The sequence below is a fragment of the Saccopteryx leptura genome, chromosome 2 (genome assembly GCF_036850995.1).
Source record: "Saccopteryx leptura isolate mSacLep1 chromosome 2, mSacLep1_pri_phased_curated, whole genome shotgun sequence".
Lineage (NCBI taxonomy): Eukaryota > Metazoa > Chordata > Mammalia > Chiroptera > Emballonuridae > Saccopteryx > Saccopteryx leptura.
The window spans coordinates 273,714,343-273,786,431 of NC_089504.1; positions in this window are offsets into that span (position 1 = coordinate 273,714,343).

Below are 72,089 nucleotides of genomic sequence, written 5' to 3' on the forward strand. Positions count from 1 at the left end.
TTGACAATGAATCTACCTTATCTGTTAGATATAATCACCAGAAGTGAGTGAACAAACATCTTCTCTTCTCTCTCTTCATCTCCATCCTGGTATCTCTGTCACAGTATATGATTTCTTATCCTTATCATCTTGGGTTAAATTACTAAACCTCAAATAAAAGTTATTCATAAGAAAGCAAAAAGTCCTTTCTAGGCAATTTAATAGTCACAGAATGGCCCTTGGTTTAAATGATATAAATATATCAAAAGGATAGTTAGAGTTTTAGTTTGCAATCTAAAAAAATAAAGGAATAACCTGAATTTTCTCATATGAAAAATGGGAAAAGTAAGCCCTATTTCACAGAGTGCAATGAGTATCAAATTAAATATTTTTCAAAGTACTTAGCACCATGTGGGACAGTTGATGTATTAGTGTTTTAAACAATTTTTAAAAATATAAATTTTTATTTTTTGTTATTACTCTTGTTCTCATTTTTCTCATTGGGACCAGAATGAACATGGAGACCTCAGTGAGTCTCAGATCATTCTGAGTAGAAGTCAGAGAGCAAAGCACTCTGAACCTATGCTGTCTAAGGTGATAAAACTAACCCAATTTTTAAGGTCCAGGGAGCTCATGACAAGTCCCACTTTGTCTCTGCATAAACTTTCCCTTATATGCCTCTCTGACACCTTCCTCCTGAGTAAGGAAAGCACTTAAGGCCTGCTCAGTCAACCATGGGGAAGGTGAAGCTACTTCACTTGTCTTAGGGCAGAGGATCACACCTGGTAGTGATTTATAGACTTCGGGAGTCAATGAATTCAAAAAGACTACTGAAGGTCATGCTCAGGATTGAGGGTAGCCTCTATGCTTTATCTCCTGATTCTTCCTTAGCTTTTACCTCTACTGCCAAGTCTATGCCACCTTTTTCTATTTCCCCACCTGGTTTCTGGCTGGATTCTACAAGACTCTGTAATCCAGGCAGCCTTCAATATGAGTGTCCCTGCTCCCTTGGTTTTTCATTGCTGACCATCTTCTTAAATTTGTTTTGTTTTTTTTTCCAAGTCATACATTCTATGCCCATCTCTTTGTTTCAAAAGTCTTTCCTAGGTGGGTATGTTCCTGTTACTCTCAAATCTATATAGCAGCCTGATTTATAGTTTTCTTTCAACCTCTAACCTCTACCACCAACTGTTTTTTTCTTGTTTATTTAATTTTATTTCTAGCTTTTGTTTTACTCAGGTATACAGAAATGACTGAACCCATTCATAGCATGTTTAATTCTGTATTTATATTATAAATTATTCTGCCAAAGTTAGGCAGATATAAAAAATTTGGGGGTGTTTGACCACAATGCAGGGGAACTGATTGAAGTATATATTGCTTATTTGACTTAAACTAAAATTTTTATCTAGACAAAATATTATTGTCTGTATTACATATTCAATCATTTCTTCCCAGTAAATATTTTTATGATTTAAAATTTTTACTTATGGCCCTGGCCGGTTGGCTCAGCGGTAGAGCGTCGGCCTGACGTGCGGGGGACTAGGGATCGATTCCCAGCCAGGGCACATAGGAGAAGCGCCCATTTGCTTCTCCACCTCCCCCCCCCCCCCTTCCTCTCTGTCTCTCTCTTCCCCTCCGGCAGCCAAGGCTCCATTAGAGCAAAGATGGCCCGGGCGCTGGGGATGGCTTCTTGGCCTCTGCCCCAGGCACTAGAGTGGCTCTGGTCGCGGCAGAGCGACGCCCCGGAGGGGCAGAGCATCGCCCCCTGGTGGGCAGAGCGTCCTGCCCCTGGTGGGCGTGCTGGGTGGATCCTGGTTGGGCGCATGCGGGAGTCTGTCTAACTGTCTTTCCCCGTTTCCAGCTTCAGGAAAAAAAAAATTACTTATTGATTTTAGAGAGAGAAGAAGAAAGAGAGAGTAAAAAAAACCAACAACATTGACTTCTTGTTCTACCTACCTATGCATTCATTGGTTGACTCTTGTATGTGCTCTGACCAGGGATGAAACCTACAACCTTGGCACTTTGGGGTGGCACTCCAACCAATCGAGCTACCCAGTCAGGGCAGTAAATATTTTTTTAGCTGATTTCAGTACACTGGTTTCATATTCTGTAGTCGCATATCATAAAATGATAAATAAATCTGTATCTTTTCACCACTTGAAGTATGAATGGCAAACTTTGTTTTGGGAATTGTAGATTTGTTTTAGCCCGAGCAGCTTGATTGGTCCATAGATTCAAAAGGCAGAGAAAAGATGAAAGAGGGAAGAGAGTCATCTCCCTAGGCAACACTCACAGGAAAGAAGCCCAAGCCTTCGAGGGGTGGCAGAATAGGGAGAAGTTTTCTCAGTCCTTACATCTTCTGAGTCTAGTTCTTTGAACTAACTCAGCAGGAGGACCATGCACTTACAGCAAAGCAATCACTTGCTATTCTTCAGGACATTCTCCAAGCCTTGCTTGCGGAGAGAGGAGGATGCAAAACACTGTTTGTTTCAGTATCTCAGAAATTCTCTTGTATTGCTAAGTTGTTTTGAATAGTCAACTGTTGAATCTTCTGCTACCCTGTGTGTAGAGTGAGGAGATAATTGCTCTGATCCCAGGGCGAACCATCTGCTAGAACAAATTGCTCTGCTATCTGCTTCATTGAAACGCTTGTGTTTGTTATATTATGTTGAAATGTTCATGAAACGTGGTTTATACTAAGCTATGTTTCTGGAAAATTTGGTTCTATAAATGGGCAGAACACTCTTAATTACAAAAGCTCTTCTCTGTCTTTGGATTTCTAAAGTGCTTCGCTGATTTGAGCTGGGGCCCTGGAGAGCCAACATCCTGAGATAGCAGCTGATTTTTGATGCCTAGGAGAAACAGTGACAATCCAAATTTGCAAGACTCATAACAGTTTCTGAAACCTTCTTCAAAAACAGACGTTTTTAAGTTCTGGAATCTTAAAAAAAATATGTCTTGTTACTATGATATAATTCTAATGGTCATTGTTGAAGCTACTATTAGACAGTTAAGTTAGCACATCATCTATTAGCTGTATGTTTACATATTTTTTATTGATTGAGTTTAGAGAGAGAAGAAAGAAGAGAGAGATATGTACATCGATTTGTTGTTCCACTTATTTAAATATTCATTGGTTGTTTTTTATATGTGCCCTGACTGGGAATTGAACCTGCAACCTTGGCATATTGGGAGGGCGTGCTAATGAACTGAGCTACGCGGCCAGGGCCTATGTTTGTACTGTAATACCAGTCAGGGAAAAGTATAATTTGATAAATACCCACACCCAAATCTTTTATTTTGCCATGTTAGTATAAAATCAATGACCAAGATGGCTTGAGATAGGCTTTTTAAAAAATTTGTTGCTTTATGTTTTTCTGTATCACACAGATCTAGAAAACATATCTATGGCACAGAAGCAGAAAATAATGATTGACGTATGTAGAAGATGGGCTGAGTCCTTCAGTTAACAAGGCCTTGCTAACATTTGTAAGTAGATTTCATATTCTCCAAGCATGACTGGTAAAAATTTTAGAGGTAAACGTGCAGAAAGGCAGATAGACAATGTTAAGATATTAGCAGTTTCTTTCTGCCATAACATTCCTTAATCCACTGTGAATAAACCTAATGCTAATTTATTTACCCACTTTTGAAGTATCATTATAAAAGCCATAAAACAAAGATTCAGGCAGGATAACAGGTTTGCTTAGATCGGCTATTCCAGTTATTTTTATCATCTGAGGTCTAGTGACATATAATGGATATTAGCCAAACTGGATTCACTAGGTTGGGTGTCTCCATGGCTGTCTTCCTGATCCATGATGATGTGTACACAGCAAATACTTCATTGGACAAAATGATTTTTACAAATGATGACGGGAGCTTCCATATATAAGGCTAAACACTGGTAGATCTGGCTTCAAACAAATAGTTATGTATGAGACCAGTGAGTTTTCCATCACTCTCTAGAAGGTTTGACTAGACAGATGGGAATTTAAGCTCCTATGTGGCGAAGTTAGTCTCAACATTTCTCCTTTGTCTTTCTCACCTGTTTTGGGCAGCAAAGACCAGGAGAAGAGCTATTTATTTGAAACATTTCTCCTCTCTCTCTCCCTCATTTTTCATCAATTTGATTCTCTTTTTATTATCATTATTTATGTTTTGTATAACTAGAAGAATAATTTGTTATGGATTATGTCTTATTTGCAAGAGGCTCCTAGTAAGATAGGAACAAGGCATACACAATATATCATAATTTAGTGGCTTCTCTTGTAACTATACCAAAGTAATGGTGGAAAAAATACATATAAACAACTCTGAGGACAGATTTTGAATGATCCAGTAATTTTGATTTATACTTGGTATTTGATGGAACTGTATTAGCAGTTAAAGTCAATGACTAAATGATTCCCAGCACAAAATGAGCCAGAAGTATAAAAGAAGCTTTCTAATGCGGGATGGAGCACTCCAAGCCTCCCAGCTTAAATGACCCAACAGCAGTGTAAATTACCGGCCTGCTTGTCACTTTTAACTAACAATTCTACCCAATATGGCCTGCATAGGTAATTTGTCCACTATTCCTTTATGAAACAGTAAACACCAGCCTGATTTCATTGGCTTTTTAAAGCAAACAGCCTCATTTCTCATATCTACTGCAGAGGAGGAGGGAATCTCCTGCCTCTCTGACAATGAGCTCACTCCACAAACAACACGTGGAACCTGAGGTTGCACAGAAGTACCATGTCTATGAATAGCATCGGTTGCTGATCATCTTGAAGAGATCCCAACCTTCCCAAGTCCTCTCAAGAGCAGAACTCTCACATTCCTTATTTCTCTTCCTTACTCAATATTCCCTCTCACCGCAACAGCCATTTCTCTTCATTTGTTCCTCTCTGGCTTTCCCTACCAGAAGGAGAAAGTAAATGAAAGCATTGGAAATCAAAATCCAGCACTCTAACTACCAATATTAACAGAGTGAGAAAAACATTTCAAATATCAATAAGAGCTTCAAATCCAACCAAGCAAAATAAGCAATTAGGCAGACAGATGCTCATTCCCCAGCCACTGAGATTGACTGATTTCTACTACTTCATTAATCTGACTCGCTTACTCTGGGCAATTTGATCAGACCCTAAGAGAGGGTTTCCTAGCCAGAAACAGATCCCCATAGATTACAGATGTTATGAAGCAAAGAGCAGCCAAACATGAGATTTTTGATCTTTTCAGGCCAGGTGGGAAAGCTAATAGATTCACATAAATGTTTTTCAGGGCATCTGTATTGTAGCAGTGATGTGGAAAGTTTTATTCAAGGGGTTAGAGGTAGACGGGCAATTTTTTTTTCCCTAATGCAAACTTGGCAGTCTTGTGCAGAGCACAATTAATTCTTACATCTACCTACTGGTCTTTATTGCTCTATTTTGAATCAAAGGTTATGATCCCTGACACTAGCATTCATTTGAAAAGAATCATTGAAGTAATTCAATCATTTATTCATTCACCAAGTATTTACTAAGTTCTTACTTTTGCTTAAGATTGTATTAATGGGCAGTAGGAGTGTAAAACGAACACTGGTTGGTCACTGTCCTTGCACAACTCAAAACTTACTGGGAAAGAAAGACATGCAAGTAGATTATTAAAATTACGGTAATCACAATAATATGTACAAATAATTGACATTAGAACCCTGAAGAGCACTGAAGAGAGAGCAGCTAACTGGGAGAGTTATCAAAGGACAGTGTATGAGACAGTATATGAACTTTGGCCCAGGAATGGGAAAATATCGAGTGGCCAGGAAGCCAAGTTAAGATCAGATGGCTGGAAGATGTGAAGCCAATGTTCCACTTGCTCAGTTATCAAGGTTTGGCAACCTGCAACCTTGGCATATTGTGACAGTGCTCTAAGCAACTGAGTTACCCTACCCCAGCAAGCCCGTCTTTTCAAAAAGCCCACCCTTTCATGCAAGCCCACTGTAACCAGTTTATAAAAGCAGCCAAGCTGAGCCAGTCCCTGGAGCCATTACAGAGGACCTTCCTTTCCTCTGTGCTGCCTCCTTGTGCTTGAGCATAAGCTTAATAAAATCTGTCTGGACATTTCTCTGGGGTTTCTTCTCTATTTCTACCTTGGGCAACCCAAGAACCCTAACTCCAGTAACATAAGAACAAGAGGTATTTGAAGGTGTTTCTAAAAGATGCCTAAGAATTTGCAACTTTTGGTAGAGAGTTGCTGTGGTGGTGAGGATCTGGGAGTAAGTGGTCGCTACTCAGTCAGTAAGATTTTATTGAGCCGTTACTGTATTTTCAGCTCTCTGCCAGATAAAATCATTATGGCAATACAGCTCCATTATTCAACACTCGATCTTTCTGGGAGACATCTCCTTCAAGATTAAAAAGAAAGGTGTGGAGTTATCGGGCAGAGAGGAGGAAACTTTGAGGTTCATTACCAAAAGGTCATTTGGAGAACAAGATGAATGTGATGTGTTCCCCTTTGGAAGTGCATCTTCTCCTGAGCTGCCAAAATGCCACCATTTAAGAAGACACTAGCAGAGTTTTACTCTTTAATTTCTCTGCTCATTAAGCCTTCACTTCTGAGGTGTGAAAATGACTCCAGGCTGGTAATAAACTGCTCGAGAAGTCATTATTTTAAAAACCGATCTTGCTCCCAAAGGGGATGGAGTGGTACAAAGCACAATTGCTCCAAGATCAGCTCCTTCATAGGACAATGATTGTTCAAATGTTTTAGTTATCATAAGAATAAAAAAGAGCTGTCTAGTTACAGCAAGAAAAGATGAAGCACAAAGTACCCAGACCTATTCAATAATCACATTAGTCTATTTCTGGGAGTAGGAAGAGGATATATATCAATGGGGGGGAAATTATAGAATTGTTAGCCTGCATATTATAATGCAAAGAAAGCCAAAGGGTATAGAAAGGAGCAAGGAGACAGAAGTCACTTTCAGGGACTTTTGTGATGCTAAAGAAGGGACCTGGAATAAGTTAGAATAACAACAAAAAATACATTTAGTAATGAGCAACTTTTCCTGAAGCTGTAAATGTCACTCACCTTCACTCTTGAGAAAACTGAGTTGTATGGAGACAGAAACTCTTCTGTTTTGCTTTTTCATGTGGTTCTCATTTTGTCTCCAAATCAGTGCAAGGCAGAATGTTTCTCTTGAGTAATACTTTCCTAAGGCAGTATTGTCCCAGACCTTTGGGACATACTTTTTGTGTCATTTTTCTTCCCTCTATGCCCTTTTCCTTTCTTTCTCTCTTTTTTCTTCCACCTGTTTGTTTGGTGCTTATGGCTGTATGCCTCCTTTTAACACCATCACCTAGAATGCGTTTCTCTTTAAAGGAAAATGGATTAGAATAATTTGATTTTGAGAAATTTTTGGACAGACAGTAGAACCCAGTGGGGCAATCAGAGCTCCTGTGTTGTTGCCTAAGTGAAGATTGTGGGAGGTGCAGAGTGAAAAATGATTTTTGGATGTGGATAAAATGTTATTCTAAGGATTCTGCTTTTCAGCTACTATTTTTCAAGTCTTTGAGGAATCAGCCCCTCTGCGTGGATCAACTAAGAGGCATGATTAGAGGAAATTGAAGCTGCGGGCTGGGATGCAGAGATACCTTTCTCTTCAGGACTCAGTCTCTTCTCTGGGCTTGGGAATTCACTCAGGTTACTTTATCTGTGACCTGAAAATAGCAGACCTCTGATGGGGGAAAAAAATAAGTAAAACCCTATGGTCTATATGAGCTTTTTGTGCTTTTCTCACAGATTACTAATTATTTCCCTCCGTGGCAATATGGTCACATGTCCTCACTACAGAATCACACAGGGACTTCCCCTTTCCTTTTAAAGACCCATGCTCAGGTTTTCTTTGGCTGCCAGATACATGGCTTTGTTCAAACACAAAGCAGATGTTACTCAAGGCAGGCAATGACTAACTGTCCTTTTGGTAACTGCTCTTAGATTCTATGATCCAAACAGCTCACCTCTTCTCAAATCCCTCATGTTAGATGGTCAGCTCCCCCATGATGAGCGATTCTTCAGCTCTTTGAGCAGGGTTGGCTGCAGGTCAGGCAAGGGCTGGGAACAAATAAGGAGACTGATTTGTATGAATTTAAACAGAGCTGAAAGGAAAGAAGATAGAATACATGACGATTCAACTGGAGTGATGTGGTAGATGGTTCTTAGATTTTTTGGCTTATGTTGATGAATAACAATCATCTCTTCGCTGTCAAGTTTGGCAAAACAGCTCCAAGCGCTTCAAACCATCACAACCCCTGCCAGAGCTCTACCACTACCTCCAACAACACATCTCCCACCACCTCCACTTCTCCAATTCCACCTTTACCTCCAATGCCACCATGACCACCTCTACCACCACCTTCATCACCATATCACTACCATGTCCACCCCACCATCTTTACCATCTCCATCACCACCACATCTATCTCCATCATCACTAGCCATGACCATCTCATTCACTAAAGATCAGTAGGCAATGGCATAATCCTTATATTTAAATGAAGTACTTATGAGTCTGCCTTTCCTCTACTTTTCTTTTATTTGAGGAGCTTCAGCTGATCACTTTTTTTTTATTTTAAATTTTTATTTACTTAATTTAAAACATATGTAAATCTAAAATTAATTTCCATGTTTACTCACCTCCAAGATAATTCAAGAACCTTGGAACATTTTTGTGCCCTCATAGATTATATGGATTTTTTGTTGTTGTTCTTGATGCCATGTGTATGGCCACTAGTTGCCGCCATCACAGCCAGGCATGTGCAGGTTCACATTAGATTTGGTCGGATGGCAAAGAAACTGCGGTGCTGAAAACTGGTGGGCCATACCTTTACTCCAGCCTTGCAACCAGCTGGTGAGTAAACACAAACACATGGAGCACCAAAACCCACTCACACATTCTCTGGTTCCACAGCCAGGAGAATCTTTTCCGGTTTTCCTTAGAATCAAAGGCCTCACCAGTCTCAGCGGAGCTTGCAAGAGTCCTCACCTCTGTTCTCCTTCTGCAAACCTTCTTCCTTCTACTATCTGCACAAACTCTGCACAAACTGGCTTCTCCTTCAGCACCCTGCTATTTTGGCTGCTTCTTTCTCTCCAGAACTCTTCCTCCCTGCTCTCACTCTGCAAAAATATGGCCTCCTTCCTCCTCCTGCAACATTAGCATAACAAATCTCTTCCCAAGCAGGAAGGTAATTAGCCATTTTATGTGGGCAGCGGCCAGTTTTAATAAAAGTGAGCAAAATCAAATAACACAAATTTTACAAACTTATTTGCCCAACACCATGCATTTAAAACTATTTAAAAAAATAACCCCATTAGATATTGTTATTACTTATCCATACACTATACCAGTGGTCAGCAAACTCATTAGTCAACAGAGCAAAATAGCAACAGTTCAATGATTGAAATTTCTTCTGAGAGCCAAATTTTTTAAACTTAAACTATATAGGTAGGTACATTCCTTATCGAGGTAGGTAAGTATTATACCTACCTATATAGTTTATGCACCTGGTATTTTGTGGAAGAGCCACACTCAAGGGGCCAAAGAGCCACGGTTTGCCGACCACTGCACTATACTCACTACATATATTGTTGCCATTATTATTTTGACATCTGAAACTATTATCTTTTAGTTAATTCAGAATAAGAAAAATAATTTTATTTTACCTTTATTTATTCTCTAATACCCTTTCTTTCTTTATGTAGATCTGAGTTTTTGACTGATATCTCTTTAGTTATTTTTTTGAACAACTTCTTTTAACATTTCTTGCAAGGCAGGTCTACTGATGATAAATTCCCTCAATTTTCTTTGCATAAAAAGTCATTTCTCCTCTATTTTTGAAGGATAAAGAATTTTTCTGGATAAAGAATTCTAGGTGGGTGGGCTTTTCTTTTTTTCAATACTTTAAATATCTTACTTCACTCCTGCATACATGGTTTTTAGAAGTCTGATTTGATTTTTAGTCTTGATCTTCCACAGGTGTGGTTTCTCTTTTCTTCCCTCACCCCCTGCAACTTGTTCCAAGATTTTCTTTATCCTTGATTTTTTGTGGTTTAAATATAATATGCTTAGATGTAAGATTTTTTGTTTTGTGGTATTTATCATGCTTGGTGTTCTCTGAGCTTCCTAGATATGTATTATGATGCCTGTCATTAATTTTGAGAAACCCCCAGTTATTATTACTTCAGATATTGCTTCTGTTCCTTTCTCTCTTTGTTCTCCTCTGGCATCCCCATTAGGTATATGTTATACTTTTTGTAATTATCCCACAGATCTTAGACACTCTGTTATGTCTTTTTAAATTATTTTCTCTTTGCCTTTTGGTATGGAAATTTCTATTGACATTTTTTTTTCTAGCTAATTGGTCCTTTCCTCAGCTGTGTCTACTTTATTCATGAACATATTAAAGGTGTTCTTCATTGCTGTTGTAGTGGTTCTGATTTACACCACTTGCTTTTGATTCTTTCTTGCTTTCCATCTGTCTGTTTATATTAGCCACATATTCCTGCATGTTGATTACTTTTTCCATTAGAGGTGTTAGCATGATAATCATATTTATTTTACATTTTTTGGTCAGATGGTGCCAGCATCTTTGCCATATCGGGGTCTGATTCAGATACTTGTTATCTTCAAACTATGTTTTTGTCCTGTAGTATGCCTAGTAATTTTTTGTTGAAATCTACATATGATCTAAGGTCAGTAGACCTTTAGTATGAGGTTTTATGTTCATCTGGATGGGGGCGGGGCTTAAGTGTGCCTTACTGTTTGATGTAACTGAAAATGGCAAGAATAACCTTGTTTTTATTTCCTTCTTGTTTTTTGGTTTCCCTGTAAACTTCTTAATCTGAGAGATGCATCTTTTTTTTTAAGTTGTATTTTCTTGTTATTACAAAGGAAAACTTTTTCATGTGGTGGTAAGGGATGAGGAGAGAAGAAGTATTCTATAGTTCTATGATTAAATGTTAGCCTTTTAGTGAGCCTATACTCCTGGACTGTAACCTTCAAAAATACTTCTCAGGGCCCTGGCCAGTTGGCTCAGTGGTAGAGCGTCGGCCTGGTGTGCAGAAGTCCCGGGTTCGATTCCTGACCAGGGCACACAGGAGAAGCGCCCATCTGCTTCTCCACACCTCCCCCTCTCCTTACTCTCTGTCTCTCTCTTCCCCTCCTGCAGCCGAGGCTCCATTGGAGCAAAGATGGCCCGGGCGCTGGGGATGGCTCCTTGGCCTCTGCCCCGGGCGCTAGAGTGGCTCTGGTCGCAACAGAGCGACGCCCCGGAGGGGTGGAGCATCGCCCCCTGGTGGGCAGAGCGTCGCCCCCTGGTAGGCCTGCTGGGTGGATCCCGGTCGGGCGCATGCGGGAGTCTGTCTGACTGTCTCTCCCCGTTTCCAGCTTCAGAAAAATACAAAAAAAAAAAAATACTTCTCAGTATTTTTTGCCCCCCCTCCCCTTTAGGTGAGACAGGAGGGCTGAGTGCACTGGAGTTGGGTATTTTCTTTTCCCTTGGGCCACTTAGGCTCCGATAAAAATCAGGCAGGCCTTGTGAAGAATAACAGAACATTCTGCTGTATTTTAAAATGGTTTATTTTCCCCCTCTCCTGCTGGTAGCACAAGGGGATTTTGTTCTCTGATATTCACTCTGGGAACTCGGTACAGCTCCTGGAGGTAACACTTACAAAATGATGAGTACACCCTCAAATGCTAGCCTCCCTGGAGTTTTTAACTCTCAGACTTGTCCACATTGAGCCTCCAGCGATTCATTAACTACACTTTAGGTTTCCTAGCCCCAGTACTGGTTCCTGTGCCAGTTTTTCTTCTTCAATTTGTGGGTTTTTTTATACCTGCCATTTATGTCTCAAATCCTTGGGGCATCAGTTTGTCCTGTGACCTCAATTCTCTAACGGTTCTAAGAGTTGTTGATTCACAATTTCAGTTTGTGTGTGTGTGTGTGTGTGTGTGTGTGTGTGTGTGTGTGTGTGTGTGTGGTGTGAAAGAGAGAGGGGGGAGTATATGGAGATAATACTTTCCAAGTTCTCTACATGTGTACTTCAAAAACATTTTCTTCAAATGCTGTCATTTTTAAAGGCAGATGTTTTAACTTTCTTTAAATAGTAAATAAAATGGTTTTAAAATAGATTTCTTTTTTGAGAGAGATGAAGGAAGAGAAAGAGGCATCAACTCATTCTACTTAGTTGTGCCATTGATTGCTTCTCATACAGGCCCTGACCAGGGCTCGAATCAGTGACCTTGGGGGTTAAACAAGCACCCTTGAAGTCAAGCCCATGCCCTCAGGAATGAGCCAGAATTCTCAGGCTTGAGACTGTGACCCAGGGCTTGACCTGGTGCCCTTGAAATTGAACCAGCAACCCTGGGCTTGAGCACTCTGGACTGAGGCTCTATCCACTGTGCCGCTGGCCAGGGCTTAAAATATATTTCTAATGTTTCAATATCTGAAGTCTTTAGGGGTCTGTTTCCACTTCTGTTTTTGACTGTTTTTTCTCACTTATGTTACTTCATTTCCTTATATAATTGAAACTGTTTTGTGCTATTCATGGCCTTCAAAAATTATTTCTTTAGATTCACAAAGGCTCTGGACGAAGATACCTTCCTGCAGAGTTGATTTGAGTTTGCTTCTGGTACCTGGTGCAGCTATGATTGGAGACCAGCTGTTCAATTTAGACATACATGATGCTGGACTATTCATGTCCATCATCTCACATTCATTCAGCTCATGGTCCAGCCCAGCCATTGCCAGAGAAGCCAGCTTCACATGGGTGAAACACAATACTACTTCGCTTGCTTTCTGCCTCAGGGTTGTCTGACATCATGGTGGGGTCTTGCAGAAGTTAATTGACATCCACATGTACAACTTAGAAGTGGGTGGGAGTAATGCACTGTAGAATAATCTTTGACCAGAGGGAAGTGGGAGCTTATGGTAAATGGTTTCTACTTCATTCCCTGAGGTGAACATTTCTCAAGTATATATTTAAAAAAAAAAATTTTTTTTTTTTACAGAGTCAGAGAGAGAGTCAGAGAGAGGGATAGATAGGAACAGATAGATAGAAACGGAAAGAGATGAGAAGGATCAATCATCAGTTTTTTTGTTTGTTTTTTTTTATAATAATTTTATTTTTTTAATGGGGTGACATCAATAAATCAGGATACATATATTCAAAGATAACAAGTCCAGGTTATCTTGTCGTTCAATTATGTTGCATACCCACCACCCAAAGTCAGATTGTCCTCTGTCACCTTCTATCTTGTTTTCTTTGTGCCCCTCCCCCTCCCCCTTTCCCTCTACCATTCCCCCCTCCCCCCCGTAACCACCACACTCTTATCAATGTCTCTTAGTTTCATTTTTATGTCCCACCTACGTATGGAATAATGCAGTTCCTGTTTTTTTCTGATTTACTTATTTTGCTTCGTATCATGTTATCAAGATCCCACCATTTTGCTGTAAATGATCCGATGTCATCATTTCTTACGGCTGAGTAGTATTCCATAGTGTATATGTGCCACATCTTCTTTATCTAGTCATCTATTGACGTGATTTTTGGTTGTTTCCATGTCCTGGCCACTGTGAACAATGCTGCAATAAACATGGGGCTGCATGTGTCTTTACGTATCAATGTTTCTGAGTTTTTGGGGTATGTACCCAGTAGAGGGATTGCTGGGTCATAAGGTAGTTCTATTTTCAGTTTTTTGAGGAACCACCATACTTTCTTCCATAATGGTTGTACTACTTTACATTCCCACCAACAGTGTATGAGGGTTCCTTTTTCTCCACAGCCTCTCCAACATTTGTTATTACCTGTCTTGCTAATAATAGCTAATCGAACAGGTGTGAGGTGGTATCTCATTGCCGTTTTGATTTGCATTTCTCTAATAGCTAAAGAAGATGAGCATCTTTTCATATATCTGTTGGCCATTTGTATTTCTTCCTGGGAGAAGTGTCTGTTCATATCCTCTTCCCATTTTTTTATTGGATTGTTTGTTTGTTTGTTGTTGAATTTTATGAGTTCTTTGTATATTTTGGATATTAGGCCCTTATCTGAGCTGTTGTTTGAAAATATCATTTCCCATTTAGTTGGCTTTCTGTTTATTTTGTTATCAGTTTCTCTTGCTGAGCAAAAACTTCTTAGTCTGATGTAGTCCCATTCATTAATTTTTGCCTTCACTTCTCTTGCCTGTGGAGTCAAATTCATAAAATGCTCTTTAAAACCCAGGTCCATGAGTTGAGTACCTATGTCTTCTTCTATGTACTTAATTGTTTCAGGTCTTATGTTTAGATCTTTGATCCATTTTGAGTTAATTTTTGTATAGGGGGAGAGACTGTAGTCCAGTTTCATTCTTTTGCATGTGGCTTTCCAGTTTTCCCAGCACCATTTATTGAAGAGGCTTTCTTTTCTCCATTGTGTGTTGTTGGCCCCTTTATCAAAAATTATTTGACTATATATATGTGGTTTTATTTCTGGACTTTCTATTCTGTTCCATTGGTCTGAGTGTCTATTTTTCTGCCAATACCATGCTGTTTTGATTGTCGTGGCCCTATAATATAGTTTGAAGTCAGGTATTGTAATGCCCCCAGCTTCATTCTTTTTCTTTAGGATTGCTTTGGCTATTCAGGGTTTTTTATAGTTCCATATAAATCTGATGATCTTTTGGTCTATTTCTTTAAAAAATGTCATTGGAAGTTTGATGGGAATTGCATTAAATTTGTATATTGCTTTGGGTAATATAGCCATCTTGATTATATTTATTCTTCCTAGCCAAGAACAAGGTATATTCTTCCATCTCATTATATCTTTTTCGATTTCCCTTAACAATGGTTTATAGTTTTCATTATATAAGTCCTTTACGTTCTTTGTTATGTTTATTCCTAAGTATTTTATATTTTTGTTGCAATCGTTAAGGGGATTATTCTTTTGAGTTTGTTCTCAATTGTTTCATTGTTGGCATATAGAAAGGCTATTGACTTCTGTATGTTAATTTTGTATCCTGCGACCTTACTGTATTGGCTTTTTGTTTCTAGTAGTCTTTTTGTGGATTCTTTGGGGTTTTCGATGTATAGGATCATATCATCTGCAAAAAGTGATATCTTTACTTCTTCTTTTCCGATATGGATGCCTTTTATTTCTTTGTCTTGTCTGATTGCTCTGGCTAGAACCTCTAGTACCACATTAAATAAGAGTGGAGAGAGTGGACAACCCTGTCTTGTTCCTGATTTAAGGGGGAAAGCCTTCAGTTTAGTGCTATTTAATATGATGTTAGCTGATGGTTTATCATATATGGCCTTTATCATGTTGAGATATTTTCCTTCTATACCCATTTTGTTGAGAGTCTTAAACATAAAATTGTGTTGTATTTTATCGAAAGCCTTTTCTGCATCTATTGATAAGATCATGTGGTTTTTGTTCTTTGTTTTGTTGATATGGTGTATTACGTTAACCGTTTTACGTATGTTGAACCATCCTTGAGATTCTGGGATGAATCCCACTTGATCATGATGTATTATTTTTTTAATATGTTGTATTCGATTTGCTAGTATTTTGTTTAGTATTTTAGCATCTGTATTCATTAGAGATATTGGTCTGTAGTTTTCTTTTTTTGTGCCATCCTTGCCTGGTTTTGGGATGAGGGTTATGTTGGCCTCATAAAATGTGTTTGGAAGTATTGCTTCTTCTTCAATTTTTTGGAAGATTTTCAGTAGAATAGGAACCAAGTCTTCTTTGAATGTTTGATAAAATTCGCTGGTATAGCCGTCAGGTCCTGGACTTTTATTTTTGGGGAGGTTTTTAATGGTTTTTTCTATTTCTTCTCTACTAATAGGTCTGTTTAGGCTTTCTGCTTCTTCTTGACTCAGTCTAGGAAGGTTGTATTGTTCTAGGAATTTATCCATTTCTTCTAGGTTGTTGAATTTAGTGGCATAAAGTTTTTCATAGTATTCTACAATAATTCTTTGTATATCTACGGTGTCCGTGGTGATTTCTCCTCTTTCATTTTGGATTTTGTTTATATGAGTTCTTTCTCTTTTTTCCTTGGTAAGTCTTTCCAAGGGCTTGTCAATTTTGTTGATCTTTTCAAAGAACCAGCTCCTTGTTCTATTAATTTTTTCTATAGTTTTTCTGTTCTCTAATTCATTTATTTCTACTCTGATTTTTATTATCTCCTTTCTTTGGCTGGTTTTGGGTTGTCTTTGTTCTTCTTTTTCTAGTTCCTTAAGGTGGGAAGTTAAGTGGTTCACTTGGGCTCTCTCTTGTTTGTTCATATATGCCTGAAGTGATATGAACTTCCCTCTTATCACTGCTTTTGCTGCATCCCATAGATTCTGATATGTCGTATTGTCATTTTCATTAGTCTGTATATATCTTTTGATCTCTGCACTTATTTCTTCTTTGACCCATTCATTTTTTAAAAGTATGTTGTTTAGTTTGCACATTTTTGTGGGATTTTTTTCCTCTTTTTTGCAGTTGAATTCTAGTTTCAAGGCTTTATGATCAGAAAATATGCTTGGTACAACTTCAATTTTTCTGAATTTGCTGATGTTGTTTTTGTGGCCCAACATATAGTCAATTCTTGAGAATGATCCATGTACACTGGAGAAAAATGTATACTCAGTCACTTTGGGATGAAATGTCCTGTAGATGTCTATCATATCCAGGTGCTCTAGTGTTTTGTTTAAGGCCACTATATCTTTGTTGATTCTCTGTTTGGATGACCGATCTAGAGCTGTCAGCGGTGTATTGTGGTCTCCAAGTATGATTGTATTTTTGTCAGTTTTTGTTTTAAGATCAATAAGTAGCTGTCTTATATATTTTGGTGCTCCTTGGTTTGGTGCATATATATTAAGAATTGTTATGTCTTCTTGATTCAGTGTCCCCTTAGCCATTATGAAATGGCCATTTTTGTCTCTGAGTACTTTTCCTGTCTTGTAGTCAGCATTATCCGATATGAGTATTGCTACACCTGGTTTTTTTTGGATGTTATTTGCTTGGAGTATTGTTTTCCAGCCTTTCACTTTGAATTTGTTTTTATCCTTGTTACTTAGATGAGTTTCCTGTAGGCAGCATACAGTTGGATTTTCTTTTCTTTTTTTTTTTTTTTTTTTCATTTCTCTGAAGCTGGAAACAGGGAGAGACAGTCAGACAGACTCCCGCATGCGCCCGGCCGGGATCCACCCGGCACACCCACCAGGGGCAACGCTCTGCCCACCAGGGGGCGATGCTCTGCCCATCCTGGGCGTCGCCATGTTGTGACCAGAGCCACTCTAGCGCCTGAGGCAGAGGCCACAGAGCCATCCCCAGCGCCCGGGCCATCTTTGCTCCAATGGAGCCTTGGCTGCGGGAGGGGAAGAGAGAGACAGAGAGGAAAGCGCGGCGGAGGGGTGGAGAAGCAAATGGGCGCTTCTCCTGTGTGCCCTGGCCGGGAATCGAACCCGGGTCCTCCGCACGCTAGGCCGACGCTCTACCGCTGAGCCAACTGGCCAGGGCTGGATTTTCTTTTTTAATCCATTCTGCTACTCTGTGCCTTTTTATTGGTGAGTTTAATCCGTTTACATTTAGTGTAATTATTGATACTTGTAAGTTCCCTATTGCCATTTTATATCTTGTTTTCTGTTAGTTTTGTGTCTTGTTTGATCCTTCTCTTTCGTTTTTCTATCTTTTGTTTTTATTTGGTTGTATTCCATACATCTTTCCTCTGTTGCTATCTTTTTTATCTCATGTGCTTCTGTGGTGGTTTTTTCAATGGTGGTTACCTTTGAGTAATGAAAAGGGTCCCTACCCTGTTCATTGTAGCGAACTATTTTGTGAGTACTTTTGCACTCCATCGTCCTTTGCTACTGTTAATCTCCATCTTCTCCCCCTCTTTCTTTTTGTTGTTGTCACAGTTTAAATTTGGTTTTATTGTGTTCTTCTTGGAGCTTTTACTTCTGGCTCTGTTTTTTTTTGTTCTTTGTATCTGATTGGAGAACCCCCTTTAGTAATTCCTGGAGTGGGGTTTTCTGATGATAAATTCCCTCATCTTTTCTGTATCTGTGAATGTTTTTATTTCTCCTTCATATTTAAAGGATAGCTTTGATGGGTATAGTATTCGTGGCTGAAAGTTCCTCTCTTTCAGGATTTTAAATATTGGGGTCCACTCTCTTCTAGCTTGTAGAGTTTCTGCTGAGAAATCTGATGATAATCTAATGCGCCTTCCTTTATATGTTGTATTCTTCTTTTCCCTGGCTGCCTTGAGAATTTTTTCTTTGCTGTTGGTTTGTGTCAATTTCATTATGATATGCCTTGGAGTAGGTTTGTTGGGGTTAAGAAAACTTGGAGTTCTGTTTGCTTCTTGAACTTGAGGCTTTAGTTCTTTCCACAGGCTTGGGAAATTCTCATCTATTATTTGTTTGAGTATGTTCTCCATTCCATTTTCTCTCTCTTCTCCTTCTGATATACCTATTATTCTTATGTTATTCTTTTTGATGGAGTCAGATAATTCTTGTAGGGCTATCTCATTTTTTTTAATTTTTGAGTCTCTTTCTTCTTCTCTCTGTTGTGCCTCAAGTTGCTTGTCTTCTATTTCACTAATCCTCTCTTCTATCTGACCTGTTCTATTAGCTAAGCTTGTTACTTCGTTTTTCAGCTCGTGAATTGAGTTTTTCATCTCTGTTTGATTTGTTTTTATAGTTTCAATTTCCTTGGACATATATTCTTTGTGTTCATTGAGTTGTTTTCTGAGCTCCCTAAATTGCCTTTCTGTGTTTTCTTGTATATCTCGGAGGATTTTTAGGATTTCTATCTTGAATTCTCTGTCATTTAGCTCCAAGGTTTCCAATATATTAAATTTTTTTCTCCATAGATTTTTCCTCATCTAGCTGTGTTACCTCTCTTTCTTTTGTATCCATGATATTCGATTTTCTCTTCCTAAATGGCATCTGAGGGTGGTTTTGTTGATAGTATTAATGAGATTTAATAAAGAATAAAAAGTTAAAAAAATAAAAAAATTAATTGAAAAGAGTTGGTTTTTTTTTAAAAAAAATTAATAATGAAATAAAAAAAATAAAATAAAATAAAAAATTTAAAAAAAGGAAATTATTCCCCCCCTCTTTTTTTCCTCTCCTCTCCTCTCCCCTCTTTCTTGAGAAAATCTTGTGGTGAACTGTGAATTATAACAAACAATGCCTGTGATGGAGGGCCTGAATTGGGGAAAAGTAATAAAGGGGCAAAAAAAAAAAAAAGAAAAGAAAAGGAAAAAAAGGGGTATGGACCCACAAAAAGCAAATAAGGAAAAAATTTGGGTCAAGAATAAAATGATTTGCTTTTAGGTGTTGGTTGTCTAAGAGTTATGATGAGAGGAATAAGAGGAAAACAGAAAAATGGGGGGGCAAATTAAAAAATTACTATTGTATTTAGTGGAATAAGAACTAGATAAAATGGAGAGCCAGGGATGGGAGCACTGCTAGTGAGTTAAAAAGGTGAAGTAAAACCCCCCCAAAATACCATAAACATAAGTTTGAGTCCCAGATAAGATAATTTGTTTGTTATTGAGGTTTGAATGAGAGGAGATGTAAAGGAGAAAGGAAGAAACTAATATAGAGGGAGAAAAGAAAGAGAGAGAAAAAAAGAGGGAACCACTAAAAGAAGAAAAAAGAAAGGAGAGAGAGAGAGAGAGAGAGAGAGTTAAGGGTTTTGGAGTGCAACCCTCATAGAGAGAAAGGAAGAGGAGAGAAAAGATAATGGGAGATGTAACACTTATGGGTAGTGTAGTTCAAGGAGAGGAGAGAGTAAGACCGGCAGAGAGTTAATCGGCCGAATTGGAGGAGGAAAAAAAGTATCAAGAATGAATATAAGAGAAACAAACGAACAAATATAATAAAATGGGATAGGTTATAAAGTCTGCAGATTATTCTTGATTTTGAGAGGTTATCTTCCTGCTTTTTCTTTTCTCTCCCTCTTCCTGGTCGGTGACTCTGTACCCCGGGTTCTGCCCCTTTGGCACGCTCAGGTAGAGGTTTGCAGTTGATAAGTCTCTATGGCAACGTCATGTATTGTGCTTTAGTCTCGATGGCAGTCGAGGCTCATTAGCATTTATAGGCTTCCACAGTGAGAGAGTCCGTGTTCCTGGAGCCTTTCTCCTAGTCTTTCCTTCCTCAATTAGTAGCCTGATAATCCAGCTATGGGGTTGCTGCTGCCTCTGCCTGGATCGTAAGAGGCTCAAAGAGCTGGAAACTCCCCACTCTATTTCCACTCAGCACAGGGCTCTGGGTAAGGCTCAGTCAGTCAGAGCTGCTAGCATAATCAGGTGGGCTTTTCGCCCACTCAAAAACCTCTGGCTCTGCTACTCTGTCCGGTAACACAGGCGGGCGCCCACTTCTGGGGCGCTTGGAGGAAACTCTCGCTATCTGCGCGCACAGACCAGGATATCCAGCCAGCAGTCTCACGCTCTGAGTGAAACCCCCAACCGCATGGAAAAGTTGCAGCGTTGGAATTGGCTCTTGCTCCGTCCCCGTGCGCGGCTTTTGCAAGGCGCTGGGGCGGCCCGAGATTCTGCTTTGGCCCACACAAATGCCCCTGACTCTGCCCCTCTGTGCGATAACACGGGCGCGCACTGCCGAGGCACTCGGAGGAATCTCTCACTCCCTATGTGCGCGTGCAAACCAGGATATGAGGCCGGCCGCGTTTCCCTCTGAGTGAAACCCCCACCAGTACGGAAAATTTCCACCGTTGGAATTAGTTCTCGCTCCCTCCCATGCGCTGCTTTCCCAGGGCGCTGGGGCTGCCCAGAGATTCTGCTTTCGGCCCACAGAAAGGCCTCTGACTCTGCCTCTCTATGGGGTAACACGGGCACCCACTTCCGGGGCATAGGAAGAAATCTCTCGCCCACTAACTGCGCACAGACCAGGAGAACGGGTAAAATGGCTGCCCCGCTTGTCTTTCTTTGTTTGGGTTTGGCGCAAGTGTTAGCTTGTATTGCCCGGGTTGCCACAGGATCAGTTTTTCCTTGGCTTGGATCTCCGTGCCACAGCCTGGTTCAGCCGTTTGTGCTGCGGCCTGGATCTATTCACCCCCTTTGCCCGCCTCCGTTTCTATATTCACAGTTACCAGAGAAAGCCGCCCTGTTTAGGTTAGTGAGGAAGGCGGAGCATTTCTTACTCCTTATTTCCTTCGGGGTTTGGTTATATATTTAGCCAATTTTTCACTCGACCATACCTTCGGGTGTATTGCGAATCATCTGGAGGCTCCAAGTATAAGTTTTTCTGTTTCTGGTTGAAGATCTTGTTGAGTTTTGGGGGAGATTTATCGGTATTGCTTCCTACCCCGCCATTACTCTGACGTCATCTCTAATCATCAGTTTTTTGTTGTGACATCTTAGTTGTTCATTGATTGCTTTTTCATATGTGCCTTGACCGCGGGCCTTCAGCAGACCGAGTAACCCCTTGCTGGAGCCAGTGATCTTGGGTCCAAGCTGGTGAGCTTTGCTCAAACCAGATGAACCTGTGCTCAAGTTGGTGACATCGGACTCTCGAACCTGGGTCCTCCACATCCCAGTCCAACACTCTATCCACTGCGCCACCGCCTGGTCAGGCTGAAGTATATTTTCCATCAGCTCCTCGGAGGGTCTCACTGATATTGGTGTCCAGTTGTCCTAGGAATCCACCAGCTTGATAACACACTCTTGTACTGGTTTTTCACCCTTCCCAATTTTATCCTCCCTGCTCCCTGACTACCATTACCTGGGAACAGTTCATAGAATATATAACCTGTGATTTCTATCTCAAGTTCTACTGAAACATGCACCAACTATAACTATATTAGCTGGGCAAGCTGACAAAAACCTTTGTCGGAATCCAAAGAGTTTAATGAAACAAAGCTCAGTCTCTCTTTTCCAATAGTTGCTTAGGAGTTATAGGCCAGGGCTGGAAAGAACAGCCTGGAGTGTTTCTGAAGGCAATGCCTGGCTCTTGGGGAGATGCTGGCTCTATTTCCCTTTTAACCATAACCCAGGTTTTAGATAATATACTTGTGTAAACAAAAGAGGCAGAAATGCATGGAGGTGACATTATATTAGTATTATAAACAGCTTATGTAGATATCATGAGGAAACAAATTTGAAAGCCTATGACATATCACATAGTCAAATGGGTTGATTGCTACATTTTAGGTGCGTTCTTTGGAAGGAATTAAGAGAAATCGGAAGAATAGAGGCAGAGTCCTCATAAATCTTTAATCTAAAAATGTGTAGCAGAAGTTTATGGATCAAAAGATTTTTAAGGATGTTTGAAAAGCCAGAAACTATAAGGCTGACTTGAAGACAAACACCCCAGAAAAGAGGAGTACTAGATTCTAAGTCAATTGTAGTTCTGAAGTGCTAACTCAACTTCTCTCCTCTCTGTGAGACCTTGTTTCTAGTGGCCAAACATATTTGAATCATCATTTTCTTGTCTGAAATTTGAGGAGAGTAATAATTTTGATCTAATGATACATGGTAAGAGTCCAATGATATAATGATTACATAAACAAAATTAACATAAAACAAATATTTAGTGCTGCGCTGAGCACTGGGGATGATTCTGACATGGCCCTTGCTTTTGAGGAACTCCCAAAGTATGAAGACAGAGACAGACACATGTGTGAATATATAGCAGACAATGCCATCGATGGAGGACAGGAAAACTTGAGGGATCCGGAAAAGCAGCACTCCATTTTTATGGGTGTGGGAAATAAGCAGTTGACATTGAAGCTAGAAGGCTATTAGGTTTCTTAATGCATAGAAAGAAAGAAAATGTGTGTGGTGGGGAACCAAGGGCATCCCAAGAAGATAAAAGAGCAGGACTAAGAATAAAGAAACAGAATGAACAGAATAATAAGTTTCTTTGGGACTTGTTAATTTGAAGTTCTAGTGGAGCCACTATGGTGGTATTATTCAGTGAATGATTAAAATTAGGAGTTAAAGACTCAAATGAGGGAATGGAACTGGACATAAGGATTTGGAAGCAGTTTGCATGTACATAATTGTTGCCACAAGAGTGGAAAACTGTTCAGAGAAAGCAAGTGTGTTGGTTCAAGGATAAAAAACCTTTGGAATACCAATACTTAACAAATGGGGAAGGGAAATGAAAGAGAATGTTGAATTGGAAGTTTTCACTGAGACAACAGGTGAAAATACATAGAAAAATTACAAAGTGAGGTTCCAGATGAACAGGCAGAAATGGAAAAGTAGGTGTCTAAGAACATTCTACTAGCTCTTGTGTTAACAAGAAAAATGTAAGAGATAATTTATGATAAAGATTTCTTTATCATAAATTCTGCTCTGGGAGGTCTATGATTTCAAACTTCCAAGTCTCAAGTCTTTTCAGAGGAGCTTCAAAGGAGATCACTTGGAGAGGCTGGTATGTGAGCCTTGTACAGTATAGTCTCAGGGTGAAGTATTAATCATTTGACTAGTATGTCCTGTGGGACAAGGGACAGAAATTCAGTTGGGGTGGTTTGGTCTATCAGGGTCAAGGTCAATGAAGAAAATCGGGTGATCAAGACTGGTGTGATTGCGTCCAAGGAGATGACCTGATATTAGTTAAATAAAGAGAGATTGAGCAAATAAGTAAGTAATTTGAGGATAGTGGAAGCAAGTTTCTTACTGTTAAGGAGAACATTACAAATATTGAAAGAGGGGAGGCCATAATAAGTGGATGGGAGACACTCATGGTTTTCCTTCCTTCCTTTCTTTCTTTCTTTCCTTCTCCCTCCCTCCCTCCCTCCTTTCCCTTTCTTTCTTTCTTTCTTTCTTTCTTTCTTTCTTTCTTTCTTTCTTTCTTTCTTTCTTTCTTTCTTTCTTTCTTTCTTTCTCTCTCTCTTTCTCTTTCTTTCTTTCTTTCTTTCTTTCTTTCTTTCTCTCTCTCTCTTTCTCTTTCTTTCTCTCTCTTTCTTTCTTTCTTTCTTTCTTTCTTTCTTTTTTTCTTCCTTCTTTCTTTCTATTGTTCTTTCTTTCTTTTGTCAGTTTGCCTATCTATCTCCTTACCTACCTATTGATATATATAGATAGATACAGAAATAGAAATAAATACAGATATAAATGTATTTCTTAGCTTTTCTATTGAAAAGATCTAAAATCAATGACATCTCAGGAGCAATGAACACACCTAGATTTTGCTTTTTTCTTCTTCTTCTTTTTCTAAGTGAGAGGAGAGGAGATAGAGGGACAGACTCCTGCATGCATCCTGACCATGATCTACCCAACAACCCCCATCTGGGGCTGATGCTCTGCCCATCTGAGGCCATGCTTGCAACTGAGCTATATTTAGTGCCTGAGGCAGAGGCTCCACAAAGCCACCCTCAGTGCCTGGGATGATGTGTTTGAACCAATCAAGCCATGGTGTAGGTAGGGAAGAGAGAGAGAGAGAGAGAAAAAGAGATAAAGAAATGGAGAGGGGGGTTGGAGAAGCAGATGTGTGCCCTGACCAGGAATTGAACCCAAAACATCCACACTTCAGACCAAATGCTCTACCACTGAGCCAACCGGCCAGGGCAGATTTTGCTTTCTATATAGTATTATCTATAAAAATAACTCAGGACTTTCTAAAGGAATAATAAATTTTGGGACTGAGTCATGGAGACTGCACCATCTTCCTGGGTGAGAAAGTAAGAATACTCAAAGAATGTCGGAAGATCTGATGGATGCATATGAGAGTCTGCTAGGGTGAACTCCTACTAGCTAAATCTGGCAACTTGAGCATTAAAACAAATAGTAATAGTAACAGTTATGACCCAATGAATAAAATAAGAATATATATTTTCATGTTAATATAGATATAAATGGATGAAAGTAAAGGGAAAGCTCTGTCTTATGGTAGGGTGCCAACTAGTATAGGTAGAAGCAATGAAAGCATTAGAAAAGTCACTATTTCAGTACCATCATAATATTAAATAATTCAGGGAAGAATCATGAATAGACATTAAAACTATCAGGAAAAATTTGAATAGAAGCAAGATTATTTACATACTGTGAGAGCATCTTCCTACAAATTACTTATTAATTAATAAGTACAGAATACTTAGTAATTAGCTTTAGAGTGGAGTCACCTGGCAGACTTTGTTTTAATCAAGACATGAAAGTAAACATTACCAGTAATAGGACAAATCTACATTCTATGCTTCCTGATACGTTTCACTGAAAAGAAAAGAACACAGCATTGCTTTTTGTGACATTTCTGCAAAAGAAATATATATATATATATATATATATATATATGTATATATATATACACATACATATATATGATCTGAATACAATTATAAGGAAATGTCATACAGATTTAAACAGATGCTTATTCTACAAGGTTATCCTACAAAGTAGCTGACTACACTTAACAGTGGTTTTTATTTTGACAGAAGCAGCCAAACAAACAGCCAGCTTCCATCCCAGTTCAGTGTACAAACGGGGAGCTTTCAGTGGGGCCAGACCAAAGGGGCGGAGCTAGCCAGAGCAGGCAAGGCTGAGCCAAAACCCCTCTTCTCTCTATACATTTTTTTTTTTGAAGTTGGAAACGGGGAGGCAGTCAGACAGACTCCCGCACGTGCCCCACCGGGATCCACCCAGCATGCCCACCAGGGGGTGATGCTCTGCCCATCTGGGGCGCTGCTCTGTTGCAACCAGAGCCATTCTAGCGCCTGAGGCAGAGGCCACAGAGCCATCCTCAGCGCCCAGGGCCAACTTTGCTCCAATGGAGCCTTGGCTGCAGGAGGGGAAGAGAGAGACAGAGAGGAAGGAGAGGGGGAGGGGTGGAGAAGCAGATGGGTGCTTCTCCTGTGTGCCCTGGCTGGGAATCAAACCCAGGACTCCTGCACACTAGGCTGACGCTCTACCACTGAGCCAACTGGCCAGGACCTCTCTATACATTTTTAATGTCCATTTAGGGTCTTGCTTTATAGTTAATGAACTCCTCCTTTAAGACAAAAATCCTTATAAAAATTAAACCTAACAACTCTCACCTTAGTATAAGTTTCTTTAATCAGATAATTAAATTGCTTTCTTTTGAACACATCTTTGAATCACAAACTGAGAGATTATTTTTTTCCCTTTCTCATTAATATTTTTTGGGGAAGGGTGGCTACATGAAGAAAGCAGCATTTAGGGGAGAGAGTACCTACGGGGACCATGGGGACTGAGAGGCAGCCGAAGGGCAGCTGGCGGACCCTGCTCCCTGCCCTCTGAGAAAGGGGGAGAAGTTGAAGAGCAGGAGGAGAGAAAGCCCAACCGAAAGTTTTGTCTTGCAATTTTATTTATTTATTTATTTTTGTTAGACTTAACATTTACACCTTGAAAAATCACCCAAAAGGCCCTTGTCCTATGGGAAAAAGGTAATCACCAATCCCTGGAACAGAAGTAATGGCCGGTCAAGACGGTTTCCAAGGGAGGAAGCAGTGGCTTTGCAGCAGTCAGCCGCCTGGTAACAACACAGAGAGAGCCATTCTATCCAGGACAGGTGGCTGGAAGGTCAGCTGGGTCTCAGGAAGATCTCACTAAAAGCCACAGAATCTGGTTGTACTCCTCAGAAAACTGTCCCCCTATGCTATCTGATCACCCTGCGACCAGCCCCTAGAAAGAAGACTGCTTCAGAATGACACCTGGGCCATTAGAATCTCAGAGAAGTAAAATGCAAAACAAAGCAAAAACCCTTGTTCTACAGTCAGGTAATAATGCTTCCTCTAAGACATCAGGAGAAAGAAGAGGTAGTTTACATCAAACAAAGCCTGGCAGAGAGAAAAACATGTTTAGAAGGCATTGCTGTGTTCACGTGGCTTTTGATTCTATTGTCTTCCCAGATGCAGGCAGGGAGGGAGGGCCTGCAGTAGAATGACTGTGGGCAGTTTGTTCAGTGGGACCCTGAAGGGCAGAATATACACCCACAGTTGGAGGCTGCACTTCCAGCAAGGCAATTTACTAAATGAGGATATCCCCAGTGCCATGGCACTACAGAGATTCACATTAGGATACTGAGGGTTAGAGAATAAATTTAAACATTAAGCCTTAGGGTGACAAACCTATCTCATTTTTTCTGGGATCCTCCTGGTTTTAAGTCTCATGTTTCAAATACTCTCTCAGTCCCAGGCCAACCTAGATGTCTGGTCACCCATCCAGTGATTCAGCCTCAGGAATTTGTAAGGCTTTTTTCAAACTCTAAGATCTTTTTATTCTGATAGGTTCTGTGCTGTCTCTGTGAACTCTGAGCTTGGTATGACAGAAAACTGTAATAGTCCAGAGGGCAGAGTGTTGGGCTGGGAATTGGCAGTTCTACCAATAAACAACTATGTGATCTTGGAAGAATTTCTCTGCTCTGAGTCTTTTCCCACCCCAGAATGAAGGAATGCCCATGGATATAAGAACTTCTTCCAGCTTTACTGTACAATGGCTTTTTCCTATGAATTTAGAGTGTCTTATGTGAGTCTGAGAAGATGCTCTTGGTTATCAATTCTCTGCTTCTACGTGCACAGGGAGGGGAGTGGGTGTAGGGAAGAAGGTGGAGAAAATGAATGGGTAGACTAAAACACAGGGTGCAAAAAGGACAGCAAAATAATTAGGTGAAATACTGAATTTTTATTCCAAGGAGGTCAGTAGACACATTCTATATAAGTTTGCTTACCAATACAGAATTCCTTTTAGGTATGTAACAAGGAAGATCCTTGCTTTCCCTACCTTAGACCCAGAAGAGAAGTTTGTCCAGAGATACTCAGTAAATTAGTGTCAGATGTAAGGAGAGTTGATGTTTCCTAGCCTGTGCTGTGTTCCCAGCAGGCTATGCCCCAGTGAGAGCAACTGCTCTTTTCTCCTTTTATTTTGAACCAAAGAGAGGAGCATTATGTCTGATAAAAGAAAATACAGTATACAGGGATTCATTTTCAGGCTCCTCCTCTTCTCCCAACTCACTGTCCAACCCTTGGCATTGTTGGCAATTTCAGATACGGGTCAAACACAGCAAGGGGAAGTCAAGGCTATATCTAAAAATTAATTGTTCAAGTACTAGGTCATTTCCGAGTAATGCACCGTGAAATTATGTTATTCTCCAGAAGAATTTTCATAAAGTTTAATATGCCATGACACATTCCTTTTCCATTGGAGTTAGGTTTTGTTTTTTAAGGTTAATATAAAGAGTCTTCAGAATCCAGAGGTGTATGTAAACATTGCTGCAGACACACAGTTCGCGTTAGGCAGGGCTTGGGAGCAGTAGATGCTGCCAGGTCACGGCTTGAGGAGAACTCGTTACCAAGGCATGTCCCATCAAAACATAGCCCGGCTGGTATCCGTGGAGGCAAGTGCAGAAGAAGTCATTAGTCTTGGTGCTTTTTTTTTTTTTTTTACTGTTATTCACACTGGGATAATGAGATTATTGGAATATTTTTTTTCCTAATGAGAATGAGACAGAATACCTTGGTCTCTAAGTGATTTAGTCACAGAGGAAACACATTACTCTTCCTTTGATTGCTGTCAAATGCTGGAAAATTGGAAGATTATACTGATATTTATCGTGATGGGCAATATTTTTCCTGCCTTCTCAGTGTCAAATGAGATGGGAAAAGTATTTGTCTGAAAAGCAGACTCCTTTACAAGGTTTGTAAGAAAGGAAGACAGATGAAGATGCAAGAGAAGGAACAGGGGGCAGAGGTTGAAGGAGGATAATTGGGTGAATAGCTTTTTGCTATTTCCTTTTCTTCTTCTTCTTCTTCTTCTTCTTTTTTTTCCATCAGTAAAACTATCTCTTGTTTTAATTTCCTATAGACTTCTCTTCCAGTTAGCTCACCAGTGCTTGGGGCTAATTAGACATTGTTTAGATTCCTAATGGAAGGTTAATTTCAAGGGGAAATGGGTGTTTGTGTTGGTCTGGAGGTGATTAGTGGCAGCTAGATAATTTGTGTTTCTTGGAAAGAAATAGCATCCTAGAAAGGAAGAACTCCTTGTAGAGGGAAAGGAGGTTTTTTTGCCCTCTTACTCTCAAGAACCTTTCACCTGAGACTTGTCAGCCCAAAGTTTATGCAGCCATACAGACTAATTGGGTGACCTGGCGCATTGAGATTCAACCCAGGTCCTAGGTGGCTTTTGTAGCCAAGCTGAACAAAGAAATCCTGAGATCTAACTCCTGGTCCTGCCCTACTCCCAAACGTCCTCCAGGAAGGTCTGAAACTTCTGGAAAACAAACACAAGTTTTAACAAGTGAAACCCTCTCTGTCATCATTATGTGCTGGCTTCCAGAGGGAGAGGTCACTATATTTCTACATTATAATCAGGGAATTTTAGTGTTCGCCATGCAATAGGTGGAAGAACGTTACGACATTAGCATTGGCACTGCAATTTGCAGATACAACTATTTTAAATTCATTCAGGGATCCTGTTATACATTAGAAATTCAAGTTGTGGTCCCAGTTCCATTAGCTGGGGTGAGGGCCTATTCATCTGCATTTTAACAGGCTCCCAGGAGACTTTGCTCAGCCATGGATGGAAACAATGGCTCCACACGGGAAAGGAGGTGCTGAACGCTTAGGAGAGTCGAGGAGGGCCCCGCAATAGATGTAGAAGACAATGTGGGGATGGATGAGATGCCTGGTGGTGGATGTATCATGTGGGCAAACTTTACACCTAGAAATCTCTGGAAGCAGTTTTGCATTTCATTATCAACTCATCTGTCATTTTGTACCGAGATTTCCTCCGAGATTAAGGATTGTATATTCTTACCAAGAATCCCTGGAAAGAAAAAAATTCCTTAGTGCCAGGGAAGAGTGTACTCATTTAGTTAGATGATGCTCAAATTACAACTCCTCTATGAAACTCCTCAGCCCTGGCCAAGAATCTCTTCTTACAATGAACATATACCTCTATGGCAAACTTAGTAATGTCCAGCTAGTAGTCCTGGCATTTGTGTGTGTAATTTAGCCCCAACTGAACTATATACACTGTGTGCAAATTTAAGACCAGAAACCATATATCTTGTTCATCTATGTACCTCATCCCTGAGGATTTCTAGAGAGCCTCACTTATAATTGGTGCCAAATCTATTTGTACTGAATTAATTAAGTGGACAAAAAGGTGCCACAGAGAGAGAGACCACCTAGTGCAGTGAATGGTCCTCTACTGCACCCTGTCCTGTTCCCTCTTTCTGTCTCTTGCTGCCCCTTCTTTCCTTTTCCTACTCTGATGTCCCCTCCCCATCACCATTGTCCCAGATGCTCAGATAATGCTTTGTCTTTTTCTTTAATCTCCTCCTCCTCCTCTTCCTTATTCCTTTTTCTCACTCAGAGTCACCAGGAGGAACATTCCTTCACCCACGACTGGGCCAGTGCTGCCTATTGCTGCTGAGGATCTTAGTGAGGTTTGGGGTTCGAGCCTCATTTTGTATCTGAATACAAATGCTTTCTTGGGAAGTGAGGGATTGTGTATTCTAGTCACACTTAATTTCAAGATAGCTTGTGTCTTGCCTCCAGTAAAACCACTTATTTATAACCTATCAATGAATGTATTGACAAGGTCAGAGAGCAAGACTGTGTGGAGATGAGATGGAAATTCCAAGGGAGCGAGCACTAATTGTGCCAATGATTGTTTATTTATTGGCCATGACATAATTACTCTCTTTGGGGTCATGCATTCGCCTCCGGGTGGCTACAGAGCTGAGCTTCTGGGATCAGTCCAGGGCAGAGTGTGGTCACTGAGACTCTGACTTACAGAGCAATCATGCAGAACCTCCTAGAGAAGGTGGAGGCTCTGTTCCCAACAGATGCTGAAAGGTGCATGGCGTTTCTTGCTCTGGAGGCTTTTTTCGGTTTTCTTAGAGTGATGCAAATACCATAGGGACCCAGTGTGTAACCCAAGTCACAATGGTAAGTGGGTACAGCAGCTGAGTAAGAGTCTGGCTCTGGAAAATTAGCACTGGGACATGTGGCAAGCACTGAGAAATGTGTAACAAGTATCACTCATTCAGACTTGTGATGAGCAGTGCCCATTAAATGCCCCTTTTATTTTTTTAAGGACCTGAGCTCCACAATTGCACAGTGAGTGACGAACACCTGAAGGGTAAGGCGGATATATTTAAAGCAAACTCATCTACTTCTGTATGTACATCCAGCCACAGAAAATAGATTCAAGGCTTTGTTCCTGATTGGGGAGAGTCATTTTCCAGCAGCTTGGCTAAGATCATGCTGGATGCCTTCAGGGACCCACACCCATCCTCAGGCTCAGGGAAAATTAAACGCTCTGGACTCATCTCCCATAGCCTCCCTGCGGGCTTCACCGTGGACATGGCAGGGCTGTGATTTTTCCAGCTGAAGCGCCCTCTCAAGGCTTGGCACAAAGCCAGAAAGACAGTGGGCTCCACCGGCCTCAGCAGCCATCCCACGGACCCCAGCCTGGGGCATTCTGGGCCCTGCGACTCCCTGGGGTGGGGGTGGGGGTTGGGGTGAGTTTAGTTTGGACTGTTTTCTTACATGGCTGGAGGCTCTCTCTGGGAGAGTGAAGAGTTGATGTGGGAAATGGCTGAGCGTGGGAGAAATAGGTTTCCCTGAAAGTGATTTGCCCAATTTTTTTTTATTATTATACATTTTTAAAGCAGATTTATTGCTAATCAAAGTGCTGGCTGGACAAAGCTCTCTCATGCTGTGCATTTGCTTTTTCTTCACTTGAATGTTTTAAAATCTCTCTAGGTGTTTTGTCTCCCTCGCATCGATTGGCAGAGAAAACTAGGCAGCGTGGATTCCCAGGGCACAGCCGGGAAGGCTTTATGCTGGCTGCCTGCTCCTCCCGGCCGCCCCAGCCCCGCAGGCCCACGCAGCGGGCCGGCAGCACCAGATGGAGAGAGGGAAGGCGGACCCAGCAAGAATCCTCTCTAAGAGCAACGAGCGAACAGCCCAGGGAGGAGAAAGATGGTGCTGGACCAGTTGGACAAGAGCCCAGTTCTGAGTTTCTCTTCCCAACTGGGCAAAATAAAATCATAAATGAGAACAGCAGGGAGCCCAGAACCAGCTGGAGACAAAGGGGTGTTAGCTTTGGGGTGAGGGGCTGTGAGACAAGGAAGGATCTGACGAGATGTTCAAAGAGTCTGGCCTGCCGAGGCCAGCTGCCACCTGAGCTCCACGCCAGAACGTTATGACAAGCTCAGCGAGCCTCGCCGTCTGCATCAGCCCAGGACCCGGGAAGACTAAGACAGGAAAGACCTCGGGGAACTCCTCCGCCTTCCCACCTTTTAGCCTTCCCTGTCCATCTGTGGTGGCTTAGAGTGTCCATTCGTGGTCCCCTGCAACTAACAGCAGTGGGGGGGAGGGCTTTTTAGATGCAGTGAGTTTCAGAGCAGGGCTGCGCCTCACCATTCCCACGCCTGGGACACCGTCTCTCCACCAGCAGCAGAAACGGTCTTTCTGGAGGGGTTAGTCTCTCCAAATTCCAAGAATGTCCAATAGAAATAGAAACCAATGCCCCTGTCCTGCCCTGCATGCCACTTGCACTGTCCTATTCTTGATTAGCAAATCATCCCTGCTTGATTCATACTGAATCTTTCATCCTGAAAGATCACTGTGCCTCCAAGAAAGAGAGCTTCTGCCTGCCACCCCTTACTGCACAACTCGGGAGATTCAAGTCTTCTTCCTGCTCCACCCCCACTCAGAAGAGAAATGTCAAGTGCCATTGAGTTATTCTTTGCATTAGCTGGTGATCTGACCTACTGAAAAAAATCCTACTGAGTGGAGGAGTCAGAGGGTTAGTTTATCTTAAGCATATTATGCAATGCATATGCATTATATATATAAAAATATAATATAGTATATGTATTTATATTTAAGCTGAGGGTTAATTTTGAGCGTATTATTATGCAATGCATACATTATTATAGATGTATAGATATATATGTATCTATCATATATACATATATACATACATATATTTATATGAATATATCTGTTTAAATGATATATTTACACATTTAGAATATTTGTATAATGCTTTATATTTAAAAATATTCTCATATTGATTATTATATTTTATGTGATTCACATGACAACCTTGTAAGATATCCTGTAATGTTAGAATCCCCATTTCACTGAGGAAATTAAAGTTCAGAGAGGCCATGACTTGTGTAAGGTCACACAGCTACTGAGTAGTGTAACTGGAATTCAAACCTCATTTCTTTTTAACATAAAATTTTCTATTCTTTCCATTATGTGCTGCTGCCTTTCACACAGGAGGCAGAATAATGGGGGTAGGATGAGGTGCTCAGAAAAGTGTTTCCTTCACCTTTACCCTGTAACCCACTAGGGACTACTTCATCTAATGTAGTTCTTAAGGTAGTTATTTAAGATAGAAATGATTATTCTTTGGTGTGTAAGTGGAGGAACCAGGGTTTGAACTAAGATCTGGGTGACTCTTTCCCATTACTGCAGAGAATGGACAACATAACACTTAGTAGGTCAGTGGGGCAGAGCAGTCCAATAGGAAGACATTAGCTCTTCATCGGACAGACCTGGGTTGGAATCTTAGATCTGTCATTTCTTAGCTCTGGGGACTTGGGAAAGATGCTTAGTCACTCTCAGTCAATCTCAGTTTCCTCAACTGTGATAATGGGATTGATAACATTTATCCTACTATGTAATATAGAAATTAAATGAGATAAGGTTGATCTCATTTAATCTCATAGTAGGTACTTAATACATGATACCTATAAACATTCTTCTATGCTGTTTCTATATTGCTGAATTGGGTATAATTCTTAGTCCTCACTTAGACCAGATAACCCATATAGATCACGAAGTGTTGAACATTAAGATCCAGAAGAGGATGTTCGAGGCTAAAACTAAGACTTTAAGGGAAGAAGAGGGAATCCAAGGGCATAGCGTTTCTGAGGATTGTCATTCTTGTTTTTCCCTTCTCTACTTTACCCAACTTCCTGCCCGAGTAAGTGGGGGTAACTGAAGGACAAACACACAGAAGCTTCCAGAACTGCTCTGCATTCGAACCACCCCCATGGAGGTAGTGTCAATCATGCCTTCCTTGTGCCACCTGCTCCATGCAAAGCTTGGAGGTAGTTTTTTGGTCTCACTTTCTGAATGAAACCTCTTCCCTTCCCAATCCAGCATGATCCCACGGTGAGCCTGCTTTTCTGCACATCGACAGAGGTCCCAACCTGTGAGCAGTGACGACCAAGGGCGAGGCCACGCTTGGTTTACAGAGGAAGGGCAGCCCCCGCTCTCCTCTTTGCAGATGCTGTTTTCTTGAAAGCTTCAGATTCACAAAGATTTCTGCCTCTTTTGTTACTTTGTATTTTAAATTGATTTTTGCCTAATTCTTCTTAAAATATAATATCAAATTTCTTCCCTGAGTCCTTGTCATACAGACACTACATTTCTCGGCCCTTAGAACTGTCTCCCCTCCTCCCCCCCCCCCCCTCTGATGCATGTGTGCTCTTAATAATTCTAATACCAGGGGTGGAGACATCAAAGAGGAAACAGTATGACAAAATACTTCTGAGCCATTTTGGAATTAGTGATATTTTTCAGGAGTGATCAATTGCATTACTTAACTGGAGGGCTCAGATTATGAAGAGAAATATAATTAGTGGCAAATGTGGTGAGATATACAAAGGCAGATAGGCGGGCCAGGGAATGGGAGCCCATCAATTGTTCCGGGTTCCGTCAGAAGGGCAGTTGTTTTACTGCAAGGCTCCTTCCTAGTGATAAAAAACAAAACCAAGCTGAGCATTGCTGGTGCTCAAAAGAAAGAGCATCAGCTAAAGGTAGCGGGTCTGCAGCTGGTCCATCATTGATTACCAGGAAATTCACTTATCCTGCCTGTGTCTCAGTTTCCTCCTCTGTAGAAGAGGATTAATATGCCCATCCTTCCTGCCTCCCTTGGAGCTGTTGTAGGGCTTAAATAAACCCTATGGATATGGACTTGCTTTGAAAATTAAAAGCCCTCGATGCATGCAAAGGAGGATTAGGAATATTATCGCTATTTGAGCTGGATCTTGCAGAATAAGTAGGATTTGACTTTCTGGAAATAGATATGAGGGATATCAATTAAAGGATACAGAACAAGCAAGGCATTGAACACACGCTTTAGTTTGGCTATCACACAGAATATTGAAACAGAAGAGGAAAAAACCACATTCAAAATGTGGGCAGGAGAACATGGAAGCTTAGGAAGGAGTTGGAGCTTTTTCTCCCTTAAAGCAGGGGCAACCGCTGATGAGTTCTGTGGGAAATGACATGATCCGGGCAGTTTTACAGAAAGATGAAGCTGGGAGACTAGGGTAGAATGCATTCTCCCAGGGGAATTGGTTAGGAAATTATGATAGGAAATAGGGATGCCTGTTCTGGGGCATTGGGTGTGATAAAAGCAGCATGTGGGAGAATTACTGAGGCAGAACCTGCAGGACTGATTGAAATGCCCAGGAAAGGGCTGGGGAAAGGCGGGGGGGGGGGGGGGGGGCGGGCAGAAATCAATGATTACTTTGGGGATTGGAGTCTGAGCTCTTGGGAGGAAGGCCATGCTTTTGACAGACACCTAGAATGCCGGTTAGGTGCACTTTGGGTGTGGATGAAAAGCTTGAGAAATGGGGTAGATAACTGCGGATGCTGATTTTAAGGGGCTGATGAAAACGTCAGCTCAATTTTCTGCCTAAATGGTAAAAACTGTCGGATGGAGTTTAGGAGAGGGGTCAAGGCATTTGGAAATCATTAGGGAAGAGGAAAAACTATTAGAATATAGAGGAATGCTGTGGAGAGAATGAGAAGAGAAAAAGGGACAGAGGTAAGGTTTTCAGGAATGTTACTGGAAAGTGAAGTGCTGCTTCCCTTCAAAAGCTTCTCATCTTTCTCCCAAGGAGAATAATTATCTCCTATGAAGAAGCAGCCTATGGGCCGGAGAAGTGGGAGAATGTCTGCTAAGCTGCGTTCAGACACCAGCATGACACTTGAGAAGGGCAGGGAGGGCTCTGTCAGAGTCCGCTAAAGCCACCATCAGCTGCTCTGGCCTCGAGGAGTCTGGGAGATTACTCTGCAGCTAATTAGGAATCAATATCATAGTTTTGATTTCCCATGTCCAGAGCCAGAAAATTAGCTCTTCTCTGAGAGCATAGATGGTCCGTGTGGCTGCTTTGCTAATAGAAAGCTATACTCTTCTTGACTGGAGTGTTTTTCAAACTAGCAACTTCTAGATATGGAGGTGCCATCAACTTGTGGCCTTCTTCCCCAAAACATAGCTACAGGCTCGACACTGTCATAGGAGGAAGGAAACTAATTGGACTAACAGATTGGAAACTATAGCTTCACGACTTTCCATTTCATGGCTGAAAACTCCACTCCTGATTTGCCATGCCAAGTGTGGCATCTTTGTTCTGGTATCACCCAGGGCATGGGTACTGTTTTTATTGCTTTGTTTATGTATGTGCATGGGTGTGAGTGTTTATTTTTTTATATCTCAGACACGCATTTTACAAGAAGAATATTGGCATTTCAGAAATCATTGATATTTGGGGTTATTGTATGCTAGAGATGTGGGTCATTTTCGAACAACCTGACATAAACAATCAGGCTTGTAAACCTGTTTTCAAGTGAGATGTTCTAAAGCAATATTTATAGCAAAATTATGACCTCAAGGCAACTAAATGTAATCCATTTTTAAATCTCATTTTTTTCCCTCTGAATCCTTCAATCTAATTAGGCTCACATCAGTATATTATTACAGAGAGTAATCATTCCTTTCTTCTAATAACATTCATGGATAATTTTATTTCTCATTTCCAGCCTCCTACTCCTGTGGTGTAATTAGTGTCTTTGGCACCTCGTGATGCTCAGAATGAGTTGCAGCTGCTAATTGCTAATTGAAAAATTAGAAACTCAGTTAGAAAAAGGATCTAATTAAAATGAAATTAGATAAAATTCCTTCAGACCAGCTCCTCCCCCACCCCCAATTTGTTTTTCTTTTTTTCCCTTTGCCCTTCTTTTTGCACCACAGAAGCATTAGCTCTTGCGGAATTTGTGTAATTGCTGAAAGACAAATACCTTTCCAGAGCGGGCTATCCAGTGGTTTCTTGGAGGGAGTTAGGGACAGGTTTGTAAGAACTGAGTTCAACTTTAGAACTTTAGCCTTGTCCTTATCCCCATGCTACCCATGAGCTTTACCTTACTAATAAGACTTCTAGGATCTCTTGTATGGGAGGGCAAGTTGCATGGTCAGCCCTGTGTGCTTTTCCTGTGTGTTTGTGACTGTGAGCAGTAGGGATCCACTTACTTCTTGCTGCGAATCCACTCCCACTCTCTTCTCTATTGCCTGGTTCACCTGACAAATGATTATTTAGTGAGTGCTCAGCCCTACAGGAGACACAGAATAAACGAAATCCTTTCCACCTTGCAATTGTTGAGAAGGCTAGACAGATAGGCATAACCACAAAAATAAGAGAACATGTAATCAGCTGCAAAATAATGTTTCAGGCTATATGTGATATTTAGTTCAGCCCTTCAAATACTTTTGAGCATCTTTTAACTACATGCCCCCATGGTACCTGGACATACAAAATATATATCACATGGTTCTAACCCTCAAGAAGTTCATAGCTGGACATATGTGAATAAGTGATTCATGATAAACTATGATAAAAGCAATAATAGAAAATTCACAAGTTGTTGAATTAATGCAGAAATATGGATGATGGATTTTGGTGGGCCAGAGACAGAGAGGAGACCAGGGGACAGACACTTTACATAGTGGAAACAATACCACCATAGGATTTTGAAGGATAAGTAGGAATCTACCAAGGGACAAGCATTTTAGTTAAAGAAACATGTCCCAAAAACAGACACATAAAACAATATGGTGACTTCTGGAATGATGAATAATTTTTCATGTTTGAAGCCTAAATTGAGAGGTGCATAGCATGAGATGAGGCTGGGGAAGTGAGGACAAGTTGCATTACAAAGAATCTTGTATGCTTTTAAAAGTTTAACGAACATTGAATGTTTGGTAGAAAGTTTCTTAGACATTATAGGATTAAAATGATATAAAATCACCTGACCAGGTGATGGCAAAGTGGATAGAGCATTGGCCTGGGATGCTGAGTACCCAGATTCGAAACCTAATGTTGCTGGCTTGAGTGTGGGGCTCACCAGTTTGAGTGCAGGGTCACCAGCTAGAGTTTGGGATCATAGACTTGACCCAAGGTTGCTGACTTGAAGCCCAAGGACGCTAGCTTGAGCAAGGGGTCACAGGCTTAGCTGGAGCCCCCCCCCCATCCCAGTCAAGGCACATATGAGAAAGCAATCAGTGAACAACTAAGGTGCCACAACTACAAGTTGATCCTTCTCATCTCTCTCTCTTCCTGTCTGTCTATCTGTCTATCTGTCTCTCTCTCTCTGTAAAAAAAAGAAAATGATATGGGATCAATAAAAGTCTTCAGGAGGGGATTTTGTAGTGAGAGAAACATCCTAGATTAAAAAACAAGACAGGAAATACTAAATAATCCAGTTTGACTACAACAGGTTAGAAATATAAAGTGAGTTCAGCTTATAATTAAAAATTATGCAAGAACATTTATGTTAAAAAATAAAAACAAGCACTTTCTTTTAAAAACTTTAATTTTTTTAAAATTACAGTTGACATACAATATTATATTAGTTTCAGGTGTACAGCATAGTGATTGAACATTTATATAACTTATGAAGTGATCCTGGTAAGTCTAGTACCTACCTGACACCATACACAGTTATTATAATATTATTGAATATTTTTCCTACACTGTCCTTTACATTCCTGTGACTGTTTTGATAACTGGCAGTTTTAACTTTTTAATTTCTTCACCTTTCTCACCCATCCCCTAAACCCCCATTTCATCTGGCAACCATCAATTTGTTCTCTGTATCTCTGAGTTTGTGCCTGTTTTCTGTTCATTTATTTTGTTTTGTTTTGTGTGTGTGTGTGTTTTAAGATTCCATTTATAAGTGAAACCATATAATATTTGTCTTTCTCTGTCTGGCTTATTTCACGTAGTGTAATACTCTCTAGGTTCATCCATGATGCCACAAATGACAAAATTTTGTTCTTTTTTTGGCTAATAGTCTATTGTATATATGTACCACATATTTTTAAATTTAGTTTTTAATTGATTGGAGATAGAGAGACATTCATTTGTCATTTATGCATTTACTGGTTGATTCATTGCTTCTTGTATGTTCCCTGACTGGGGATCGAACCCACAACCTTGGCAAATTAGGACACTATTCTAACCAACTGCAACCCAGCCAGAACTGTATCACATATTTTTTATATGTATGTCTAACCATGGACACTTAGGTTGCTTTCATATCTTGGCTATTGTAAATAATGCTGCAATGAACATAGGGATGCATATATTTGAATTAATATTTTAGATTGCTGGGTCATATGGTAGTTCTGTTTTCAATTCTTTGAGGAACCTTCATACTATTTTCTATAGCGGTTGCTCTGATCTGCATTCCCACCAACAGTGCATGAGAATTTGCTTTCCTCCACACCCTCGCCAACACTTGTTTATTGATTTACCGATGACAGCCATTCTGACAGGATGAGGGAATATCTCATTGTGGTTTAATTTGCATTTCCCTGATGATTAGTGATGTTGAACATCTTTTCATATGTCTGCTGGCTATCTGTATGTCCTCTTTGAAGAAATGTCTATTCAGTTTCTTTGCCCCCCAAATAGGCACTTTTTTTTTTTAATTCATTTTTTTTAGAGAGGAAAGAGAGAGGTAGAGAAGGGAGGAGGAGCTGGAAGCATCAACTCCCATATGTGCCTTGACCAGGCAAGCCCAGGGTTTCGAACCGGCGACCTCAGCATTTCCAGGTCGACGCTTTATCCCCTGCACCACCACAGGTCAGGCCAAGTAGGCACTTTTATTGAATGCTTTGTGTGTGTGTGTGTGTGTGTGTGTGTGTAGATACAAAATGACATTTTTCTTTTCTTTTTTCTTTTTTTTTTTTTAAGATGTGACTAATAAGACTCAGAAAAATTAAATAATTTATCCAAGGTCACAATTTGTGACTCAGGGTGATTCCAAGAATCTACACTCAACTAGCCTTTCAACTCAATCAAGTGGCCATTGTGCCACCGTCTGCATTCTGCACATTCATTCAGAAGGGGGCAACAGGGAATGTGTTCTAGCATTCTTTGACTTGCTAGTCTCTCTTTGTTTAGTAAAAAAAAAAGCAGTCACAACCAATTGACCATCAAGCTGGCATGTAGCAGAAGCCATTCTATGCTTAAGGATTCTCAGTCAATAAAAAAACAAGTAGATAAATGAGAAATAGTCCTACACCTATGCATGTATCATGGCAGGAGAGAGCCGGAAACAACCAACACCAGGAACTCATTCACCAGTAATTTAATGTGTCTGGAAAATTACTTCTACATGAGTAATTTATTTTCAGCTTAAGTATGACTGTTCAAACAACTCTGAAAACAGCTATAGATGTCCTATTCCTCATAACTTATTCTGATCCCAAAAGATAATGGAATGAGAATTTAAGCCTTGATTTCAAGAAGTTCTTCTATATTGCTAACTTTTTTAATGCTTCCCCTAAGCTTACTTCCCTCTAGTTGATCACAATGAAACTGGATGCTTTTAACTAATCTACATCTTCTACAGTTATTAGAGTGCTCTGGTTTGGATACACTCAACAGACTGAACAGTGCTAAGGTAGATGGGTGGGGGGAATACAGAGTTATGTTGGTATGTGAGCTTTGGGTGGGATTCGTTGAATTCAAATCCTAACTCTTCTACTTAATTGTGCAAGTTGAGACAAATCTCTATGATCATAGTGATGATGATAATGACGATGATGACAAAAATGGTAGTATTTACAGTGTTTGGGGACAATCAGATGAGATAATACTTTATGTGTTCAGCATGTGTTTGACACACATTGTCTTCAGTACATGTTGAGATAAGAAAGAAGGAAGAAAAAAGGAATGTGAGGAGAGAAGAACAAGGAAAGTGATGGTTACCTTATTCATAGCACTCAGCTCCATGCTCCTGTGTTTATGGTCAGAGTACAGAATGGATGCCTGGGTAGCACCAATTCTTTACTTGATTTGCTCCAGGCCACTTTTAGTGATCTAAGTGACATTGATTCCATGGTATTTTGATCTAGTGAGATGTTTGAAAGCCTACTGAGATAAAAAGTGACACACTGACAGTCTCTTCTGGAAGGAAACTAAACACATGAGAGAAGATTGTGAACTGGTCAAGAGAATCAGCTTAAATTCATTTTTTAGAATTGACACCATCAGTGGCTACTCCAGCTGCATCAGTTGTAGACACTGGTGCTCTGGTCTACTGTGTATCCATCCTTGTTGACCTCCTTGTTCTCTGTTCAAATGGTACCCCGGGGCACTTCTCTAAGTCTCTGGGAAGCTTTCTTCTTCCTCCTATAACTTACTCACTTTAAGGGATGAGCTTGATAACTGGATAAAAAGTAAATAAAATTTATAAAAAAGATAATTGAAATGACCACTTCTTGGAAACAAAAGGGATAAAGTAGGGTTTTTATATATGCTAATTTACTATGAGGGGCATGTTTTTAAAGGAGACTTCTGAAACTGTTCAAGAGGAGCATTTATGGGTTACAAATTAAAACACCCTTGAAATTCAGTAGTAGTCAGCTCAAGTTTCATGAAATCAATTGGGTAACTTGCATCTTTGCTCAGTTATGCCCATGTACATCACCTCTTTTTGTTTTCCTTTTTCACGGGGCATCATTGCACATCAACACAAAAATAATTCAGTGTAACATCCAAGGAGTGAAGCATTTTTCCCACTTTGACCTAAACTCTCTCTACCCTCAAATAGGCATCTAGGGAACTCCCCACCTTCTCAGGCTCTATGCTTTAAAGGTGAAAATGAGAAATTGCACATCAAGAAAGACAGTATGTGAGTCACATTCATATTCAAAGCATGATTCTGTTGGACAGGTCAGTTTTTCTGGGGTTCAGCTCTCTTTTACCTCAATGTCCCCTGCAAAGTGTAGCCAAGATGGCAGTGTTATTGCTATTCCGCATCATAGTGAAGGGATTTTCAAAGGAAGGTGCCTTTGAAGGATGCAAGGTGAAAGTCACTGTCAGTTGGCAGAGCTGGCTGTTTGCAGAGAAGAAATTCACTAGGGGATATAAGTAGGGCTGGGGGCTTTAAGTCCTTGATATGGCTAAGCTTCCCATCTCAGAGAAACTGGCCGTCCTGCTAATTATCTGTCATGTCACCCTGGCTCTCCATAGAAACAGATAATTTCCTTCTCTGGCTTTTTCAAATCCATTTATAGTTGTGAAAAAAACCCTTCCCACCCTGTCTTTCAGAGATGCTAGGAACAAGAATAAAGGTGGTGACCGCTGACACAATTTTCTTCAAGGACTTTTGAATATGTTAATATATTTTCAGGAAAGCAAATGCTCTAACTCAGTCACCACAATGTCTTTATGTAAATAGATACTGTTTTGTTTTTTTTTTTTTTTTTTTGTATTTTTCTGAAGCTGGAAACAGGGAGAGACAGTCAGACAGACTCCCGCATGCGCCCGACCGGGATCCACCCGGCACGCCCACCAGGGGCGAAGCTCTGCCCACCAGGAGGCGATGCTCTGCCCCTCCGGGGTGTCGCTCTGCCGCGACCAGAGCCACTCCAGTGCCTGGGGCAGAGGCCAAGGAGCCATCCCCAGCGCCCGGGCCATCTCTGCTCCAATGGAGCTTTGGCTGCGGGAGGGGAAGAGAGAGACAGAGAGGAAGGGGGGGGTGGAGAAGCAAATGGGCACTTCTCCTATGTGCCCTGGCCAGGAATCGAACCCGGGTCCCCCACACGCCAGGCCGACGCTCTACCTCTGAGCCAACCGGCCAGGGCCAATAGATACTGTTTTATGGTTTCCAGCTACCTGGATGGGGAGGGATAACAATAGTGCTAAGGGAAAACTGACTCAAGGGGAATAATCTAGTGTGTTATGAGACCAGGGTAAGAGCTGAATGTAGGATCTGGATAGTCTGGCCCAAGAGGCATCAACATTAAATATTCTGATAATTCAAATTCCATTATGTGCAAACAACTTGATTTTTTCACATGGTAAAACAACTTGCATTATTTCACATGGTGTTGAACTTATAAGAGAGAAATCATAGTAAAAGGACATGCAGGGGGAGATCAGCAAGGGAGGCCTGGCTTCTAGGAGACTGAAATAGACCAATAAAGTCACCAAAGTTTAGAGATGACCCCTCAACTCTACAGGTCCAGAGACCCAACTTTATCAGCTTTCTAGAATTTCTCAGGGAGACTGATACTCACCATCAGTAATAGTTTCAGTTTGTTCAATGCAGTTATGCCTATTATTGTGTGTCCTTCACAACGTTAAGGGATGGCAGAGTCCAGTGCTAAGGAGACAGGAGCCCTAAAGAAGATAATCTGGGTACTATTTATGCTTGTAGCTTCAGGATCCATTCTGGTGTATGCTTCCTAAATACATTTTGTTAGATTGTAAATGACTGCTCAGTGACTAAGTGATTGGTTGGCTGGTTTGGTCAATGAGGTGGAGAGTAGATGGGTGGAGAAACAAACAGAGACAAGAGAGAAATAACAAGGGAAAGGAAGATAGCAACTGTCCTAGCTGACATTTTTGGACAACACTAGGTGTGCAGCAGCACTGTGCTAAGTTCTTTTACATGCTTTAACCACTTAACCCTCACAATAACTCTAGGAGGATCAAAAGGTTCTATTTTCCATGTTATACACAAGAAAACAGGTTTAGAAGAAGGTAAGCTGTTCAAGCACATCCAAAGACTAAGTGGTAGAGTCAGAGTAGATTCACAACAAACTAAGGGATACAAGAAGTTTTGTTAGGGCACAATGAGAACTAGAACTTCTAAGCTGACACCACACTCGCATTCTCTGGCAAATGTACTCTTCTTCCTCGGGACAAGTGACATGGGAAGCCAACTGTGATTAGAAGTGTTCCTGTAGAGTTTAGCCTCAGAATGAGGAAGCATCTATGTGGTTTAAATCAGTGTTTTTCAATGGCTGGTTTGTGGACCGGTCTGCCAGAAATTTCATGCTGGTCTGCATAAGAGTTAACCACTTTGATATTATATGAAGATTACAGACCCAATGATGTTAGTCAAATTCGCTTATGCTCAGGGTGATTTCTGCCTTAGCAATCCCCCAAATAATTCTCCTATTTACACTGACTTCCAAGTGTAAAAAGTTTGAAAACCACTGATTTAAATGATTAATATTGCCTAGTGCCTTCACACCTGTCCATCACAGAGTATTCCTGCTGGAAATGGGAATAAACCCTCATTTGACTCTTTAGAACACCTTCTTCCCTAGACAGCCCTCAGATGGATGGCTGCTTCTTTAAGTCCAGCAATTCCAGTGCTCAGCTTTTAAACTGACACTACCTGGAAGTCAGAGACCCTTTAAGAACATTTTAGATATTTCTACTTTGATACACTTTGTGTAGAATATTTAGTTATCAACAGTTACTCTTGTTTCCCTTATTGTTCAGTGCCTGGGGTGCAGCTCAGGGTCATCTAAAGTTAACACCAGGCAGGTGGTGGGCTTAGGGAAGGGATTTGACCTGCTCAGTGGAATGGGCTGAGTCTTCTGACCCCAAACAGCCTGTTGCTTTCCCACTGTATTACACCCTCTGCTTGAGTGAATTAATATCATTTCACAGTATCTTATATCCATCAAATTAAAGTTGTTTTTAATAAGTGTCATGGTTTTTTACATGCTCAGGGAATTCAATGGAACGTGGGATTTTTTGGCTCTAAAGGGTTTATTCCTGTTTTCCCTGATCTTCCCAAACCAGGGACCTGCCTCCAACTTGTGGGCTTCTGGCACTAGTTGGCTGAGTCAGAGGGGGTCTTGTCTTCTGGCTTAAGTACTTTGGAAACCCAACTATAGATTATATAAAAGACTCCTTCTGTGAAATAAGAAAATACCATGTGGACCCCCTCTCTTAAATCTACATACTTTTCTTTCTTTTTTTTGTGTGACAGAGATAGAGAAAGACAGAAAGAGGGAGAGATAGGGACAGATAGATAGGAAGGGAGAGAGATGAGAAACATCAATTCTTTGTTGTGGCACCTTGGTTGTTCATTGATTGCTTTCTCATATGTGCCTTAACTGGGGGACTACAGCAGACTGAGTGACTCCTTGCTCAAGCCAGTGACCTTGGGCTCAAGGTGGTGAGCCTTGCTCAAACCATACGAACCCGCGCTCAAGCTGGCGACATCGGGGTCTTAAAATTGGGTCCTCCACATCCTAGTCCAACGCTCTATCCACTGCAACACCACCTGGTCAGGCCAATACTTTTCTAACACGTCTATTTTGACAACAGAGTATCAAGATTACTAGGTGTTCTGGACACTTTTCAACCCCAGAGTTAATCATAAACTCTTCCTAATGTACCAAGACTATTCCACACTTGCAGGACTTTGAAGGCCAATTAATGTCACCAGATGTTCTGGGAAGGCTGAGAGTTATCTTCTGAGATTTCCCCCTAAGTAAGGAAACTAGATGAAACTATGATTATCATGGCAGACAATTGATATGTCACTTTCTGCAAAATCAGAGAGCTGTTTCCAAAGACTTTTCCCCTCTAGGGAGGAACAAGGCCATTTGTTCCATAATAGGTATTAACAAGAAGTCATTCTCCTTCTGTCCCCTATCCATCACTCTACACACACACACACATGCACACATACACCCTTCATTGGAAAGCCAGAAAACTAAACAAGACTGGCCTTACACAGCTAGATAGTCTTTGCCATAATTTTTTCCCATATTTTTTTTCTATATCTCAGTAATGTTTCCCGCAAGTTCTCCAAGCACTTCATTATTTGCGTATTTTCTGTTTGATTTGCCCCCTTCCCTGGCTAGCAATTTCACTGGCACAGCTCAAAATTACTGCTAATAGTTTCTTTTAACTCATTAAAAAGCTCCTTCTTCCTCAATCTGTTCATGGTAGACTTAGCTTTCTCCTAAACTAATCTCTGTAGTAGCATATTAAGGTCAATATATATTAAATATGTCACCAATCAGAGTTTATAATGATAATCCTTCCATTTATTAGTTTTACTTAAAATTAAGTGGAATGATCAATGGGAGGAACTCAGATCATTGAAGACCATAGTCTAAATTCTCCCAGCCAAAACAGGGTGGGAGTCATTGCATCAGGATGGTGCATCTTCAGACATTTCTCATCATAGTCAAAGGAAGCTGCCTTGTAGTGAGTAAACAGTTCTAAACTGTCCATGGTTCTGGACAGGTCTGCTTCTAACATTTACATGATCTTAAGGCAAAATTACCAAATGGAGACTCCCATGCCATGTGTCTATGTATTTAAACACTTTAAATGAAGCTAAGAAAACTGTGATAAAATGTCCACATTGACAATTATATCTAAGTAATAACTTAAGACCAGGTTGCCATTTAAAATTTTCAGACTCCTCAAAGTTCTGTTCTTGAATATGTAGCATGAGGGCATGGGAAGGCCTTGGCCTGGCCTGTGCTCCTCCCTCCTGTTCTTCCACTTCTGGCTTTGACTTGCTCCTCCAGAGCCCTTGTGAACATCCATGTAAACATCCTAGTTTACCTATCTAAGCTCTGTCCAATCTTCCCCACCAAACCTCTTCTATTCCTTAAGCCAGTGGTTCTCAAAGTGTGCGCCAGGGCGCACTGGTGTGCCCTAGAAGATTTCCAGGTGTGCCCTATGGTATTCCAGAGAAATATGTGCCTGTTGGGGACCAAAAAACCAACAGGGTTTTTGGAGTTTAGATTTTTGGGGGACAGAGGTGTGGGGTATTAGCTATAAGCTGACAGTCTGCCCAACCCCCCAGCTCATTTGCCTGATTAGGTTGCAAAAGGCTGTTAAGCTGTGGTGCTGGATTGTTTACACTACCCTCCATGTTCCCCAGAAAGACTGGAGGCAAGTTTCTTCTATCCTTTGTTTGGTGTAAAGTTAAGATGATATGTATGGTGGGGGTTTTCTGCACTTGGTAAAAATTCTTGGGTTGCTGTGGAAACGTGATCAGAGACCACTGATTTGCTAATGGCCTCACTTTGCCCTATAAATAAAGCAAGATGCAGTCTTTGGGTGTGCTTTGTTCTTGCCAGCAACAATTACAGGGCCCTCCCAACCCCATATTTTCTTAATTCTGCACCATTCCCACTCAGGACCTGGAATTACTAGCTGTGCTGATTCGCGGCATGTACCCAGATATAAAAATAAATATAGTTACTTTATTATACCATTTTATTATGGAAATACTGCTCTTTTTGTTAACACATCATTATTATATTTATTATTAACACATCATTATATTATTTTTAGATAAATACACCCAAATAAAATGGGTAGATTTCTCAAAAAGAAGAGTGATATTGAAGAATCCGATTCTGGAAGTGAGCAAAAGTTAAGTGTAAATAAAATAGGACATGAAGGCTGATGGGCAGAATTTAATTTATAGCATTTTCCATCGCTTAACACTGAACAATACAATTAGATTAGAGACCCATTCATGGAAGCTTCAAGTGATTTTGGTTTAACATTAACAGAAGAAGAACTGGCAGCTATATCCACTGATCATAGATTGATGATTAAATATAAGGAATTGTCTCTTGAAGCCTTTGGATTTCTGTAAAAGAAGAATATGTGGCAATATCTAAAAAAGCTTTGAACATTTTACTATAATTTTCAACATCCTATTTATGTGAATTAGAATTTTTCTACCCTCAACACAAATAAGAGTAAAAAGGGAGAAATTCTTCAATGTATTGACGAGGAAATGAGAGTTTGCCTTTCAAACATATGCCCAAACATTGAAGAAATCGCTAGGACACATCAGGCTCATGTTTCTCATAAATACAAGAATGAAAAAACTTAACACATTCGTGCCAGGACCTGCCAAATTTACTAAATCTTACTAAGAATGTATCTATATATATAAAAAGATAACTTTTTTGTCACTTTTTAATTTTTTAACCCCTCTTTTTTATGAATTCTAAAAAGTATAACTCAAAAATGTAAAATAAAAATTTTTTTTAATGTCAGAATAAATTTAGTTTTGTTGTATTTATTTTGTTTAATTACCATGAAAGCCCGCTTGGACTTTATATTTTTTTATTTAATATTTGACTTAATTAATATAACATATTTCTCAGAAATGTGTATATAGTGCGTCTACAATTATTTGTAGGATTTTAAATGTGCCCCGACTTCAAAAAGTTTGAGAACCACTGCCTTAAGCTGAGGTGTGGGTAATCAGAGCTCCGGGGAAGAGGCATACCTAGCTCTGGATGTGAACTCCAAGCTAACTGGATAGGAAACTCTAAGGCACTCTAAGTGTGGTCTAGATGTGGTTGTGGGCACACAATCTGGGTTGACATGTCCCCTTGGGCCCATGGACTTCTAACTCCATGGGTTGGGGAGCAGTTGGAGGAGTGGGACAAAGAGGGGCCCTCCAAAGTGTGGGGCCCCCAGGTAGAAGCCCCTCTGGTGGAGTCTGATGGGAGCATTGGTCTTAGAAACTCAATGGAGTTTGGAGTAGTTAATATGAGAAGACTCAGAACTGACACCAAGTTATTCCTTTAAGGCTATTTCCATCTTATTTTTATTAGACAGTTCCCATTATGATAAGCAATAACCATTTTTATTAAATTACTAAGCATTATACATTCTCAAGAATTCACAAAAATCACTCAGGCTGTTGCTGTTTGAGCCGGATAAAACAACCCACCAAGTCTGTGACATCTGCTCCTCTCCTACCTGTTCCACCAGCTCACATCACTAATGGCACGTGTGTGTGCACTACATACAATCACATGCCGAATGTCAGAGGCATGTTTTAACCTAAATTGAGCCTTGCAGGTAGAACTTATATAGAAGGCTTTTCTGAGCTAAAAGCGCCCTGAGAAGTACTTATATCCACCCCTCTCCCTTTGTAGAAGGTAAGAGCTAATGTCAAGGGAAGGGAAGTGATTTGCCAGTGTTCTGTTTGCTGAGCCTCCTTTCTGCAGAGTTCACTGTGGCTGTGAAAGCAGGAATATTAGGGCCACTGATAAGGTCAATTCCGGGGAAGGGACAATAGTCAGGTGTCCCTTGACCAGTGGGCCTGATTGTTCCACTAAGAAATCAAGTCTTATTACCCTCTGTTTTAGAAAACTTCTGTCTATTCTTAGGGGAGGTTAACTAATCAGGAGGACTGGAAATGTTTTTACTTGACTCTAGAAGACTGGCTAATGTATTTCTAAGAACTGAGCCATTCTTACCCGCAAAGAGGGTAAATATATATTTTTAAAGAATCATAGAGGTGGCCCTGGCTGGTTGGCTCAGTGGTAGAGTGTCGGCCCAGTGTGTGGATGTCCCGAGTTCAATTCCCAGTCAGGGCACACAGGAGAAGCGCCCATCTGCTTCTTCACCCCTCCTTTTCTCACTTCACTCTCTCTCTCTCTTTCTCCCTTCTCTTCCCCTCCTGCAATCATGGCTTGATTGGAGTGAGTTGACCCTGGGCACTGAGGATGACTTCATGTCCTCCACTTCAGGTGCTTAGAAAAAAATGGCTCTGGTTGCAATGGAGCAAGGGTCCCAGATAGGCAGAACATCACCCACTAGGGCCACCTCTTTGACTCTGTCTGTCTCTACCTCCCCCACTTCACTAAATTAAAAAAATATTATAGAGGTAAATTTGCATACAATAAAATTCACCAATTTAAAAGTACAATTTGATGAGGTTTGACACATTTACAGTCATAATTATCAGAATCATGATATTTTCATATCTCAAATTTCTCTTCTTTTGTAGTCAATATCTGCATTTACCCCCCAAACCCATGAAGTGGTCAGCTCTTCTATTGTTTTGACTTCTATAATTTTATATAATTGGAATATATATATAAAGACTTTTATGTCTAGTTTCTTTCACTTATGAGATTCATCTATGTTGTTGCATATAATAGAAGTCAATTTATTATATTGTTGAGTAATATTTAGTTATATGGATATATCATATTTTGTTTATTCATTTGCCAGTTGATTGACATTTGAGTTGTTTTCAGTTTTTGACTGAGAAAGGGAAAAAAATAAAAAAGAGTATCCTGTGGCATTTGAAAGCTGGCCTGGGACTCACAGCTTGATTATTTATTCTTCTACAGGAGGAATAAACAATATCACAAGGTAAAAATCTCTGACAAGGTTGCTACTCTGAGACCATTATATAAACAAACAAACAAACAACAAAAAAGCAAAGTAGGTACACTTCATAATTACCTCTAAGTAAAGACAAAAATAAAGTCTTTTGCTTTCTGAAAAACATTGAACATGTGGCTAAAATGAATGATTACTATAGTCCATCTGCCCTCCTTATAGGTTTAGTATTCAGATAGCCAATCTTAGAATTGCCTTCAGTTTTTGACAGCCTCAATCTAAGCTCAACCCCTACTTTCTTAGGCTGTCCCCCAAAATCACCCAACCAGAGTCCAAATTCTATAACAATTTCTTTCTTTCTTTTGGGGGGGAGTTGTGATGAAGAAAGAAACTTTATTTAATGCCAATGGTTCCATTATGATACAGCACAGCTGTGAGAACAGCCTGGCCACAATTTCTTCCCAATGCCCTTTTACTGAGATAGCCCAAGGTTTCTCTGAGCATGTGTTCTTCCTCACTGCAATGGGTAAAAAGCCCTACTTGTTCAACTATGGGTAGGTTCAAGGGGACTTTTGGCTGGAGGGCTGATCCTTGAAACATTCATATACAAGTCTTGGTGTGTACATGTTTTCCTTTCTTTTGAACAAATCTAGAGATAGAATGGTTGATTGTTGATAAGTGTATGCTTAACTTTATAAATTGCCAAATTAAAAAAAATGTCAAATTGTTTCTCAAAGTGTGTTCCCATTAGCAATGTATGAGAGTTAAGTTTGTTCACATCTTTCCCAGCACTTTGTATTTTTAGCCTTTTCAATTTGACCACTCCAGTGGGAATGTCCTGGTATTACATTGTCATTTTCTTTCTTTCTTTTTTTAAGTGAGAGGAGGGGAGATAGTGAGACAGACTCCTGCATGTGCCCTGGCTGAGATCCACCTGGCAACCACATCTGGGGTGGATGCTTGAATCAACAGAACTATTTTTAGCACCTGAAGCTGATGCTCTTGGATCACCTGACCAAACTATTCTCAATGCCTGAGGCCATGCTCGAACCAAGCGAGCCACTGGCTGCGGTGGAGCAGGGGGAAGAGGGAGAGAAGGGGGAAAGTGAGGGGGGAGAAGCAGATGGTAGCCTCTCCTGTGTGCCCAGACTGAAAATCAAACCTGGAACATCCATACCCTGGGCCAATGCTCTTTTCATTGAGCCACCAGGCAGGGCCACATTTTGTTTTTTAACTGTCATTTCCCTGCTTACCAGTATCTTCTAATATTCTTACATGAGGGCATATATCTTCTTTAGTGAGGTAACTTGAAATCTTTTGCCCATTTTTCAATTGTGTTGTTTGTCCTGTATTGTGTTCTAGTAATTATTAGTTTGTTATATATTTTGGGTTCAAGTCTTTTTATTAATTATAATTTGCAAACATTTCTTCTAGTCTACAGCTTACCTTTACCTTTTGTTAGTAATTTATTTTAAAGAGCAAAAGTTTGAAGATCAAACTTAAGATTTTGATAATACCTATTATATTAATTCTTTTTTTCTTGGGTTCATACATTTTATGTCCTAAGATTTCTTTGCTTAACCTAAGGTGATAAGAAAATTTTCCGTTTTTTTTTTCTACATATCTTTAAAAGCCTGTGTATACTTTATATCTTATATTAACCACATTTTAATTTCTCAATAACCCCAAGTGGCCAATGGCTCCCATGCATATCGAACTGTTCAAGATGTGTGGAGTATCAATCTCGTCGATCTATTCATAGAATCATCTTATAGTTCTTTGATCTTCTCTTCTGCTGTCTTATTTTCTACTTCACTTATTTCTGCTCTCATTTTTTAATTTTTACTGTTTTGCTACTTTGGTTTTAATTCTTTCTTCTTCCCTGGTTTGTTAAGGTAGATATTTGTGTAATTGATATGAGACTTTTTTTTATCTTCTATAAAGCTTTACCCACAAATTCTGATATATTTCACTTCTATTTGCATACATTTCAAAGTATATATTGACCTTCCATTTGATTTCTTCTTTTACATTATTTAGAAATGTATTTTTGTTTTCAAATGTCATTGAGTTTTCTAGCTAGCTCTTTATTATTCATTTTCACTTTTATTTTGTTGTACTCAGAGAACATATGATTTTAATTTTCTTAACATATCAATGTGTGTTTTATGGCTCAACATATGATCTATTAAAAAAAGAGGAGTATTCTACTGTTATTGGGTGGAGTATTCTATAAATGCCAATTAGGTCATGTTGATATTCAAGTGTTATATATATATATTCTTATCTTCCAGTATATGTGACTAGGTATCCTATCAGTTAATAAGTGAGAGATGTTGAAATCTCTAACAATAACTGTGAATTTGTTCTTTTGGTCAATTCTATCAGTTTTTGCTTTATGTGTTTTAAAGTTATGTTATGTGCAGACACATATAGAAAAATTACGTTCTTGTGATTAATTGACCTTGTTAAGACCTATCTTCCTAATCCCTGGTAACACTTCTAGTTCTGGTCTACTGTGAAGTAACATAGTAATTGAAACTTTTTTTATTGGTGTTTTTACAGTGTATATTTTTTATTTTTTTTACTTTCAACCTATGTTACTGTACATAGGTAGGTTTCTTATACACAGCTTATAGTTGGGTCTTTTTTTTATCCATTCTTACAATTTATACCTTTTAATTGCAATGTTTAAAGCATTTAAATCAAACGTAGATATCAACATAGCTGGGTTTTAATCTAGTATCTTGCTATTTTTTTATAGTTGTTACATCTGTTTTTTGTTTGATTTCTCCTTTTCCCTGTTTTATTTTAGATTAATTTAATTTTAAAAATTAGTTTCACTTCATGTCCACTGTGGGCTTATTATTCAAAACTCTGTGTTTTATTTTATTTTTTAATGGTTGCTGTAGAGTTGCAATAATACCTTGAAATAATATCAAATTACTTCATGTGTAGTGTAAGAATATTACAATTCTAGAATTCCCTTCATTTTATTATGTATCTTCTTTTCATTCTAGTTCTTCAAAGATTTTCTCTTTATCACTGGTTGTTAGCAATTCTGTTATGATGTGTCTTTGGTGGATTTATTTGTTTTTCTGTTTTTATTTCTTTGAACTTGTTGTATATAATATTCTTTAAGTTTGGAGAACTGTGACCATTATTTCTTCAAGTATTTTTTCATTCCTTCCCTTATCCATTTATAACTACTATTATACACACTGATATTTTCCCACAAACATTGACACTCTGTTCACTTTAAGTTTTTCTTTTATTCCTTATGCTTCATTTTAGTGGATAGAGTGTGCTTTGCTCTCTTCAAGTTTACTGATCTTTTCTTCTTCTCTGTTTAATATCACCCACTCTCTTTTCATTTTAGATATTATATTTCTCATCTCTAGAAGCTCACTTGAATTAAAAAATATTTCCATTTCTTTCCTCATCATATTCATATTGTCCTTTATCTTTTTGAATATATGAAGCTTATTTATGATAGTTATTTTAATATCTTTGTCAAATAATTTTCTCACATCAATTTTGGGTATGTTGTAATTGAGTTTTTCTTATGGTTATGGTTTCTATTTGCCTATTTGTTTTTCTGTTTCTAATTGAATGCAGACATTGTGAATTTTATTTTTTGGGATGTTGAATTTTGTTATATTATTTAAAAGGATAGTTTAAGGTAGAAATCCTACAGAGTGCTTAGATCTCATGACAGGTGAAGCTGGAATGAACCCAGTTACAGCGTGTAACCATGTCACATAAATGTGAACACCAAACTCCAGGCTCATCCATAAAGAACCATTTAGAAAGGTGCTGAGGTTATTGAAGACTATGAGATGTTCTAGAAAGGGGAACGATGTGTCCTATATTGTATTGTCTACACAATGTGTATTTTTCAACACAATTATTTTTGAATAAATGAATTAGTTAAGTTATAAATCTACTTTAAGTGGATAAAGAACAAACACTAAGTGAAAATATTGCTTTATATTTCCTTTTTATTTTGTTTCTGTCTTTTACTCCTTTGTAATATTGCATCTTCTCCTTTCCCCTTTTATAACTTTAACTGGAGTTGGACAACTGCAGGCAGAGCAAGTCCTTTGTTGTTGAATGAAGCACCGTGTTTCATTTTCTTAGCGTCCTATCTCCTGGCAGCTAAGTGCCTCATTCCTGGTTTGCTTCCTATGGCTGTGCGGATGGAATGAGACCCTGTGTCTGGATGTATTATACCCAGTGGCTGTGTCCTAAGAAGTGCTTTCTGTTGGTTGGGTGTTATTTTCTATGCCCCTCATGACTGGTTCCTCATTAGGCATCTCCCAAACTCCAAACTTACTTTAGAAAACATCCCCGTTTATATTGAGAGTTACTCCTTGTTTCTGTGCCATCAATGGTGTTGGGGGCAGCAAAATGAAGAAAACAGACCTACTAAGGGATAATTTATTGCCCCCTCTTTATAAGATTTTTGTTTTTAAAAGAAGAGTTTGATAACTCCAAGGAATGAAACTCTAAATACATTGCCCTTACCAAATATGGATTGGGGACCGGCCACCTCTTTCACAAAGGTTCAGAGTTAGGAAGATGCAGTAAGAAATATTTATCTGGCTTCTCAGTTTAAGCACTAAATAAATCTAATCAATAATATGAGGGCCAGGATTAATTTTTACAATTTTTAGAAGGGAAACACCAGGTCTAAATATTATCTTTTGTTGAAAATCATCAGAAATCAATCAGTAAGTCCCTGAGTTACAAATATTCAATTTATATACAACTGGTACTTACAAACGGAGCTCCATAAGGACTACTGGTAATCAGCTGTAGTTGAACATGATATCATAGAGTTACTTGACTTGCATGCCAAAGAACTAACCAGTGAAGACCTTATGGAACTGGAGCAGCAGATGGTAGCATTTAGGGAAGAAAATAGGGACCTAGAAACTTCAGAACTGAAAAAGTTTTCTACAAAAGAGTTAGCTGATGCTTTTTGTCTCATTGAATGGCAAAGTTAGAGGAGCAAGATCCTGATACAGAGATGTTCACCAAAGTTTACGATACAGATACTGAAGGCCTAAGATACTACAGGGCCCGATGATGAGAAAAAGAAGAGCTCCATACAAACCTCTCAGGATGCCTCCTTCCAGAAACTGACACCAGGAGCAGAATCAAACCCCGACTCTCTTAACACCAGTCCCATCCTCTCCGACAAGTCATCTTGTCTGTATCATCCAAGATTGTTTAAGGTTATATTTGAAAATGTTTAAGTATTTATATGCACAGAAACGTAAAAATAAATATTATATTAAGACAAATATCTGTCTAAATTGCATTTAATAGGTAAATGTACCTGTTCTAACTTACATACAAATTCAACTTAAGAACAAACCTACAGAAGCTATCTTGTTCGTAACCTGGAGACTGCCCAAAACAATATTTGTAACTACTAAGTTCAGAGTATTGCAGTGAGAAATAGTTTTTTTGTTTTAGAGAGGGGTGAATGAAGCCCCGGAGAGTCTTAGTCAATCTAGTTAATGAGACAATGAAAACATGAAGCCTTATTCCTAGACCACGTTTTTTGGCCCTAGACCCCTCCTTGCTTAGGCTATCAGCCGTGCAGTGAACTCTCCCTCTCATTTGCAGCTAAATGAGAAAGTGGATACTGGTGGAGCTGCGTGGCCATATACAGTGAGGCCCGGCAATGCCTATAACTTCTCAGGTAGTAGTCACCTTTTATCCTCACCTGAGGTGGATAACAACAGGCAGACTTCCGCTTGGTCCTCAAATTGCAGCTGCTTGCTTTTGGAATGGCTTGCTCACTAGTTATTTTAGCAATGTTTCGGCAGGCTGTGCAGCCAAGCAGAAATACCACACTCTTTGTGAAAACCCAAGGTCAGCACAATTTCTTCCTAGGGAAATTGTAACCTTTTGTGCTGAGATTGGGATGTCTGAGTTGAAGAAGGGGGGAAAAAAAGAAACAGTTTCTTGAGTCTCCTAAGCCCTTATCTCTTTCCAGAGCACCAGAGCTAAGATCACAAGTTCATTTGTTGCAGAAGGGCAGTGTTCCAACTCTGGGAGCTGCTAAAAGAACACACGGTGTTTTGCAAGTCACAGTGCCAGGGACATTTACATCTAAGTGGTATATGCTTTTGGGTTCCCTGACATCTTACTCTTGCCTCTGTTACTTTGTATGAGCTCATTCTTCTGTTTCAAATGACTTGCCTTCTCTTCACCTTTAACAATACAACTGTCCAAAAAAGTTGTTTCTGAACTTTGGAATTCACATGTTCCTTTTTCTCCCCCGACTCTAGTTAGTTGAGCATCTCCTTTGCTCTTGCAGCCTCCAATGTTTGCCTCCAGCCTAGAGAGCACACAGGACTGTATCAGAGCTTTCTGTTTGTGTGTTTGTTTCCCATTGTTATAAGACTAAGGGCCCAGGGTTTTGTTTAAAAGCTTTTGTCAGAGACATCGGCACTCAAACTTATTCTGTCCTTTACTATCTTCGTGAACTTTATTCCTTCTTCTTGAAAATGAAGGTTGTGTCTTGAAGGTTAATAGAATTTTGGTAGCTTGTTGGCTTGTTATAGGAGCGTATTTTTTATTGAATGAATGTTTGCCAAACATCAAGACCCTCTTTGAAGAAGAGAAGATGCCACAGCAGCTATAAAGGTTGAGGGTAGATATAAGAGAATGAAAGGTGTAGACATAGAGCAGCCAGTCTTTTGGTGACATTGAGTGTAGGAGGTGGTGGTGGGATGTTATCGGCTGATCAGTTCTAAATATTTAGCTGCCAGGTCTCTCATGAGGCGTGTAGGCTGAGCGGCCACCTTCTAGCCAGCTGCGGTCTTCTCCACTGCTTGCTCCGTCCCCACACTCCCCATTGCATGGTTCTGAGTCATCACCTGGAATTACTAGGTTTTGTGGAAAGATGTGGTTTCAGAATAGCTCTCAGGAAAAGGAGCCTTTTTGTCTCTGTTCAGATCCAAGCTTAGCCACATTACGTGGACCATCCCTTTTCTTAGAGGACTATGGAATCCATAGTTCCAATGGATTCTTATTTGTGCAGAAACATGTTAATTAGATAGGCCTATTTCATGTCTCACTTATCTGAAGAAGAAAAATAACTCTGAAGACATTCAGTCTGTGCGCACAGCTGAGGGAGTATCAGTGTATATGACAAAACTTCTAGGTGTGAGATGAAGTAATGGCCCTCCACAATATGTCTCTAGCTACACATTGAATAAGTGTTCCTTCAAGATTTCTGACATGCTAGCACACATTATTTTCATATGTACTATTTCTCTTCATTGTCACAACATTGTGAGGTTGGTATTATTATTGCCCTTTATAGAAACAGAATTCCAGAGATATGGTGACTCACCCAAATGCACACAGGAAGTAAGTGGGGGAATCAGGATTTGAACCCAAGTTTATCTGACTGTCAAGTTCAACGTCTCCTCCTTAAATTCACTTGCTTTTCCAGGGTTTAAATATACTTGCAGCAAAGAATTACGAATGCTGAGCTCTAGTACAACCCTCAATTTGGTAAATTTGGGGAGCCTAGACTCCCTTGTGGATGGACAAAAGCCATGCTCCTTCCTCCTATGGAAAATGTAGGTATGTATCAAATGTTATATATAACTTTTTAGGATTAACAGAGCCCTGAATCTTATTGCTGAGCCTCAGACAAAAAATCCCTGATCTGGTCTGAATCATCAGATTACTTAAGAAGAAGCCAACATCCTGAAAGAGAGAAAGAAGACAGTCAATTACCTACCCAGGGCTAGTACCCAGGCCTTTTAATTCTTAGTCCAGCTTTATGTTACCATTTGATGGGGTCTCTCACATTCAACTGCAGACTGAGAAAAAAAACTACATTCAGAAAAAGGATGAAAGTCAAGGTGAGAGACGGTAACTGCTTTAATTGTATAAACCCCAATTCCTAGGCCCAAATTACTGCTGGCTGTGAGCATCCTGACCTACAGCAGGAGGCAGAACGTGCTAGTGATTTTAACTCCTTCAGGTGTTTATTTGTCCAAGAAGCCGGAATTCTCAAGGCACTTTCTCTACTACAGAGCAGCTTATACATAGAGAGGATCTGTGACATCAATATTCTGGCCTTGCCTTACGCCCCATAGATCAATGGCTTGTTCTTATCTGACAGCACCCACTGACATATTACCCTGGGCTCAAAGAAGGAAGAGAAGAAACTGCCGGTAAGATTTGCAGCTGGCTGGCATATTGTGCTTTTATTGAGGGACTTTGCTGTGCCCACATTGCCTGGACCCCCCAAATCCAGAAAGGCAAGTGTTTTGGCATGCATGGAAAGGTCATAGGATGGTCCTGTCACTAAGCTTCCATTGGTTTACATTAGTTGGCTCCCTGCCATATTGGAATATCTTCCAGGGTGCTGACTCTTACCTGGCGATTCTGTAAATTTATGATAGAATAAGCAGAGGAAGTCCATGCCGTATGTAAATTTACATCCATATACAGACTTGCCCAGGGTACTTCTACATAGAGTGTTAAATTTAGAATTCACTAAAGGGAAAAAGAAATAAAGGTATACTATACATTTGATTAGTTGCACAAAAGTATTTCCCAGGGAAAATAAACTCTCATAAATTCTTATTGGGTATATGCTTTGGTATTGTGTTAGGTGATAGGGACATAAGATGAATAAAAGTCAAGTCCTTCAGTGGATTATTATTCAGCCATGATAAAGAAAGATATCCTGCTATTTCTGACAATGTGGATAGACCTTGAGTATGTTATACTAAGTGAAATAGGTCATACAGAAAAAGACAGGTACTGAATAATATCACTTTTATATGGAATCCAAAAAAAGACAAACTTGTAAATAGGGAAGGTAAAATGGTGCTAACCAGGGGGTGGGGTCTATGGGGGAACAAGGCAGATGTTGTTTGAAGGTCAAAACTTGCAAGGAGTAGTAAATCCTAGAGATTTAATACACAATACCGTGAATTTAGATGTAAATATATTAGAGACATCAACTTGCTAAGAGACTTGGGAGTCAATAACTCCAACCACTAAAAAGAAAAGATAAGTAAGGTGACAGAGGTGCTAATTATTACTATAATGGCAATCATATTACAATACATAAATGCATCAAATTAATATGTTTTACATCTTAAATTTGCACAATGTTATATGTCAAATATATTTCAATTAAAAAGAAAGAATCAAGGCATCCATCTATTCATCCATCCAACCATTCTTTTAGGACAAAAGGTGTATTCTAGGGTTCCTACAAAAGCACAAAAGAAGTAAATGTAAATTAAATGAAATGATTAGGTAGGACGCCCGAGAGAATTGGCCAGTGAGCTGAATTTTGAAATGGAGTGGGAGCATTCTGGATAAAACGGAGATTGAGGGAGGATAACAGGGGCATTTATTCAGTGCAGAGGGTGCATGGTACATGGGCCCTGGCACGGGTGCATTAGCTATCACGGTGGGCTCACTTCAATCTTGTTGGCATAAAGGATGTGTGTGATAGAGAAGTGGGGGCAGGGAGAAAAGAGGCTGAAGAGTTATTCAGGGACCAGAGCAGAAAGAGTTTTATGTGCTAAGCTAAGGAGTTTGAACTTTATCTTGAAAACTAAGGGGAGCTATTGCAAGATTTTAATAGGGGTGAGAGGAAGGATCAGATTTATGTTTTAGACTGATTACTCTGTCTACAGGGAGGGGAGTGTGTTGGAAAGGGACCAGACGCCAGGCTGACAGATGACTTAGGAGGCTATTGTTGTAATCCAGATGGTATCCAGAATAAAGCAGTGACAGTTGTTAAAGAGAGGAAGGCATCTCAATTTAAAAAGTTATTTAAGAGATTGGCTATAAAAGACTTAAACTATGTAGAGATAAAAGGGAGAGAGGAATCATGGATTCCGCTTTGGGCAATTCTTTGTACAGTGGTGCCATTCACCAAATAATTAATGCGATCCGAGCAGAATATGGTAGAATGTCAACCAAGGAAAAGGAATTGATGCTTTTTAGAATACTTTGAATGTGTAGTTGGGTGACTGTTCAGGTGGAGATACCAAAATTTTAGACATTACACAATAAGGGGAACAAAATATCTTGACTCTAAGAATCTCATCTGAGGCCAAAGACTAAAAAAACTTTAGCTAGTTGACAAACTGGGAGATAAATATGGGGAATAAGGAGTGAAAATGGGGACAGTGAGGATATCTCCCTCTAAGAAGCTGCCAGGGAACATGCATTCAAGACATCTGTCATGTCCTATGTGGAGATAAATGGGGAAAAAAGCTGCCAGTTTTAGAAAATCTTCAGGACTTTTTATAAGGCAACTAAACATTAGACCTCTTTCCTCTGACAGCCAAATAACCTGGTACTGCCCCAACTGTACTCCCCACCGGAGCATCCTATCAGATGGTGTGTGTGTGTGTGTGTGTGTGTACATATGGCGCTGCTGTAACTAATCTCTTATTTATAAAATTGATCCACTTTCCAACAAATGCTGTATGTTCTGAAATGTCATTTTGTGCAACATACTCTGAAGAGGAAACAACAGGAAGCAATTACAGAACAGTAAAATGGGAAATGTAAACTGGAATGAAATTGTGAGCTAAGGATGATGTAAATTACAGAAATCGGCTGGAAGGGTTGGGCATAGTGGGCTGGATGATCAGAGTTGGGGGATAAAATGTCAAAACAGGAAGGGCCCTGAAAATAATGTAGTTCAAAACTTTTTGCCCTTTTCTAAACTCAACTCCGTTTTACAGGTGAAAATGCTGAGGCTCAGAAGGTGAAGTCACTTACATGGGAGTCACAGAGTAAATGATTAACAGAGCTGTAGTGAAACAAGTAAAAAATGGCAGAAGCAGCCAAGAGGTGGTTGAGGAAAGTCAAGGATGAAATGGTAATAGTAGTAATTATTATTATAAAAACAATTTCCACTGGTGGAATCCTAATTAGGCACCATTTCTATGTGAATCATTATATATGCATTATTCTTTTTTAATACATGTGATAGCTCTTTGAGGTAAGTTGTAAAGGACTTCTATTTTATTTATTTTTAATTTGGCCATTCAGAATCGAATCCCCTTCTTTTGTTTGATGAATCTATTGTTTTTAGACGTGGACTGTGACCTTTCCTATAGAAGCTGGAAATAGCAGGTAAAGAGCAGAAAGAAAACTACTCCCAAAGGTGATAGGCTCTGGAATCAGAGGATGAGGTTATTTCTAGCTCTGCATGTGCAGGCATAGCTCAGAGATATCATGGGTTTTGTTCCAGACCAACACAATAAAGTATGGCCATGAAACAAGTTATAATTTTTTTGCTGATGGAGGGTTGTACCTTCAATTTGTAAACTATGCAATATAGCCAAACACAGTAAAATGAGGTGTGCTTGTATTAGCCAAGTCACTAACCTCTACAAGTTACTTTCCTCTACTGTCCTCAGTTTCCACACCAGTAAAAATGGGGATGACATACAGACTTTACAGAAGTCTTGTGAAGATTAAATAAATTCATATGTGAAAATACAGAAAAGTGCCTGGCACAAAGCTGCTGTTATCATAGTTCCTTTCCCAGCCTCCCTTGCAGCTAGAGCATGAACCCATGACCTACATTTCACCAATCAGAAATGTTCATTTCATAGCTGATAAGAAAAGCAAAAATTACTACAAAACACTCTTTATATTATATAGTAGTAAGGAGCCAGAAGAGCAGCAGCTATATTTCTGGAGACACCAGAGGCAGCAGTGAATTACTGGTACTTCCTGTGAACTCCCCAAACCCTCCTAACAAGTGTTATTTTCTTCTTAAAATATCAGGTGGTGTCAGTTTCTTCCATTTAAGAATGCTGACTCATTAAAGAAGACTTTTATTTTGGGGCCCTTAGCATTAAGAAATTTGTTCATGGCAAATAGTTAGTATATAATGAAATCAGGATGTTAATCCAGGTTTTCTCATTCCAAACCCTTGCTCTTAAGTGTGAAGCTGTTCTGACTCAGAGACTCATGGACTGCTCATGATTATGAACATGAGGAAGTCATGTCCACCCTTCAGTGCAGGAATCCCTCTCCCCATTACATTGTCCTAACTGTTGCTCATTTAGCCTCTGAACCCTGCCATGATCAGAGAATAAATACCCTTCAGTTTTGTCAATTTTCAGACATCTTTTTGGTTGCCTTTCTTGCCACACACATATATATATATATATATACACATACACACAGTGACTGAAGAATAAAAAAATATAGCATTTGGTATATGTTTTTATTAATTTTCTGTGACTACTGTGACCAGGAATCTGAAATCAGGTGTTTGCAGGGGTAGTTTCTTCCAGAAGCTCTGAGGGAGAATCTCTTCAGGCCTGTCTCCCAACTTCTGGTGGCTGCCAGCATTCCTTGGCTTGTAGATGCATCACTCCAATCTCTGCCTCCATTGTCACATGGTTTTCCTTTTCCATTGTTCCTTTTCTGTGTCTGTGTGTACAAATCTTACTCTCCTTTTTCTTATAATTCACCAGCCACTGGATTAGGGCCCCACTGAATCCGGTATGACATTATTTTACCTTGATTAAAACATCAAATACTCTGTTTTCAAATAACGTCACATTCACAGGTACAGGGGATAGGACTTGAACATACCTTTTTGGATGACATAATTCAATCCACAAATGTGATCAAAAAACTTTTTTCTGTCTAAGATAACCAAAATTAGTTTCTGTTGTTTATAACCAAGAAAACCCTGACAAGGGGTCACCTTACCATTACAGTTTTTAATTGATTATTATTGATACATATACACACTAGTGTCATGTTTGGAGGATTTTGAAGCTGTCATAGTCCTGAGAGCTCCTAGGCATTAAATACCTACTATGTGACAGATACATACATCATTTATTGCATTCAATCCCTGAATTATCTTGGAGGGCTGGCATTCTTATTTCCATTTTTACAAATAAAGAAATGGAGTTTAGAGAGATTAAGTAACAGGCTCATGCTTATGTATTTAATATGGAGTGAAACCAGACTTGGACGTTGTGTTTGTCCTATTACTAGGCCTCTGATCTTTTCAGTTCATCAAGCTGACATTCTAAATAAGTGGCCTCTTTTAAATATTAACTTCTCTTATATGCATATGCAATATGCTTCACTTTTTTCCCTCTAAAAACACAGATATGGTCCCAGGTCTTTACTTCAATCTCTAAGCTTTGTTCATGTCATCCTCTTTGCTCTCTGCATTCTGTATTTTTCCTTCATCATCACTCACACATCTCTCTTTCCTCCCTATCTCCATTTTGCATATTGAGATTCTCTGCAATGACTTCTCTGAGTCCCCTGGCCCATAATGTTTACTCTCCCCCTTCTCTGAACTTAGACAATGGATCTCAGTGTCCCTTATCTGAGCTTCTATAATTTTCCATTCTTCTTGCCTTGTCACCCAACAAAAGTATTCTTATTTTAGAGGGCACACATTTATCTTATTCATCTTTGAAGTCCCCTACTGGGACAGGCATTCATATTCAATGGAATTCCTGTGGTAAGTCTAAAAGCATTAAAAATCATCAAGGCTCTATGTCATTTTTAAAAAATTTATTAAATTTATTGGGGTGACATTGGTTAATAAAATTAAGAGGTTTCAGGCATACAATTCTATAATACATCATCTGTATATTGCACTGTGTGTTCACCACCCCAAGCCAAGTCTCCTTCCATTGCCATTGATCCCCTCTCTACCCTTGTCCATCTCCCCCCAATTCCCTTTCCCTCCTGTAATCCCCACACTGTTGAAGACTCTGAGGTCTTAGAAAACAATTGACCCTTAGATGAGACAGTCCAATCTGTAAGTGATGTGTCTGCAGAGCATAGACCTCTGTGGAGGTGGTTTTCTGATTCTGTCTTTAAATTATTCAGATTTGGGGAATTTTCCTACAAATGCCTAAGGCATGGGGAGGGACAAGTCAATCACCTCGACCACCATGAGACCAGCGAGGAGGGCTGTGGGCAGAGCTGCAGCAATGGTTGCACAAGGCCCTGGAAAAGGTGGTCCAGTGATCCAGCCTCCTTGCCCCTCCTAAGCCACCTGAGAGGAAGAGGCACCTTTACCTTAATTTGCACAAAAGCTCCTTGTAGCCTCTCAGAGGCCCTGAGTATGTGTTTTGCCTAAAGCAGAAAGTACTGATAGTAGATAGCACTAAGCACTTTCTTAAACCAAAATCAAGACGTTGATATTGCTGGTGGTTTTTCCTTCTACAGAAATTTTAACAAACAAACAAAACATGGCCATGTCCTCAGCAAAGTTTTGTTTTACACTGACCTAAACACAAAGAAGAATAGATGTGTTCAAGAACAGCTGATTTCAGTGAGTTGCTTGCCTTCGCTAGCATTTGAGAGAGTTTTGAGACTCATTGCTCAGAGTATGTAGAACTTCAAGGCTTGGGGTCGACATAGCCAGTCTGTTCAGATTGGACCTGGAAGGGATCGCCACCCCTAGTGTCTTTGACACTTTTTCATATGCACTCTTCTGTCCCTCCCCCCAACATGCATGGGAACGCGTGTGTGCACACACATGCACACTTACTTGGTTTATCTGAGCTTGTTGCCTCACCCAACCCCATGCTTATCAAACTCACTGCTACAATACAGACTTCTAAAAATAGAAACCCAAACCCTCTCTTTATTCTGACCAAGGGAAGAAGAAATAAGGTTTAGAGTTTTAAAAAAGGATAGTAATTAGAAAAATAAAACCAGATGCCACAAACAAGTATAGGGGTGTTTTGCAAAACATAGACATCTGAACATAATTTTATATGCTGTTCAGCCAGAAAATGGTAGACATTGCTCAGAGTGTGCATGCAGGCCAGTCTCTTCATGTCCATTCCCCCCTTTCAGGGATGGAAACTTAATCATGATGTTCAGATTTCTGGCCCGTGGAAGATTTCAGTTACTGCAACTTTGGGTTATGACAGAGTCCTCAGTTACCCTCCACAGACCTGTGTCTAGGGCCAATTGCCTTGCCTAGCCCCTCAGGTCATCTTCTTTGGCATGGCAGGGTGGCCTTAGAAGTTTGGGGGTTGCCCACATGCATATGCTGAGGCTTCCCTCCCTCAAGGCTTCCCCTCCCCCATCAGAAGAGGGTCCTACCCGGTCTTTATCTATCTATCTATCTATCTATCTATCTATCTATCTATCTATCTATCTACCTACCTACTTATCTATCTATCTATCTATCTATCTATCTATCTATCTATCATCTATTTATTCACTTTTAGAGAGAAGCAGGAAGAGAGACACAGAGAGAGAGACACACACACACACAGAAACATTGAGCTGTTTCTCTATGTGCCTTGACCAGGGTTCAAACCTGCAATATTTGTACTTTGGGAGATGCTCCAACTAAACAAAATATCCAGCCAGTCTTAATTTTTAAATTTATTTATTTTTTATTTTTTTAGAGAGACAGAGAGGGGAGGGGGAAAGAATCATTCATTTGTTGTTCCACTCAGTCTTGCATTTAGTGGTTGCTTACCAGGGGAATCGAACCCACAACTTTGTTGTTTCGAAATGACGTTTGAATCAACTGAGCTAAATGACCAGGGCCTTATCTGTTTTTATAAATGATTCCCAGGATGGAAAAACCTCTGACACTGACTTTTGAGTCATTACATTTCTCTTTCTAGAGGTCTCTATGGTTTTTAGTTTGTAAGCTAAAAAAAAGCTTAATTTTCCAAAGCATATTTATCAGTATTATTAATAGGTTGGTTTTATCCCCTAAGCTAATATGCTGATCTATTGTCTGGAAGATTTGGTGGCCACATTTTCCAAACACAAAATTGGAATACATGGTCCGACAAGGTGATAGAATATTTGGAATTGGACTGACCTAGAAAATTCAGGACATGCGGCTGTCATACATAATGGCCAAGTGGCCTAGATAAAATATACTATTTTCCCCGAAGCCTGTCTGCATCATGACAGCTTCATTTGATGGTCCGAGATAGCCTGTCTCTTTCTGTTTTGAGTCACCCTGTTAGTAAATCCTTATTTCCTCTCAGAGGGCTGAACCATGCTCTATTTGCAGCACAGGGATAACTGACAAGCTGTGCACCCAGCTCCGCCCACTTGTACGGGTCAATTTGGTTGTACGTGGAAGGAGGGGGTATACCCCAGAATCTCTTGTACCAGCCTAGCCACACTGAAACTCGACTGTGACAGGCTTTCTCTTCCAGCCTGTTTGCATGAGCTAACATTCATGGGGTGGGGATAGAGACTCTATTTTGGGGAACAAAAAGGAACCCTGCCTCTGGGAAAAGATAGGAATGAATGAGAACAAAAGGTGGGTGCAGCTTACTTTTTTAAGGAGCTGAAATTGATACTCTGCACAGAGGGAGCTACAGGACTGCTGTTCTGAGGCAGCTTTGTGAAATTCTAGGCATGAGAATCCAGGTGCTAAAGTAGAAGGTGGAATTTAGGAAAGGGGCTCTCTTTTGATATCTGAAGTTCAGGCACCTCTAGGATTTGCGGCTTGGAAAGTACCAGAAATGGTACCTACGATGGAGCAGATGTGACTCCTAAATTCATAGGTTGAAGCTCTAATACCCGTGTGACTGTGTTGGAGATAAGGTCTTTAAGGGGGTGATTAAGGTTGACTGAGGTCATAAGGTAGAGCCCTGACCTGATAGAACTGGTGTCACGATAAGAGAGAAAGAGACACCAGAGCATGTGCTCTCTTCCTCTCTCTCTCTCTCTGCTATGTGAAGACAGCAAGAAGGTGACCACATACAAGCCGGGAGGAATATTTTATTCTCTCATCAGGAATGAAACCCTGTCGGGACCTTGATCTTGGTAGACTTTTATTTTCTCACAGTTCTGAAGGCTGGAAAGTCATTTTGTTATCACAGCCCAAGCAAACTAAAATAGCATCTTTATCACAGACAAACAACAGAGACAGGGTAGAATACGGAGGTTCATCAGGAAGGCTCTGGAGCCAGACTGAGTAGATTTGTATCCTGCTCTGACACTTAATCGCGCTGCAACATTGCAAGTCACTTGGCCTCTCTGTGCCCTGATTTTCTTTTTTTTTCTTTTATATGGCTTGATTTTGTCTCTGGGAAATGGGTCTAATGTTTAAAGATTAAGTAAGCAAATACATGTAAAGTGCTTAGGAGAATGACTAGCATGAAAAAGTTCTCAGCAAGTGTTTGCTACTGTTGATTTGGCTATGATTTTTGTTGTTGCTATGAGGACTTCAGAGTAGGGCACCATCAATGGAATTATGTTTGAGCTCATTACGTATCTCGCTGAAACTCCCACAAACAATCTGCATAAGCTTTTATAGGAGGCATTGAGGATTTGTCGTCAATCAGTTGGTAAAAGTCTTTGCAAATTTGGACATAAATATTAATGTCATCTCATTTATATCCATAGGCTGATGAGACCTGTGTGCATCAGGGTAACATAATTACTGCTTTATAATGCACCGTGCAGCCATTATGCTGCCAGCTTTGCACCGAAGTCCATGCTTTTCTCTTCTCCCTGGACAGGTAGTACGTGATGCCTGCCTCTGCTGCTGGTAGGTACAGCTGTGTGATAGAAGTCCAGCTCGTAGAATGTGACATGGAAATGATATGCACCACACCCAGGCTCAGCCATTGAAAACCTCCTGTGAGGACATCACGTACATTTCTTCTTCTAGGTGCAAGGCATGAGAATACCTCTGAAGAATAACATCCAAGTCTGAAAAATGGCAGAGCCTCCATTTGTCTGAGTTCTTAAATAATTGCCAACTGTTTGCTCAACCAGCGAGAAAGAGCTTGTATTGTGTTTGTGCTACACATTTTTGAAGGGTTATTTGCTTCTGCAGTTAGCCTAATATACTTCAAATATTGTAAGCCTGTCATAAGCATAAAATACCTCTTTCACAATTCTTCACAAGGGTTATTTTCTCATAGCATTATGGATGTAGCTGTGGCTGTGAATGAGCAGGACCCATAGGATCTTATCAGAAAGCACGTTTATATTTATTTCCCACTATTTCTTCATCCCTGCTCAGTGGCAGAGGTTCTTCCTTTCCCATAGGCATAAGCTAGGGTACTTCTAGGAAAGACAAAGTCCTATGCTTACTTAAAAATACAAACATAGATTCAATCTGGAGATTAAACATGGCTTCCCATTTCATTCAAAAGCCACGTGTTGCTCGTTCATTCCTCTCCCCCCCCCCCCCCCCAGCATGCTGCAGATGAGGCTCCTGTGTTGGGGAAGATGGTGTGGTTGTGGTTTCTTCTCTCTCATTTTTTTTTTGGAACCTCCTGGGATAAAATGAAATATGAGGGTGGTGGTGTCAGGGGTGTGAGGACATAAGGGGGAGAGTAAGAGAGAGTTGTTTTTATCTGTTTCCTTATTGAGGCTTTTTTTTGGGGTTTTCCGGAGACTTCCATCACTGACAGGGTCTCATCTCCAGTTCTTTAGTCTGGTATGTGCTCCTTTACCCAAATGTTATTCCTTCTAATCTGTAAAAGTCCATGATCAACCTCTAGATTATTTATCTCTGTTGAGGTCTCCGCATCCTTTCAGGTGGGCTATTGTGAGAAACATTTTTAAAAAATCTCCAATTCTGACTCTCTTTGCTGTTCTTTGATCCATCAAAATTTATTTCTTGCTGGCTGAGTGAACAGTCAACGATTACAGAAACCCTCTTTTGTTTTACCACTGAAGCAAAGTAAGTTTACCTTTTGTTCTCTTGATTTTCAGAATGAGGTTGTCAGTCTACTGTAGTGCTCGTCCCCACATCCAGCCACCAGGACCCGTCTCAGGCCCACTGAGTGTTCTCATTGCATCTCTGAAGTTAGATGAAAGTTGAGAGGGGACATTTATAGCACCACTTTCCTCATGGAGATCCTCATCACAGATCTCTCCATATCCATTCTCTTGACCCTTGTAGAGACTTCATGTGGGCGAGGAGGTCCAGGAATCATGACACTGGTTCTTATCATTGCTTGTAAAAAGCTGCATCTTGACTGTGTATCTGAAACTAGTGTCCAATATTATTGTTGCTCATGTAAAATTTCCAGTCAACATCTTGCTACAAAGAGTCTAAGTGAACTAGATGTCAAAAACTAAGGCATGAAGTTCTGAGCTTCAGCAAATAGGCAGCTAATGAGACAATGAACAGAATCTAGGATTTGTTAATTCATTCAACAAATGCTTATTCAGTCTTCATTATATAACAAGTTCTGCAACAGGTATTAGAGGTAGAGTGAAGTAGTAAACAGACATAGGACCTGACTTCATGGAGATTATAGTCCAGAAGACAAATATTGAATAATCACACAAAATAATATATAACTTAAAATGGTAATGCCTGCATGAGGGAATATTATAACGTGAGAGAGTAAAAGAAACATCTGATTTAGACTGGAGTGTTTTTAAGGAAAAATCTTTGGGAGGTGGAGGTAGCCAGGTGAAAATTTGTGAGAAGAGTGTTCCAGGGAAAGAAAAGATCATCCTCTAAGTCTGTGAGGCTGTAAATAACATGAAAAATTTGAAGAATTAACAGAAAACCAGAGCCAGTGTTCCCAAAGGAGATTAGTCATGCAGTGACTAGAAGCCATGTCTAATGTTTTGGACTTTAATCCTTAGGGCAATGGAATCCAATTAAAGAACTTTTAAGAAGGGAGTGAGGGGATCATATTTGTGCTTAGAAATGATTACATTAATTGCTGCAAAGAGAATGAATTAGGGCTGGGAGTAAGCCTTAAGAAACATGGTTGCAGTAATCCAAAAGAAAGGTGCTTGCGACCAGGTACGGTAATGGTGACAGAATGTGGAGGGTCTGTTGGGGATATATGTTGGTGACATAAACCAAAGGTCTTGGAATTGAATGGGATGGGAAAAAGGAAAGTGCTAGGGGTAACTCTAGTTTCTGGCATGAGCAGAATATGAACAGAGGACCCATTTACTGATCAGAGGAACTTTGGTTGGGGGCCAGTTTTAGTGGGAGGAAGATAAGGAATTTAGTTCAACACACACTGAATTTGAGGAGATTGTGGGCTATTTAACAGAGATGCTAAATATATAGATCTGGAACTCAGAAGAGAAGTGTGATCTGGAGATAGAAATCTGGAAATTGGTGGCATCTACTTGTCATTTGGAAGTTGCATAGAGGAAGAGTGAGGGGAGAAGGAACCAGGAGCAGCTGGCATTATTGAAACAAATATATCAAGAACGAATGGGTGGCCATCTGCGTTAGATTCTGTTGAGACGTCGGGTAAGGAAAAGAATTAAAATGCATCCTTTGGATTTTGTAATAAGGAAGCCATCATTGATCTTAGTAAGAACATTTAGGAGCGATGATAGTGTCAGAAGCCAGAGGAAAAAGGGCTTGAAAGAAAAGCTATTAAGTGGTTAGCAATCATTCCAAGATTGAATACTGGGATTACAGAGTTCATGATAATTTATCAGAAAGCGAGATTCAGAAAGTAGGAAGAGGGCATGCGTCAATGATCAAGCATGCAGAGGAGAGCCAGGGCAAAATGCTACACCAAAGTCATAAGGAACACTTTAGAGTAAAAGGATCCTTAGAGATTACCTAATCAAACTCTTAACTCCGGATGAGTCAGCTGAGCCCTAAAAATGACATTGTTGAGGTCACTCAATGAAGGAATGGCTGAGCCAGGATTAGAACCCTGGCCGGAACCCAAGTCTGTTGCTCTTTCTGCTACCTATTCTGCCTTTCATATTCTGCTTATTTCAGGCAAGAGACTCAGAAAGAGGACTTCGGCTCAGTTGTCAGGCAGCACCTGACACTCCCATCTGGAAGAAACTCATTGGAGCAGACTTAAGTGACCTATAACTCACAACCAGCGAGCCAGGGTCAGAAATAATCAAGCCTCCATCGTGGAATTTATCAGCACCTGGGAGTGTGCTTCCAGGCTGCCTGTCTCCTTGAGTGGCTGAGGCACAGGCCACACTGCTCTCCCTCAGTCCTCCAGTGGCAGGGGGACTTCATAAATGACATCTGATTATGCTCAACACAGCAGCCAGGGGCTGTACACTGACTTCAATAGACAGCAAATGCTAGCGATCTCCATAAAACACGGGAGCCCCGGGGGGAATGGAATCGAAATCTTAATGTAGAGACCCACAGCCACTAGGGCAAATGACAGCAAAATGTGAACAAATTGAAAAACCAATAATAATAAAATTCCTTGTGCTGCCTGCAAGGCGCCAGCTTCCCAACCTCACCCCGGGGAGCACGGTCAACCCTCCAAGGAGTCAGTGGAGGCTATCAGAGGCCCGCCTGCCGGCTTCTCAGCTGGAACCCACAGTTGCTGAAATGGCTTTGTGTTCAATTGAGTTCCAACCCTCTAATTCTGCCCTCTGCCTGAGGGGACTCTGAGGAAAATTTAGCCTTATTCCTAAACCAGGAATATTCTTAGAGACAGATGAATCTGGATTTTTCTTTTCTTTCTTTCTTTCCTTTTTTTTTTTGGTAATTTCTCAATCATGACCAAGTTTTGAATGACATTTTTGCATTTTAATGCTAGAAGTCTTAGTGAGACCATTGAGTCATACTCCCGCGATCTAACCACAGAAACTAAGGGTCAAAGAAATAGGAAACTCTCCCAAATCACACAACTCGTGGCAACACTTGAATTGGAATCTGGGCCTCAGAACAGACACTCTCTGCTTTCAGACTGAAGCAGGGAGGGAGACCTTACTATTAAATAAGGAACTAGATATAGATGTACCTTTTTCCTTTTCATTCCAGGGGAGTCACAGAATTTGCCCCAGGGGAAAATTTATTATTTTGTATAGGAACACACTTTAACGGTTTTATTCATATATTTATTTTGTCACAAAAGGTACAATTTTGGGGGGAAGTTAAGTCAACTGTATAAAACTATATGGTAAATTTAATGTGTATGCTCCTTGAGGCTACAG